Source organism: Arachis ipaensis, chromosome B3 (assembly GCF_059453495.1).
Source record: "Arachis ipaensis isolate K30076 ecotype BB chromosome B3, ASM5945349v1, whole genome shotgun sequence".
Lineage (NCBI taxonomy): Eukaryota > Viridiplantae > Streptophyta > Magnoliopsida > Fabales > Fabaceae > Arachis > Arachis ipaensis.
This window is the reverse complement of record NC_142438.1, coordinates 127,016,625-127,088,713: the sequence shown is the minus strand read 5'-3', so window position 1 is coordinate 127,088,713 and position 72,089 is coordinate 127,016,625. Positions and strand designations below refer to the sequence as shown.

Sequence of the window (72,089 nt, the reverse complement as noted above, 5' to 3'; positions counted from 1 at the left end):
AATTGTAATTGGGTTTATTGTTGGTTTGCCCTCTAGTCACTGACACCAATCCTTTTCAATTGAGTGGATTGGAACTTGTGAATAGAAACAGCATTCCAACTTGCTTGACTTTCTCTTACCTAGTAAGGGATAAGTAAACAGAACAACCCTCAATTATCAATTAATCTTGAGAGTACTCCAACAAGAATAGGGCTTCCAACTAATCTACTCTCAACCAAGGCTTTTATTTAAAATTACACAAATTCTCTAATTTAATTTCCTGTTATTCAACTTAAACCATTTTTTTGAAAACATTTGATTAATAAAATAGCACACCTTTCTGCAATTCCTTGAGAAGACAACCTGAGGTTAAATACTTCGGTTATCAATTTCAAAGGGGTTTGTTACTTGTGACAACCAAAACGTTTGTAAGAAAGGACTTTTGTTGGTTTAGAAGCTATACCTGCAACGAGAATTTATCTGCGAATTTCTAGACCACGCAAAAGTTCTCTCTTCAAAATAGCGCCGTTGCCGGGGAATTGCAAACGTGTGCCTTATTATTGGTTATTGTAAGTATTTGCTTTTTGCTTGTTTATTTGTTTTTATTTTTACTTTTTCATAAATTAAGAGGTTATTGGTTTTTATTTAATTATTAAAAATTTTTCAAAAATTTGTTCTTCGTGTTCATCTTGATCTTCAAGTTGTTCTTAGTTGTTTTCTTCATTTTGATCTAAAAATTTTAAGTTTGGTGTCATTTTATTGTTTTTCTCTTTCCTCACTAAATTCAAAAATTCAAAATTTAAAACTCAAAATTTCAAATTTCAAATTTCAATTTCCAAAATTCAAATTAAAAAAAATTAAATTCAAATTTCAATTTTCAAAATTCAAATTTTAAATTTTAAATTTCAAATTTCAAAATTTCAAAATCTGAAATTTCAAAATTCATATCTTTTTCAAAATCTTATCTTATCTTATTTCAAAAAAATCAAATTTCAAAATTTAAATAACCTTTTAATTTAAAATTTATTTTTATTTTCGTTTTTAATTACTATTATGAGTTCCCACCCCTCTCGCTTTGAGTTTGGTTCCAATGTTGTTGCAAGGAATGGAAATTATAACAGGAACATGCATCAAGGTCAAAACAATCAGAGATGGAAGGAGCCACGAGGATCTGATCAACTCTTCCGGCAACAACACCTTCCACAGTACCACAGACAAAGACCATTCCACGATGCATACCAAAACAATAGTTATGGTGGACCCTTCCGTGACAACCAACATCCACCAAATTACTATAGTCAAGAGCCATTCCAGGGGGCATACCAAGATGATAGATATGATGGACCCCCATCATATGCCTATGAACCTCCTCAACACAACTTTGAACCACCACACTCACAATAGAACCACAAATAAACAAGCAAAAAAGGAGAATCTATACTTACAACAGAATCTATACTTACGTCGGGAAGGTAATCGATCGAACCATACATAGAACCACCCCCATTCCAACAGAATTACTCTCATAAACCACCACCTCCATATACACCATGTCCATATCCATCGACCCAAGAATCACAGGAGCGTCTCAAGGAAACAGTGAATAAATTTTATGAAACCCTTCACCAATTGAATCAAGCGATCAATCGATTACCTTCCCGACGTTCAGACACTCAAGGAATCCCCATGGCTTCATGTGGAGAATCTACTGAAGAACGCAACATAAAGGAGAAGCTAGAAACTCCAATGAACAGTGAGCAGCATGACTCTGTATTAGAACAATTGGAGGAAGCCGTGATCGTCGAAGAAGAAGAATTGGTTGAAGACTTAGGAGATGCTGAACCTCTATGGGAACCTGAAGTCATAGAACCTCCCTCCAAGAAGCTTGAAATTGATGTTGAGAAGGGTGTACAACCTCCAAGGCATATCATGGTTGAAGACTTTGAAGGGGATGATCAAGAGATGGATTCAATCATTGATAAATTCTTATCTACATTTGAATCCTCTCCCATTAGACTTGACATGGAGATTAAAGAAGAAGAAGTACAACCTCCCATGCCCTTGGAAAGCAGTGAAGAGGAGATTGAATTGGAAGAAAGCTACCAAAAGGAAGAGGTTGAAATTGAAGAAGCTTACAAGGAGGTGGAAGCTGTTAGAGAAGAGCACAAGGGAGTGGAGCTTGCAAGTTCATTAGAAACACCTCTCCTAAGGCCATTACCGTCCAAGACAACATTCAAGTGGGTAAAATTCCCATCCTTGACCTTTACTTTCCCACTTGAATATGGGCTACTAGAGACGGATGGTCAGCTTAGAGCTCTTTGTGGCATTAAGAGTAAGAGGAAGATGGTCAGAGGTAAGATTTGTCCCGCGAGGTTCATTATGGTTGGAAGCTTTAAGTTTAAACGCAAAGGTTGGTGTAGAGCTCAATTGAATGGGTCTGGGAAGTTGTTTGGACGCTTCAGTGAGAATTCTAAGGCTGAACCACCCAGATGGAATCATAATCAACTTGAAGACGGGTGTAGAAACAAGATTTGGGATCCAGGAATATATGAGGATCAATTTTGGGAGCTCAAAGCTTGTGAAGAACCCCATCAAAGCTTGAGGAATTTACTTAGTATTGATAGAGCTTATTGGAAGTCCAAGCATTGGTGAAAGTTTCAGGATGAGTTCAAGCACAAGCCGCCATGACAAAGAGCTCACCAAATGTCCAACTTAAGGACTTTAACTAAAAGTGCTAGGTGGGAGACAACCCACCATGGTATGATCGTCCCTTTTTTCAGTTTTAATTCTAGTCTGTTTTGTTTGATTTTGAGTTTTATTTTATTTTATTGAACTTGGAATTATTCATAACATCTGCATCAGCATCTGCATACTGCATTCTGCATTTTGTATTAAAAAAAAAAAAGCACGCACGCGACGCGGCAGCGTCGCTGACGCGTCCACGTCACAAGTGCATTAGGAGAAAAGAAAAGTGAACAGAGAGTCACGCGAGAGCGTGGCTGGAGGCGTGCCATTGGCACAAATTGATCCACGCGACCGCGTTGCTGACGCATTCGCGTCATTTGCGAAAAATGCCTCCCACGCGTCCGCGTCACCCACGCAAACGCGTGCCCTAAAAATCGACGTAAAAAGGGTGTTTGCCAGCAAGTTAGGATGGAATGGGGCTGGAACAGTGCTAGAAGCACAAGCCCTACCACGCGAACGCGTGATCCACGCGTCCGCATCGTTTTCCAAAAATGGCCATCCACGCGATCGCGTCAACCACGCGACCGCGTCACCCAAAAATTTGGCAAAAAGAGTTTCGAACAGAGAGTTGCGTGAACGCGAGGCTGCAGTCGCGCCAATCGCACAAATCAGGCCACGCGATCGCGTGACCCACGTGTCCGCGTCGCCTGCGCCGCACAACTCATCCAAATCAACGCCAATTATCTTCTCTTTTCTTTTCTAATCCTAATTTCTTCTATCTTTTCTTCTTTCTTTCTTACTTTATTTCTTTCACTTCTCATTCCTTTTCACCTTCATTCTATTTTACTTAATTTATTTGCATATTTCATTCATTGTATTTTAATTTAGTGCATATTTTTTCTTTTCTTTTCTAAATTCATTATTTTTCCTTTGGTGTTGATTTTCTTATTTAACTGTTGCATCTTCTCTTGAATTATTTTAGGTGCTTAGTGACTTGTTTTATTCTGGTTAGATAATATTATTTATATCAATGCCAATCTTTTATACCTGTATTACTTTTACATTGACATGAATTTATATTATCCCTCCTTACCCACACTCTCTTCCCTATTTTTGCAAATTTTTGCACTCTTGATTTGCCATGTACTTCTACTGTTTTCTCATTTGCATGTTGTAGCTACCATGTAATTGAGACCCTCATTATCTGGCATTAACCCAACTATATTTTATTTTATCTTTATTTCTGAGTTACTGTTCTTCTTTTTCTCTTCTTTCAGGTTGGCCACCGAAGACGGAAAAAGGGAGAAACTTCTATAAGGGGAGACAAACAAGTCCATCTGCACAATCCTTGAAGAAAAGCATCAGTTGGAACAACCCGTCCACCTACACATCTCAGCATGCACCGAAGACGGTGCAATCTTTAAGTGTGGGGAGGTCGATACCGATCTCCATGGGTTAGTTACTCTTCTATCTCAACACCAATGGTTTATTTCCCTTGTTAGTTGTTGCATTTGCATGTTTGATTGCATGATTATTTGATTTTGTGCATATTTTACCACTTGGTTGAAGAAATATTTTATTTTTCAAAAAAAAACTTTCAGAGCATTTCACTAATTTGAATAAAATTTAATGTTACACTTATTTGAAGAAATATTATACTGGAACATGGTTTAGAGCTCGAACACACAAAACCTGTGAGATTTTTGAGCCTATTTGAATTGGTTACATTTTACCAACAAATATTTTATTTTTGGTGTGTGTTTTTCTCTCTAAAATTGTGATCTTTGTCTTGCTTAATTCTATATTTCCATAGTTTGATGTATGCATACACTTACATGATTGAGGCTTTTGTTTCACTGAGCTTACATACCCATATGGCCTTACCCTTTCATTATTCTTTGCAAACCAATGTTGAGCCTATTATACCCCTTTGTTCTTTACTTTAGCACATCATTAACTCTAAGCGGAAAAAAATAATGTCCTTAATTTGAATCCTTGGTTAGCTTAGACTAGTGAGAGTGCTTATAATTTAAGTGTGAAGAAATTCAATTTGAAAATATTTGGTTTGAGAATTGAGTATGTTAGAATTTTCTGAAAATAAAAAAAAATGTTTAGGACATGATTCATGCATCCAATAATTTAATCATATGCATTGAGAAAAATAAAAAAAATAATAAAATAAAATAATAATAATAATATATATATAAAAAAAAGAAGTGAGAAAAAGAAAAGAAAAAAGAGCAATTAAGCAAAAAGGGGACAAAATACCCCAAAATAAGTGGTGAAAGCAATGCATATGTACTTTAGAATGCATGAATATGTGGAAAACATGGTTAATGGATAGTTAGATGTGGTATTATGATTACATGGATTGTCTTAAGTTAGGTGGAAAGTTTAAGTTAATTAAGGATTCAGATTTTAGTCCACTTGGCCAAATACAATCCTACCTTGACCCTAACCCCATTACAACCCTTAAAAGACCTCTTGATATGTGTATTTGTGCATTAAATTTATGTTTATTGTTAGATGAAGAGCAAGCCTTAGAAAGCAAGGTTAGTGGAGAATTGAGAGAATCGAACTTAAAACACTTGAGTGATTAGAGTGCATACACTCCCAGTGAGGGTTCGATGCTCGATTCTTTGTTCCCGGCTTTCATGAGCTATTTTCTTCTACAAGCCTATTTGTACTTCATTTTTATGATTTGAATTAGTGAAATCCAGTTCATATTTATTCTTGGAGAATTTATTTACTTTTAAACCAAGTAGGTAGAAACATTTTTTGCATGTAGTTGCATTCACATAGATAGGTTGCATTTCATACATTCTACCATTTCTCTTCACTTTTATAGCTTCTCTTGAGCTTAGCATGAGGACATGATAATGTTTAAGTGTGGGGAGGTTGATAAACCACTATTTTATAGTTTATCTTGTGCTCAATTGAGTGGATTTTATCAACTCTTTACCCACTTATTCATACTATTTGCATGAGTTTACATTCTCCTTCCTGATTTTGTGCTATGATTGAAAACATGTTTCTTTGATCTTAATTTAGCTAATTTTAATCCTCTCTTATTACCATTAGATGCCTTGATATGTGCGTTAAGTGATTTCAGAGATTACAGGGCAGGAATGGCTTGGAGGATGGAAAGGAAGCATGCAAAAGTGGAAGGAATACAAGAAGTTGAAGGAACTGCAAAGCTGTCCAGCCTGACCTCTTCGCACTAAAACAGCCATAACTTGAGCTACAAAGGTCCAAACGACGCGATTTTAGTTGCGTTGGAAAGCTAACGTCTGAAGCTTCGATTTGATATATAATATGCCATAGTTGCCCTAACACTAGGTGACGCGGATGCGCGCTCCACGCGGACACGTCGCAGTGACGAAAATCAGCGTGGCAGATTTCTTCTCCAGCGATTTCTGGCCTGTTTTCGACCTAGTTTTCGGCCCAGAAAACACAGATTAGAGGCTATAAAGTGGAGAAATCCATTCATTCATAATAACAAGCTCACAATACACAATTTTAGGATTTAGATATAGTTTTTAGAGTGAGAGGTTCTCTCCTCTCTCTTAGGATTAGGATTTAGGATTTCTTTGCTTTCAGGATTGTTTCTTTTTATCAGGTTCAATTTTTCTTTTATTTATTTTTCCAATTTAATTTATAAATATCCATGTTAGATTTGATTTCCTTTATTAATACAATTTGAGGTATTTCAGATTTATGATTTTTACTTAGCTTTTTATATTCTTGGCTTTAATTGATGAATTGATAAATTGGAGATCCTTGAGTTAGAAGACTCCAGAGTTAATTGGTGATTGACTCTCTGGCCACTAACACTAATCCTTCCCAAGGGAGAAGATTAGGACTTGTGAATAGAAATTGGCTCCTAACTTAATTTTCCTTTATTTAGTAAAGGATAACCAAGTAGAGCACAACCAATTACCATTACACTTGGAAAATCCAACAAGGATAGAACTTCCAATTAATCATTCTACCAGTCAAAGCTTTTTATTTAGATATATATATAAATCTCTTTTAATTTTTATTACTTCAATTTATAATTATATCTGTGCCCATTGCCCAAACTCTAAATTTCTCAGAAAATCCATAACCAATAATAACACACCTCCCTACAATTCTTTGAGAAGACGACCCGATGTTAAATACTTCGGTTATCAATTTCAAAGGGGTTTGTTACTTGTGACAACCAAAACGTTTGTAAGAAAGAACTTTTGTTGGTTTAGAAGCTATACCTGCAACGAGGATTTATCTGCGAATTTCTAGACCACGCAAAAGTTCTCTCTTCATATACCCTGGATATGTGAAGTTTATTGAAGGTCAAGGCATGTCAACCCCTTAAAAACAATGGAAAAAGAGGTGACTTCCATGTCAAGTTTCTAGTTGACTTTCCCAAAGAATTGAGTGATGAACAACGGCAAGAAACTTTTAAAATCTTAGAAAATTGTTGCTAATGATGACCATAGTTGTACATTTGTATATTTTGTATGCAGATATGAATGCATTTGCTATTAAAGACACAAATTTTTTTTTAATGATAGATATATAATTCATGACTCAATGTTGGCATTGGATTATTTCTCCATAAAAAATAGCTGATAATTACATATATTTGTGTATATAGTATCTATAACCAGTTAACCACTGTTTTATGAATATCTTACTAGACTTCGCTGTAAATTTCATTTTATTCTGCATTCTTGAATAAAAATGATAATTAATTTTTATTTTATTATTTTAAAAATTTTCTTTATATTAGAGAATCTTTTTCCTCCTACTTTATAAGTTCTTTAACTTTTTTGGAGGAACAATTCCATCCGCCTATAGCTTATTAGCTTTGAGGAAGATAGAATAGACATCAAACCTTCAATATTTATGAAAGAAAAAAAAAAGCTATAAAGAATATACATATACATTATATACACATTCTTTTTCGTTAGTTTTATTTTTATTTGGACCAAAGAGAGAGAAAGTTCAGTCACCTATATGATATGCCGTACAATATTCCTATATTAAGTATTAACAAGTACTTATGATCAAAATTTAATGTTCTACCACTATCTGTCATTATCCTTATTCTCACGGTTTTCATCGTGAGGAGTTTCGACAAAAACTTGTCCTTGGTCTCTAACATCTCTGAACATTGAAAAAAACGAGTTGAGACCCTCAGATGAAGCACCTCCTAAGATCCATAATAACATAGAACTGAATGAATTCATGGAACTGGGGTTTGGACCGCCTTCTGCTTGTTGAATGTCAGCTTGCCCAGGAATCTGCACGGGGTTGGCTACTCTGTCTTGATTGTTTTCTGGTTGTCCTGGAGGCTCAGCAACTCCTGCACTGTTCTGAGGCGCCGATGGATCAAACCCCAACCTGAACCCTACCCCTGAATTTGAATATGTGTTAGTTACTCCTTGGTTTCTTGTGTATATCAGCTACTTAAAACTGATATGTAAAAATCTATCATAATTATGTTACTCTCAAATGCTTCTCAATTTGCAAACGCCATGGAAGTTCTTCTACACGCTTCTCTAGTTTGTCCTTTGCTTTCTTAAGGGCCCCTGTTTCTCTTGCAGCCTGAATGCAATTACACAAATTATTAATCTCGAGATAAGATCAAATTATATAAAATTACAAATGAGACAGAATAGTTCAAACCATTTTGAGCATTCTAAGTTCCTTCCTAGCAACCCTTCTCCTCCAACCACACTAAGTAACAATTGCAGCCTTTTGCAACTTTTTATAATATGAAAATGTAATTTGCCGGCGCAAATTAACCTAAAGATATTGACAAAAAAGATCATTACAGCAAGGCAAATAAGAAAGTAGGAATTGAATCTTTCTATTTTCTTAACTAAAAGTTTATAACCTATGAAGTATGAATATAAAAAGCAAAACCTGGATATGAATTGCAGCCTTTGTTTGCTTTCTAAATCTAAATTCATCACGAGCCTTCATAGCCCTTAAACCTATCTGTATTATTATAGCAGACGATCGTACACTTAAGAAAGATTTCCTAGCAATGTATCCTTTGAAGTTCTTTTCTATTTTCAGAGCTGCTGCTTTACGACGCAACTGCTCATAGAGCTTCCGGGCCAATATTCCTATTTATCATTGAAAAGAACCAGATGAATCTATAAATTCAACAATAAAAACTTAACATAGCCAACCCATAATGAAAAGGAAATCTACTTTCGCAAAGTTCTAATGCGTCACAAATTCTAATTATAGTATCAACTATCCAGATAGGCCAAATAGAGGTGTTAGAGATGCAAGCTAGACATATGATTGCTTTCCACCATTAAGGTTCTAATTATTAGGAAGATAATAAGCATAAAGGAGACATCCTAAAGTTTGCCAATCTAGTATCAGTACTGAAAGATAAATGAACCTTATAAGGGATGTGTCTGTATAATATCCACTAAGGAAAAAAGCTTGTACTTACAAGGGACTGATTAAGGTTATGAACTACTAAACAAGTATATTAAGAGAGAATACAGGGTACCTCTCAAATTACATTGCAAACAGACTGCAGCTTGACGCAACTCTTTAAATTCCTTGCGTGCAATATGTGTACGTATTTGCCTCTGAAGGACTCTAGCTGCATTTCCAAGAACCTCTGCTCTTCTTGCATCCAACTCAGCCATTTGACCAGCTCTTACGAAAACTTTTGTCTTGCCTATCTGGTAAACCATCAAAAAAGCTGTATGACTTTGTATTTAATAAGATCCATTCATATGGATAGATTCCCTAGATGCAATAGGTATTACTTGTGCCATAAAAATTATAGCGACTTTTCAAAAGTTTAATAGTCATTTGAAGTTTAGGAAAATATAGACAAGTAACACAACCAATACTGTCACTTAAGTGTGCAAAATAGACAAAATTGTGTCTGTGTCACTGGGTTCCTACTTCTATATATTATTATAAAAGTGATGTGCCTGGGATAGTTTACATTTAATTATTGGTCAGTATATGTACGCAGAGTACCATGTGCTTTGGGGATTTAATTCCACTAAATAAAACAAAATCAGGCTTGGCTCCCAGATCCTAGTTTCTCAAATTGACCCTCCCTGATGTACCCTCATCAGCAAATTAAGTTATAGGAAATACCGAATCACCTGATAGTCTTTCATACCCATCTAATCCAATATCATTTGGCAAGCAACTTTATCATCATAGCTGATAAGAAAAAAGGTAGACCAATACAACAAATAGTGAAAAAATGTAACAAAGCAAGAGACAGGAGTTAAAATCATAGATGACACTGTAGAGTAACTTTTCTGAAATCATAGGAATACAACACATAAAAGACATTCTTGCATTTTGATATATATATATATATATATATATATATATATATATATATATATATATATATATAGAGAGAGAGAGAGAGAGAGAGAGAGAGAGAGAGAGAGAGAGCTTTACTTTCCATCTAGAACTTCAGGGGCAAGAACACCAAATTGGTTAAGAAACTCATAAAAAGTCCCTCTTGTAGGATATCCAGCACAGCTGATTCTAATTGCCTCAAGAACACCCTGAAAGCAACAATGACAAAATCATGAAATGTAAATCAAAGCCAAATATATTTCACTTCTTTTACACAATTGTATAATGAAACTGAAGACAAATAAGACCATGTTAATACTCACACCACAGCGCAATTGTTGGATGATATTGAGATTTTCAAAAATAGCAGGCTTGAGAACATTGTTTGTCACACATCTGATATAATGAGGCTCTGTTGAATTTAAGGTCTCCATCAAAGATTGAAGTTGTAACTGCATTTTTCAAAAAGTGTCATTCAGTAATTCTAATACATGAAAACAAAACGCCTAGATATACAACAGAGGAGTTTCATAGACTACGTGAAAATGAGGTATAAAGAGCACAGAAAGAGTTGTAAAAATTATTAATACCTTGAAACGAGATCCAATTGAAGAGAACTTTGAAGATTTTGAAGATTTCGATGGGAAAGGGGAACATATATTTTCTCAAAAAATAGAAAAAATAAGAATTCAACAATTTGCCAAAATTAACAACAAGAATTCAACAATTTGTCAAATTTAACAACTAATATCAAATCACATAAATCAAATCAAATGACCCTAATTACAAAAATCACACCAATGCTATAATAATTCAAATCACGGAAATCATAGGGAGGGAATTACCGGAAGAGAGGGGCTGACAACAGTGATGAAGAATGAGGAAGATGGCAAAGAAGATGGCGAGGAAGACGGAACCAGGAGGAAGGCAACGCTCTCTGGAACCAGGAAGAAGGCGACGCTCTTTGGAACGCACAAGATGGCGATGCTCTGTGACGCGACGATGACCTCGATTGCGAGATAAGAGAGGAGAGAGGGAGAGATCTTGCGTGCGACGCACAGTGAGACAGATGAGAGAGATCGAGCAGAGAGAGACAGAGAGAGAGAGGATAGGAAGAGGAGAGAAGAAGATGAAGAATACTGAAACCTTCAGATGCGTGATTCAACGAGAGGATTTCTGAAGTCAGATGAAGAACAATTTTGATTTTTTATTTTTTTAATATATTTTTGTTTTGTTGTTTAAATTATTTGAAACTATAAATTTAGGATTAATTGAATTCTAAAATTTGATTAATTTAAAAGGATATTTTTTGTCTAATCAAATAAAGGAAGGATGTTTAAGACTTTTTATAAAATTAAATAAAAAATATATTTTTATTTTTATTTAATTAAATAGGTGTATTAATAAAAGTGGTGATATAATATATATTTAAAAAAAATTAAATGCTGATGTAGAAAATAAATTCCACATAATTTATTATTACTTATCCATATTTTAAATATATCAGTACGTATGAATTTATTATCGTATTGTAACAAACACCTTTTATGTTTATCATTCTATCAGGCTATCACTGTCAAAGCAAATAATTAAGAAACTTTATTTTTAATGACATGTCAGGTCATTGGCTTAATTAATAATTTCTATATCTTTAGGTGGGAACGCGCTCGGATTACTATATATTAATATAATCTGCAAAACCTATTTTAATAACATATATAGGCTATTTATCTATATGAAATTAAAGTAGTATATAATGGCCTAAACAAGAAAGAAGTAATATAAAATACTTACTGCGGACCAAAGAATTATGTATAGTCTCACTCAAATTAAAGCCTAAAGATATGACTTTGTTAATTATTAGTTGCTTTGAATTATAAAGGATTCTTTTCTATATATAGATGCGAGCTATTTAGAGGTAGAACACAAACACTAAAATTAAGTAACAATTTGATTAATGCAGTGTAACACACCAACAGCACGCAAGATCTGGATTATTGAAGTTTATTTGAATAATATAATCCTAATCCATCATACACCATAAGGAATTTTTTTTTTTTTTTTACTTTATAAGAGCTATTGGGTCACGTACTTTGTCTACTAATCAGAATCACGAAGAAGCGATTCAGACCTTAATAAAAATGTATAAGGATTTTAGTTTAAGATAGGATTAAGTACTGAAATCGTCCTAAGGTAAGGGACGAAAATCAAATTCGTCAACGACCTTATTTTGTTATTAAAATCATCCTCAACGTTATAAAACGTTATAAAATCGTCTTTTTACTAATTTTATTTTTTTTATTACCAAATTACCCTTTATTAAAAAATTATAAAATAAAATAAAAAAGAAAAGAAAAAAAAGGCTGAGGATGATAGAGAATCGAGAGAAGGGGAAGGGGGGTGAGAAACAGAGGGGGTGGGGGAAAAAGGAAGAGGGGAAGGGGGGAGGGGGGACGGCGCCGGCGAAGGGGGGAAAGGGGAAAGGATGCGGGGTGGGGGTGGGGGAAGAGGTGTGGGGGAGGAGGAGTGGGAAGGGGAAAGGGGGGAGGGGATCGCCGCTGTTGGAGGAGCCGCGTGCTGTCGCCGCCATCGCGCCAGTCACCGCCGCGCCTTCGTCGTCGTTCCTCGCCGCCTCCGCCTTCGCCATCTTTTCTCCTCGCCGCCGCCACCGGTCTTCATTACCGCCGCCGCTCTTCGTTGTCGCTGCCGCCGCTCTGCTCCTCGGGGAAAGGGGGAAGGGAACGCGAAGGGAGAAGAGGGGGGAGGGGGTTTCGGGAAGAAGAGGGGGATGGGGAAGACTCCTCGCCGCCGCCACCGGTCTTCACGGACGCCGCCGATCTTCGCTGCCGCTGCCACCGCTGCACCGTCGCCCTGCCGCCTGTGATCCGCCACTCTTCTTCTTCTTCTTCTTCTCCTGTAAATTGGATTTTTGTTGTAAAATTTCTGAATTTTTTGTGAATTGTTGCTGAGTTTTGATTATTGCTTATTGCTGAGTTTTACTGAGTTTTGATTATTGTTGTTGCTGAATTTGTTATTGCTGAGTTTTGTTGAGTTTTGATTACTGTTGTTGCTGAGTTTTGAGTTCTGATTTTCTGGGTTATGTTGTTGCTGTTGCTTGATGTTTTTGGTGTTGGTGTTGGTGTTAGTGTTGGTTGGTGTTGGTGTTGGTGTTTGTGGTGGTGTTTGTGGTGGTGGTGGTGGTGGTAATGGTGGTGGCAGTGGAAGTGGTGGGGTGAGAAAGGTGAAGAGAAGAATGATGATGATGAGGGTATTTTGGTCCAAGAATTTGGGGAAGGATGATTTTAAAGCGTTTTTGAACGTTGAGGATGACTTTAATAACGAAAAAAAGTTGGGGACGAATTTGATTTTCGCCCCTTACCTTAGGGACGATACGATTTCAGTACTTAACCCTTTAAGATACAAGACTAGAAGAAGAAAAATAAAGGGGGAAAAAAATAGTGTTTTAGTATATCACTTTATGTCACTTGCTAGAGCTATTTTTTATAAAATGAGTGGAGCAACTTTAATTTGCTTTTAAAATAAATAAAAAAAATTCTAGCTATATAGAGCATACCCAAAAAAACTTAATTAACTAATCTGATTATTCCTTTAAACAAATTGGGGTCCCTGAGCTTGGAAACTTTCCATTTGATGTTAATCGACTTAGTCTTAATTATTGAAGTTTCATTCTCTGTTCCTGCATGTGCTTTCTTTCTTTTTTTTTAATTTCTTCTTTCTTTTTCATCCATACATATTTTGTGAGGTTTAACACACTGTATGATAGGACCATAGATTTTTGTGAAAAAAATATATAATAGGGAGAGGCCACTTGCATATAAAAGAAAAAAATTAAAGACTAAAGTGTCATATATATGGCTCGTGTATGTGAACAATGTCTTTATTTGATAATGATATTAAAGAGTTTCTTTTAATTTCCAAGCTAGTTCGTAACCATCACTAGTCATGTGCTCAATGCTACTATATTATATCTGTCATTTTTATTCTTTATAAGCTTGACAATTAATTATTAGCCAACACGTCTCTTCTTTAGTTTGTTCTTCATCACATCAAAACAACCTCCAAAAAGGTTTTCTGAAATGAAAATCATGTGTATTAATTATTATTTGCTAATAAAGGCAGGCTAGATGTCTGTGACACGATTAAAGCTAAGAGACTGGAATCCTAAGTTTTCTTAGCTTTTATCGTTCAATTATTAAAAATGATCGATTTTACAACATCAAACTAGCTAATAATATAGACCCCCAATTAGCGAAAATCCCTAAAATCACAAAAGAAAAAAAAAAGGTTATGTTTATCTGCTTCATATAATGGATTGACATGATGAATTGATAGATGTAATTCTTGTTATATATATTTGTTGACAGAAGAAATATGTACTTCTGTAAGTACTTAATCATTCGGTGGATATTAAAAGAGGACACAAATTCAAATTTGAGAAGACATAATAGTGTTGAAAATATGTACAAATTTAATTTTGTTATATGTATATTAAAATTAGTCATTAAAATTAAATATTAATATAAAGTATATGTTAAAATTAAATATATATTAAAAATAAGTTAAATAATATATGTATTTATACATAATATATAATGACTAATTTTGATAACTAATTTTAATGTATAACTAATATTTTTAATGCAAATTATATCTATATATGAAAGTTTATGCCATTAATTTGTAGTATTCTATCACCAAACATATGCGCTACTTTTGTCCCCAGATATACCAACCATACTAAATTTAATTTATACAAAAAAAAATTAATTATTAAATTAGTTATTATTAATACAGGTTGAAATTTGATTATATATTGATTATGTTATGTGGATACTTAAATCAGTTACTAATATAAAATATATATTAGAATATAAATATATATTAAAAATAAATTAAATTATATATATATATATATATATATTTATATACAAATATATTATTAATGACTAATTTAGTAATTAAATTTAATATACAAAAAATATTTTTGATAAAAAATAATTTTGATAGTTCGACAGTAAAATAATACATCATGCAAGTCAACAAAGATACTTAAAATTAAATATTGAATAAGTAAAAAAAAAAAAGTAGAATAGTCAAATTGGCAAAAAATAGGATGCAATTAACATGTGGGAGTAATTATTTTGATCATAATAGATAAGTACTGGCCTAAATTTGGAGACTGATACTTGACTCTAAAAGTATGATAAAAACATAGGTAGTTAATCTTGGAAAGCAAGTAAAATAAAAACGTGGATATAAGATTAATAACGGTTAATTAAAAAAGTTCAGTATATAACAAAAAAAAATTTATAAATAGGAAAAATACAAAATTAAGAGGGGATTTTAATTCAACACTACAAATTTCATTAAAATTTTACAAAAAATTTTAGACACATTAACATTACAAAAGATTACAAATTATAAGTACATGTGAGTATTAGAAGTTAATTTTTTTATTTCTTTTTTTATTATTTTATTTTCAGTTTAGTCCTTTCTTGTTTTTAGCTTATCTCTTTATTCTTCTATATATTTCCAATATTCCAGCATGTTTTCATTCTTTTTTTTTAAGTTCATGTTCAAGTTTGTTTAATCCAATTTAATCTTTTAATTCACATTAAATATAGAATTTAGTTACTTCTTTATTATTTGCGAAGTTAATATTGATATTGTTAGTGTTGCAAATGTGAGGAGTGTTGAAGTTAGTCCCACATCAAAGAAAGCATGGAAGAGTGAGGAGTTTATAAGATGAGATACCCATTAATTTGACACCTTAAGGTTTTGGATCGAATTTACTTTTTTAGAGAAACTATATTTGCTTTTCGAACTAAGATCATTCATACAAAATTTAATTGACACATGTATCAAAGTCAAATAAAAAACAAACAAAATAATTACAGTATAAAATATATATTAAAATAAATTAAACTTAAATACACAGTATTTATCATTTTATCCTTACAGTATAACTTGACTATGTTTTTCACTCAGAATATAATACACGCGAACGAGATCGATACATATTAATATTATGTACGTAGTTCAGTAGTTGCTTGGTTGGTATGATTCAAGGGGGTAAAGGTATCCTCTCGCTCCATCCTTTAATTCCACGAATTGAAGAAATAGTGGTCCAATTTAAATGTGTGATTTTCTGCTTTATTTAGTTCCTTTTTTTCCCCTCCGTTCTTTGAATTAATAATTTCCTCATTGTATAAAATAAATCACTCAGTTTCGATTCATATCTGCATGGAAAGTAACTAGCCGTATATGACGTATCGCCATCTCTTTGCCTTTAATATCATATTCTACGTGCAAATAAATAATAAAGCTTCAAAATCATGTGAGAAAGACTAGAGACTAGAGAGCACCACAATTTAAAACTCGTTGCTCATTGAAAGAAGTAACAAAGAAGCCACGACCTTTTTTTATTCTCTTTTTCTTCGGAAGGGAATGAAAAATTGAAAACACACGACCGACCGTCATTGCTATTTTTATTTACCAAGTGTTTGATGTGTATTTGAAACGGACTGAAAAGTGTCTTGGCCTTGAAAAACAGAAATCGGAGGTAGTGATAAGGTATGCAAGCGCTTCATATCAACTCTAAAATGGTGGTGGAAGTATTTGTAAAAAATTCAGATACTTATGTCATTAAGAGTTTTATACATGTTTATGAAAGTTAAGATTGAAAAATATCTAAATTTGATGAAATATTTATAAAAGACTTTTAAATTTTCGCTCTTGTAATAGTAGAAGATTTTTTTTTTCAATATTTAAGAAATTATCCTGCCTAAAAGTAGTTACTAATATGTAAATAACATTAAAAGAAAGAAATAGAGTGACAAATTATTGCTTGCCGTGCAAATCGAATCGGGTATGGATCGTAATATTCGCGCTTTAAGTAAATTGGATAAGTCAATCCCTATAGCTCTTAGAATGATTTCCTTGATCTAGATAGCTTCCATTAGATCCAACTACCTTTTGGGTCATGATTTTATTTTATCCAACATTAAATAATTTTGATGAAAAAACATTTTCTGTAGTTCTTTGATTCATGCGAAACATACAATTCTGTCGGTTAGGATTCGTCATTTTACTCCCAAAAGGCATAACTCATATTATGAACCCTCGAATTCGAATTAAACATGCAATTTCACATTTCAATCAATTTTTTTTCTTTTTTTTAAAGAAAAATAGAAAAAATTTCTTTTTTACTGTACGAGAAAGGCAATTCATATGAAATTAATTTTACATAAAGATAATAAATAAAAATATAAAATAATTTAATATATTTAATTAAATTATTTTTTAATAATTTTTAATTATCATCTTGATACGAACACAACTTCATATAAATACTTAAATAGTGACTGTGACACAATTGTATTGTTACTCCAACAAACTAAACAATTATAAGTCTTAGAAAAGCTGGAACAAGGTGTACTACTTATTAGCATTCAGATTAATGTCCTAAAATTTTAGTTCCGATCCCATGTAAATAACAATATATATATACCAATTTTAGAAATACTAATTAAGTTAAAATACCTATTTTGCATTTGGTATAAGTTTAAATAAAACAATTTTTCAATCAATTAATACACCTAAAAAAAGTTGATTTTATATTATTGAAAAATAACAATTTCTTAAAATTTATAATGATACACTAAAAGATTAAAAAGAAGAAATAAATATTCTTTTAAAAAAATATTTAAAGTTAATTCTTTTAGAAAAGGCATGTGAATAAAAAACAAAGAAAGTGACATTAATATCTATTTTGATTGCAAATTAAAGACAACTCCATGGCCATCAAGTCAACAAAAGTATACGAAATTGCGTATGAAATGGATTAAAATAAAAGATCTTGTTGTTGATGAGTATCTTAAGGATTTGTTAAACGTACTAAAGAAACATAAATTTTAGATTTTTAATATACTTATGTAACATACATACACAGTGTTTGAAACCAACTGTACGTAAATATAATAATATATATAATATAATAAAAAATAGAATTTCTTGCATGCATATGAGGTAAATGAATATTTTTGTTTTCCAGCATTCATTTTATGTTATCTTAATAATGTAGGCTAATTTATTAATATTAATTTTTATTTGATTAATTTTTAAATTTACAATATTAATATATAAAAAACTAATAATCAAAATAAAAAATATCTAATTATTTTAAAATTTTAATTTTAATATATTGATAATGTAAAATATTTTATATATTTATCAAATTATATTTTTTTAAATAACTATTTATATAATAAATATAAAATATAATTATTTTTACTCACATAATATTTATGTAGGTATAAAATTGTTTAAAATTTTGATTCTAAAAAGATATATGTGCATGTTTAATTTGTTGTGTTAATGTAAAGCTAAGACAGTGTAACAGGAAACACGTAAACAAAAGTAGGGGTGGTCCCCAAACAGGTAAAGCAGCAAATGATAGTTATATAATATGATCCATAACCATATGTAGTGTCCATATATAAAAGCCTCATCAAACTCAAACTTAAGTGTAAAGAAACTCATAATAATGATGATGAAAGAAAGCAATAATAATAAGAAGGCGTACATGGCAGTGATCCTGATACAAGCCATATACGCAGTCATGTTCCTTCTCTCCAAGGCAGCATTCGACCATGGCATCAACACCTTCATCTTCGTCTTTTATAGGCAGGCCCTGGCCACTGTTTTCCTCGCTCCTTTTGCTTTCTTCTTCGAACGCAAAACTGCACCACCTCTCTCATTTCTCACCCTCTGCAACATCTTCTTCCTTTCTCTCTTCGGGTGGGTATACACTATATACTATATTATTAGAGGAATACTAGAAGCCCATCCAATTTATTATTTTTTATTATTAATTAGTTAATAATGTTTAAAAATGTGAAATAAAAGATATTATTAAATTATTAATCTAAAAAAACTAGATTGATGTCCAAAAATAATTATAAAAAATAATAAATTTTAATATTTTTAATATTGTTATATTCATGCATTGAAATTAAAGCACTTAAATAAATAGTTAAGAATAATGCATCAGGATCACGGGGAGCTTGGACGTATATGGTATTGCACTTATATACACTTCACCCACTTTGGCTTCTGCTACCACTAACTGCCTTCCAGCCATTACCTTCTTCTTGGCACTCTTACTCAGGTTTGCATTTTCATTTTCTATTCTTCGGCTTAACTTGGATTTTGTTTATCGACAGTTACATATTTACATGACACTTGCAATAATTATATAAAAAAAAATATTAAAAAACTATTAGAAATAATTTTTTTATTATTATTTAATTATTAATTTAATTTTTTAATTTAGTTCTTTTAATTTAGTAATCTACCAATATATTTATCTTATATTTTTAAATATTAATGTTACTTAATAATTAAAAGTAATAAATTTTTATGTTGGTTTAACATTTTTGGTAAAGAAAAGTATAGGTAGACAATGAAAATATTAAACAATGTGAACAATGAATATATCGGATGTTCATTTTACTAGGTGTGCGAATGGTTATTCTAATATTAAGATTTAGGTAAATAATTTAAAAGTGTAGTGTGTTTTAATTTGATTAGTGATTGTTCATGTTGTTAACAAAAATTATTGGTTACTTAATGTTACCCTTTTCGTAATAAATGAGATGGGGGGGGGCTAATAAGGTGGCACTAAAAGAAGAGAAATCAGAGTTCGATTTCGATTTTGCATTTGATTAAGGTTAGGTCTAAAAAAAAATTTTCTTAAAGCCGCCCATGTTTATTGATTGAGGATATTTCTCTTTTCGCTTTTGGAAGAAATGCGTTGTGCTTCTTCGTTTCTCAATAAAGCTAGCTAATTAAGATTTGAATTCAAGACAAAAATGGAATTAAAGGGACTAGTCTGAGCTTAATTAGGCTTTGTATGTTAAACCACAGTTGAAATCATTGTTTAGCATTGAAATTTAATAATTAAGATTTGAATTGAAGACAAAAATGGAAATAAATGTAGACTTATCTTTTAGGGCTGTGTTGATTCTGATGATGGATGGATTTCAGGATTGAAATTCTGAAAGTAAAGACAGCGGCGGGTGTGGCTAAAATGGTAGGTGTGGTGGCATGCTTGTGTGGAGCCGCAACACTTGCTTTCTACAAAGGTCCTCATTTTCAGCTTTTAGGGCACCATCAAATACAACCATCTTCTTCTTCTCCTCCTTCTTCTTCTTCTTGGGTAAAGGGTTGCTTCCTCATGCTCCTCTCTAACTTCCTTTTTGGGATTTGGCTTGTGCTACAGGTAACTAATTAATACCTACTCTTCCTTATGTACTTTTATTTCTATATATACATAGAATTAATTAATAATATGTATAAAATACATACAGGGTTTTGTGGTGAAAGGATACCCTTCAAAGCTGCGTCTTACGACTCTTCAGTGTTTGTGTAGCTCAATTCAGTCTTTCTGCATTGCATATGGCGTAGAGAGAAGCATTGAGCAATGGAAGCTGAGTTGGAATGTCTCACTCATTGCCGTACTATACTGTGTAAGTACTCATCGCAGCGCCGTATATGTATATGTATTTATTATATATGAATATTCATGCATGCATGTACGTATTATTATACAGGGAATAATGGTGACGGGTGTGACGTATTACATACAAACATGGGTGATAGAGAAGAAAGGGCCAGTGTTTCTGGCCATGTCAACGCCACTCGCTTTCATAATCACCGTCGTCTCCTCCGCAATTCTGCTGCACCAGATCGTAACTTTGGGAAGGTGATTAATTAATATACATTATCTAAAATAAAGCATCTTTTCATTTCATATATATAACTTTTTGATGTTTGATTGAGCAGCATTTTAGGTGGGTTACTATTGGTTATAGGATTGTATAGCGTTCTGTGGGGTAAGACAAGAGAGGAAATGCCCAAAGTCACAGACTTGGAGGTTGGATCGGAGCACCACCCCCCACCGCCGCAATAAGCTACAGCTACTCCGGCCCATTTCTTAATTGAGATCATCATAAATATATATAACTATATACTAGGTTTTTATTTTATTTAATTATATATATATTATTAGACTATTTGTCAATATACCGGGATCGATTGTATAGTATTTCAGGAAGGCAAAATGTAGCTTGAAATTAAAAAAAAAAAAAGTGCCAAAATTTCTGGCATAGTCAACTAGCTAGTAGCTATTAGTCTATTATACATCATCGATCATGCTGAACCATAGATGCAAATGCTGCTTATTTGGTTCAGCTTCTGCCTTTTATATATATTTTTAACTAGAGAAATTCTATAATGATTAATATATTAGTGTTTAATTTGGCTAAAAAGTATGAGTGGAAAAGGCTTAAAAATTAGGCTTTAAATCTTGCTAACTCAACTACTTTTCAATAAGGATTTTGTTAGGTAGACAATGACTTTTGTGAATAATGTATTCTAAAATTGATCCAATAAAATAAAAATACATTATACTTCTACATTATTCACCTAAATCTTAATATTAGAATAACCATCCGCACACCTAGTGAATTGAATATCCGATATATTTATTGTTCACATTATTTAGTATTTTCATTGTTTACCTGTATTTTTCCTTTCAACAAACATGTTAGTTACAATTGTTAATACCTTGTTATAATACACTAAAACGGTAACAGATACATTTAAATATTATTTAATAAATACAATTACATGGCAAATAATTCAAATCATAAAAAACGATATAACGTGAACATGAATAGGGTATTCAGCTGACACGTGGTACAATAAGGAATCTCATCTATCATTACATGTTTGTATAAAGTATTTATAAAAAGAAGAATAACCTGTATTTAATTTGCACCAATCTTTAATGTAAAAATCAATTTGCTTACACTGTTTGCATATTAGTATTTAAATTTGCAGATAGTTTTGCATTGACATGAATAATGGACTTCCCGGTTACAATTTACATTGTGATTTTTGTTTGATCTGACACGGTCAGTCCACAAATATAAATCAACAACGCAGAGTACACAACACACTTAATTAAAAAAATAATAATAATAATTGAAACATACGTGATGACTTACTGTTCTAATGAATGTGAGTGGTAGCAACATCTGTTGCGTGATGATGATGATAATCTGTTACGGTCGCATCAATCTCAATTACCTTCTCTTCAGCCACAGCAACACCAACTTCTTCTTCAAATTGTTCTTCTCCTACTTTCACTGCTTCACTGCTTTCATTACTTTCTTCTGTTTTCTTTAAAGGTATCGCATCTTCTTTTGCTGTCTCCTCTTCATTGATTTTCGCTGCTTCTTTGGTTTCTTCTTTCGCTGTCTCCTCCACTGCATGTTTCTCATTTTCTGTGGAAACCTTTGCATCTTCATTCTAACACGGCACCCACCAAGAAACAATAATTCAAGGTTGCATAAATAAAACACATCCATACAAAATGAAATAAAACTTTGGTATTTTTTCAACATGTTCAACTCTTGAATAGTGGATGGACATCAATCATCAATTCATCGTGTTACAAGAATTCTCCATTGTTTTCTTGATTTTTGTGATTTTTTTCCCTTCCTGTATTGGGTAACTACGTTTTTTATTTCTTAATCAAGATGGGCCGTAAAAGAGAATCACTGGCCCAGCCCATTTACAGAAAGTTGCTGGGAAAGAGCTTCAATTAAAAACATCTCTCCCACTCTCACACTCACTAATTTGTACCTACACTCTTAACATAATTCAGTGACATTTGTCAACCAAAAAACAATAATAATAAGAGTAATTATTCAAATCAGTCTCCAAAGATTTTAAAAATGGATATTTTAGTCCCAAAAAAATTAATACACAAATCAATTTTCAACATTTTTCTCCATCAGATATAACAGTCCCCCATTCATTTTTTGGCGTGACTCACTAATGGAAAATGCTGAGTTAGCACGTACACTAAAAAAAATGCTAAATACTGTCGAAATTACTACCTGATTTAGTGTGAGACGTTAGCAGCGGATTTACCGGCGGATTTGATAATAAATTCGTCGGATAAAAAAATTACTATCAGATTTAATTTTCTGACGCTAAATTCATCGATAATAATTGGAGGAAAAAAAAGAAAAAATGGCGTGATCATTACGTCATATATACCGGTGGATCGGTAATCCGAAAAGGGTATAACATTGCGTTTTGGTCGTCGCAAAGCATTATCATCGGATTTACTTACTGTCTTAGCTTGCTCTAAATTCAAACTGCGAACTCTTTCCCCCTCATTTTCGATCTACTATCTCTAACCTTCTCCCATCTCTCTCTCTCTCTCTCTCTCTCTCTCTCTCTCTCTCTCTCTCTCTCTCTCTCTCTCTCTCTCTCTCTCTCTCTCTCTCTCTCTCTCCTACAAACCACCTCCGGCAGCCCCTCCACCAACAACGTTCAAAGACTGCATGGACTCTTTGCGTCACGTTGGTTGCTCTATCGCCGCCGTTTTTGTCACTCCCACCACTGTTACCATTTTTGCCGCCACCACTGCTGCACCGCTGCTCCTTGTGTGGCTGGAGCTGCCTCCTTTCAGGTATGTTGTCCTCCTCCTTCTTCTTATTTTTTAATTTATTTAAAAAAAATTCTAATAATGCAACCTTGCCGGTTAGTCATTGCTGCCACCACTTCGCTGTTTGTACTGTCGCCACTTTGTCGGAATTACCTCCTTCCTCCCTCTAGGTATGTTGTTCTCCTCCTTCTTCCTATTATTTTTCTTAAGATTTAGTTTATGTATTAGTTTAGATTTAGGATTTTTTTAATTTTGTTTTGATTTAGAAATTTTTTAATTCTGTTTTGATTATTCTTTGTTTGAAATTTTGTTTATAATTCTGATTTTCAATTTTGTTTTGATGATTTTGTGTTTATTTTTCTAATATCGTGAAAAATGAAAGTGATTGTTTTTGTATTGTTAAGGGTTTATCACTTGAATTTTGCATTAAAAATGTTGCTGATATATTGAATTTTTGAACTTTAGGTATAAATAAAACTAATATGCTATGGAAATTGGGGGTGGCAATTGTAAAGAAAATATGTCCTGATTCACCAGAATTTTTATCTTTGGTTATTGTTCCTTAAATATAATTTTGACATTCATTATTTATATTTTCTGTTTTTTATTGTGTTGTAGTTGCTGTACATTAGAATCTGGCTTAGAGATTGTGTAGGTTGGGTTAGAATGATGAAGCAAGTCGTAAAAATGGTGGTTTCTAATAAGATACAGAAGTCAGTGGCGGTAGCAGTGGATAGGCTATTCCACTATAAAGTGTACAACCGTTACATCAAACAAACTTCGAAATTTATGGCACACGACGAGCACAATCAATGTAACATTGGTGATCGAGTTAGTAACAATTTTTAACTTACCCATCTAATATGGATTTCTTGTTTATTTCTTAAAATATTGAACTTAGTTATTAGTATTGTCTTGAGATTTTAGTATTTTAATTTTAGACATAGTTTATATATCCTATAGATTTTTCAAGATGGTTAAATGTTAATATACCCTATAGATTTCTCAAGAAAACTTAGTAAGCGATATCTTTTACTGCTGTTCTTTCAAATTTGATTGGATCCTTCTAGGCCTTTGAGCAAGCGTAAACATTGGATTGTTGCTGAAATTCTCAAGAAAGCACGCATATATACTCCTTCCATTTAGGGCTGCACATGGATCGGATAATATCCGCATATTCGCGGTAATTATCCGCATCCGATCCGAATTTTATGGATCGGATATTATCCGATCCGCAGAGCCATCGGATCGGATCGGATCCGATTTGCACTATGGTAGGATCGGATCGCGGATTTGGCAGTGATATCCACAGATCCAATCCGCATATCCGCACATCTCATATAAATAGTATAATTAAGAAAGTAAACCCTAATGTGATATGAATTTTAGTGTGTTATTTTATGAATTTTATGATATCTTGTTTTTAATTTTTTATATTGTACTTTAATTTAAAATAATTAAACTTAGATCTTGTGTTATTATTTTTCTTTTGTTATTTAAGAGAACTTTTATTGACAATATTTTATGTGTAAATAGACTTAAACAGATGAAAAAATAAATTTTTTAGAGCCAAAAAGGGCCTTAGACACAAATTTTTTGAATTATACGGATATACCCGATATCCGATCCAATCCGATCCGCATACTTGCGGATCGGATCAGATCCAACTTGAAAAAATGCGGATATCATATCCGATCTGATCTGTGTGCAGCCCTACTTCCATTACACTAATATCCGAGAATGTGCCGTCCTGTACTGAAGCACCTACTCCTTAAATTGGAGTAAGGTATTGAAAGAATCTTAGTTGTTAAATCTATAACAATTTTGCTGTTGACATAAATGGAACTGAAAATAAAGTACAGTAGAGTCATTTAGTTGTTTGATACCTTATTCAAGTATAGTAGAAATGGTTTATATGCATATTTTTTGCAGCTTGAATTTGATTATGTTGTTTTGTTACTGTTAGTAAGAAAGATTGAAATGTAGCTTCTGGTTTTGTCATCGTCTTAGAAGATATCCAGAACCTCCTTTATTTTTCATTTTGAGATTCTGATATCATCTCTAAATTTGTTATGGTAGGATAAATTTATTGTGTTGCATTCTAAGGTTGATTAGCTTGTAATTTGATGGTTTGAAAACCAATCTTCTCCAATCTCATTTTCATATAAGTATTACTAGAGTTTACGTTGCCAAGTTAGCGTCAATGTTTGATCTTGATTACCCTAAAGTTTCTATGTCAGCTGTTTAATATGCATGAATTACGCTTTTTTTTATAATTATTTTCTGAGTTAATTAGTTTATTGTTATTAATTATCTGATTCATTATTTAGGCCATTAAACATTTTATTGACTTATTGTTTATTGTTGTCAATTTTTTAAGTTTATTATTATTTGAGTTAATTATTTTCTGAGTTAATTAGTGTTGTATTTTCTGTCAAAAACCGGCATTGTATTGAGTTTTCCTAATGGAGGTCTCGTTATTCCTCTTCGAAGCTCTTCGTGAAACCCTCGTTCTTCATTTGCAGAAATCGAAACATCCAAATTCAGTTCCAATATCCCCCTCCTCAAAAACGACATTGTTTTTAGAAACGCTGAGATTCTCCACCAAGCCAACACAATCCAAGATCTCCAAGCTGAGAATTAGAGGTTGGCCAAGGACCTCCATGAACTCAGGCTCCAAAGTGAGGAAGAAAAGAGAGAGTGAGTGTAAAACTAAAGCATTGGAAGATGAGATAGGAAACCACGGCCACGACCTCTATTCTTCTCAGAGGTTCCATAAAATTTTGAACAAGACTCTGGAAAAAAATGGCGTTGTTAGATCAAAGAAGTGGGAACTAAAAGCAGCTTCTAGAATGTGGTAGTGTTGCTGCAGTTTTTGAGAATTTCAAACCACAAGGAAATGGGCGATCGATAGGAAAAGAGCACGTGTCGAAGATAGGAAATGGCTTATGAAATTACTAGTCGATAGTCATGCTTTATGCATGGAAGATGGAACACACTAAATAAATATTTACATTATTTTTTATTCTAATTAAAATTCCATCACTTTCACTGTCTACCTCCATTTCCTCTGGTAATTTTTATTCGTTTTTAATCTAAATATGAAAAATTATTCAAACAGTAAAACCTTAGTATTAGTACTTCTAGCCACAAGAGCTATAAGACCACCATAATGTGTACTAGAAGGCATGAAAGCAATGTCTTGACATGTTGTTTGCCATAATTGTGGATGTTACTAATCCAACGTACATACTAATTAATAATTATTATAATGAAAGCAAGAGAATTATGATCCATGATATATAGCTGTAAAGGAATTGAAATCAATAGGTCCAAAGCCTTCAAAATCAAAGGGTGGCACGTTTAATTGGTTGGGAATTTTTTTGAAGGATAGTATTAAATAAAAAGTGAAGATTTTTATTTAATTATAAAAAATGTGTATTATGCATAATAATTTTTTTGGGGACTTTTTTTAATTCTTTCACTCTTTCCTAAATTTCGCTCTTCAACCGTATCCTAATTTGTTTGTCACGTCTTTAGTGTCCAATGCAACGAATGCGACAGACAAAGACAAGCTTCCCAAAGGCCAAAACTATTGAACATATGTAGCACATTATGCCTCGGTGGCATCTAAAAGAAAAAAAAAGGGTCCACACACACAAAAATTCCGTTTTTAATATCTGAGCTAAACTTTGGATGCCGACAGTAGCCAATAATATTATGGAAGTATTTAGATAAAAATGTTTTAAATGTTTTTTTAAAAGATATTTTTTAATAATTAAAATTTAATATATATAATTAATTAAATTATATTATTTTTATTAAAATTATATTAGAAAAATTAATTTAATTAAAAAAATTATGAGTCAGATTTTGAACTGATATAAATTAATATTATTTTTTATAAAAATTAACTACAATATTTTTATTATAAAAAATAACTAAAATATTTTTATTATATATATTAATTTTGAGAATTTTAAATTCTAACTCTTTATTTTTCTGTGTCATAAGATTAAGATTTAGAATTTTTAAATTATATATATAATAAGAATATTTTAGTCATTTTTTATAATAAAGGTATTGTAATTATTTCTATAAAAAATAATATTAATTTAGATAAATTTAAAATTTAATTTACTATTTTTTGATTAAATTAATTTGTCTGACTTAATTTTGATAAAAAATAACACGGTTTAATTAATTATATGTGTTAAATTTTAATTACTAAAAAATATCTTAAAAAAAGACATTTTAAACGTCTTTAACTGATATTTGGAGTCAGATTTGTAGAACAAAATGCAAAGTCTGAAAAGTAATATTACCATCAAATTAAATTTTTATTGTTATACATATAATTTTCAAAAATATTACATACGGACTAAGAATTATATATTACATTAGTTATTTTATATTTATATATAAATATATATTATTTAATTTATTTTTAATATATTTTTTATATTTTAATATATATTTTATATTGATGATTAATTAAATAGTTAATTTTTTTATGTATATTCAATATAGTTGATTTTCAAAAATGCTACGTGGAAAATAGAAAAAAATAATGATTGATTGTTTGTATGTAATAAACTAGCTAAGGGTCAACATTTTCCATAGCATATGAATTTGGACAAAAATTTCCAATTTTGGAACACATGTATGTGTTGTTTAACGAAGCATGATAATGGGATACGATATACGACAAACAAATGAAGAGTACATAGAGGGTTTGGTTGGGCAAAGCTGACAGAAAATCAGTGTACGATAAAGTAGAGAGAATCTAAAGATGCTAGAATCTCTGGAGAATGCCAATTAGGAATAAGAAGGATTAATCAAATCCAGTAATTAATTGTAACAAAAACTGAATGGATCTGATAGAATAAATAAAGTAGTGGTACTAGAGATATAAGAATGAGAAGATGGATAAAAAATGGTTGATTAAGCAGGTACCTGCTTGAACAACAAGCTGAGAGAACGTCGCTTGTTGGATTGGTCATCATGATCATCATAGTCATCATCAACTACCATCACAATCTTCTTCTCCATGGCCTCTGGTTGAGATTCAGGTTCAGGTTCAGGTTCAGGCTCAGGTGCTTTCTTTGCCTTTGCCTCTGCTTCTTCCTTTGATACTTTGGGCTTAGTGGCACAACCTCCCATTCTATCTCCTTTTTATTTATGTTTTTGTGTCGTCACACAAGAACAACGTAAGAGTAGAGGCAACCAATTAATTTAGAGAGGTACCAATGAATGTGATGGAACAACAATGGTGCTCAAAAATTAGGGAAAGTGTAGGCATTTCATCCTCTGTGCTCTCTCTTGGGCTGCTTATGTTTTTTGTAGGGCATGCATGTATAACCCCCTTTAATTTGACCCAGTCAAATCAAACTCCCCCTTTCGTTAACTATATATACTTATAAATGTTATTTGTATACTAAATTCTGCGACCGTTATATTTATGTATAAATATATATATGATTTAATTTATTTTTAATATTTATTTATATTTTAATATATATTTTATAATAACAACTAAAATTGGTGTATACCTAACATGTTATTTATTCATTACACTATTATTAGTTGAGCTTAAGAGATTTTTTTTTCTCACAGTATATATCAAACATTAATTTATCACGAATTTTATAACATTATTCAATTAAATTTATGTATTTAAATAACTTTTAAGTATTGAATTTAAAATAATTAATTTTACTACGTTAACACCCATGAATATTCTCAATAGTAGTGGACCCTTGGAGGAGTAGATATTAGGTATTTTCATTACAAAAATATAACATGGTGGTTGCTAGTTGGTGTCATGTACATTATGATACAGTTGCATCAACTAACATCCATAAAAAATTAAACCCACTAAACTATAATCCTTCATCTATCTGTATGTACTATTTGTTTATATACTAATCGTGCTCATGTTACTGTAATTATTTGGGTCACAGCATCTTCAACCGCCTTCATTTGAAGCAATAAATAAATAAATATAACGTGGTAAGGGACGAAAATGATTGAACACAAAGTATGGGGGACCGGCCCATGGGAACGTTGTTGACAATTTAATGGCAACCTTGGCCACATATGAATACTGTTGTTGTTCTGTTGCAATGAAAAGAAACAGATATACGATCGATGCGTCAAGGCACAGCACACGAAATTGTTGTACACTATAGACTTGTGGCTTTATTAACCTTCTACAGCAGCTTCAACCTTTCATCGTTGAGTTAATTAAGGAACCAACGCAATCACTTTAAGTTAAAAGGCATCCATATAGGTTTAAACTATATGTAACTATGCCAATTGTACACTAAATCAATTATCTGTAAAATATAAGATACATACTGAAAGTAAGTTAAACAACATATATATTTTATATATAAATACATAATGATCTTTTGTGTGTATATAGTATTGATGTTGTTTGACAAAATATTTTCGCCTAAAGTCAAAATAGGAGTACAAGATTAATACTGCTAAAATACTGAGAAGTAAAGATAAAAAGTGAAGTCTTAGAATAAAAACTAAGAGGTCGAAGAAGATCTCTTAAGAGGAGTCGGAAAATGAAGTAAAGTCTCATGATTCCCTCATATAAGTTGAAGGAAGCATCTCCTTATAGAGGCAAAGAGCATGTCTAAACTCGGGTAAATGAATGTAAGTCAAAAAAGAAAAAAGTCGAAAAACGTAAAACTGATATTTTTAAGAGAGGAAAATGAAGAAAGAAAATTTAGCCAAATTTCACAAAGATTATAATCTAAAAACAAGGAGATTGAACCTAGAAAAGGGACAATAGTCATAACTAAAACGTGTTTAGCTCCTAAACTTTAACTCAAAGCAATATCAAATAAGTGGGGAATTAAAAACTATCAAGATGTGGGTTGCAGAGTTTGGCATCTAAGAAAATAGCTGCTTCTCAGAATATGGATTGAAGAGTTAAGTATCCAAGGAAATAACTGCTTCTCAAGATGTGGGTAAACTAGGAAATGGATTCTTTAAATTGTTAAAAAAAAATTGAGAGTGTAAAGTGTGATCTTTAACTCTTTATTATTTTTTCTCATATTTATTTTTGGTCCTACTTATAAAATTAATGGTTAAAGATCACACTTTACTCCCTCAATTGTTTAAAAAAATTGAGAGGATCTATTTCCGGGAAACTGTATGATCTCCAAACAATACTAATATGAGTAAAGAAACTGATTTATAAATAGAGGTTATGAAGATTAATCGGGAGGACTTCCATTCTAAAACTCATTACTAATACACTAAAATTCCGAAGAATTTTTAAGTCACGCTGATAAGGTGAAAGAGATAGAGTACAAGTGTATGTTCTTATTGTCTTTTCCAATTTTACTACTTTATTCGTTTTCCATTTTTCTAGCACTGTAATATTCAATTTTTGTTTCAAATTATTGTTAGATTTTATTTCTTGGCAACATCTTTGAAAATTATTAATAATAGTTATATAAATAGTGATAGATCCAAAAAATTTTAACAGTGGGGACAAAATATATATAACATAATAATAATTTGGGTGTAACTAATATATATCCTAAAGACACATGACAAGCTTAGAATTAGTAGAAGGTTTTAAATTTTTTCATTTAAAAACTACAAAATAAATACATTAAAAACGTAAGTTTATTGTATTTTTAACAAAAATAATGTTTTCAATTTGTAATCTTAACATGTATTTTTAGGACACAAGATAAATAAATTTTAATAATTTTTATAATAAAAATATTATTGTTCATACCCTGTCCCAACGATAAGACCCAGGTACAAATAAAAGGCCCAATCCGAAGGGTTGAGCCTCACCTAGCATCGACCTTCCTCCTGCAAAGTCGGTTCTTACCACGACTTACCCTAAAGAAGTCGGGGACGAGAATTAGCTGGCAAATAAATATTCGTTCGAATGAGTAACTGCCCCTAGAATCTCTCTAACCACTTCCAAGAGCCATATCTTAACCTCCCTGAGATAAAGGGACGGTTAACACCCTAAAAAAGTGGCACTACTTCAACGGTGGTTATTGGTTCACCACTATAAATACACTGACACCTCTCAGGTATCTCTAAGTCCCAATACTCTCTAGACCTGCTCACACCCTTGCTGACTTAGGCATCGGAGTGTCTTTGCAGGTACCACCCCCATTCGTTCATACTCACAAGTCGGACGGAGGCCCCCAAGGCGCAGGCCCGCTCGAAGGCTTCCTTCCTCAGACGATTGGGCCAACCCAGCGAGTCCAACCCAACAATCTCCGATTACCCATCATAACATTGGCGCCGTTGCCGGGGACCCGAGAGATCAACCAGTGATGGCGGACAGATCCCCTGAAGATGGTCATGTGGAGTCGGATTCCGAACAAGAGAATCTGGACACCGGAAATAATGACGTGGACCAAACCCTCCACCAGAGAATCAACGATCAGCACAGAGAGGGTACCTCTGGAGTCAAAAATCCGAAGGTGAATTCCTCAGAAGGGCGCGAATCGGAGAAGGACGGACAGTCCCACGCAACTGAACTTATGGGATTAGTCCATGTCCACCAAAGCCGCCTGGAACAATTGGAACAAGAACGGGAGCGACAAAGGGAGACCGAAAAGAACCTAAAAGAGGAGATGGAACGGCGAAAAGAGTTAGAAAGAAAACTCTTGAAGTTAGAATCCTCCCTCAAAGGTCGGAACCCCCGTGATGATCGAGAGGAGTCGCCCCTAGGAGGGGAGGACCCCTTCAGCGAGGACATAATGAGGGCAAAAGTTCCGAGGAACTTCAAAAGCCCCGATATGGACCTCTATGACAGAACCACAGATCCGAAGCATCACCTAAGCAATTTCAAAAGTCGGATGTATCTGGCTGATGCCTCCGACGCTACGCGATGCAAAGCTTTCCCGACTACCCTGTCGAAAGCAGCGATGAAGTGGTTTGACAGCCTCCCCCCGAGGTCAGTCACCAGTTTTGAAGACCTCTCAAGGAAGTTCTTGATGAGGTTCTCTATCCAGAAGGACAAAGTAAAACATGCGCCAAGCCTCCTGGGGATAAAGCAAGAGGTCGGAGAATCCTTACGAGCCTATATGGAAAAGTTCAACAAAGCATGTTTAGAAATCCAAGACCTGCCCACCGAGGCAGTCGTTATGGGGTTGGTCAATGGGCTTAGAGAAGGTCCCTTCTCACAGTCCATATCAAAAAGGCACCCCACCTTCTTAAGTGATGTACAGGAAAGAGCTGAAAAGTACATCAACATGGAGGAGAATGCTAGGCTGAGAGATTCGAGTTGGCGACCTGGGCATCTGCCCTCAACAAAAGAGAGGGAGAGGGAGTCCAAGAAGAAGGAAGAACTCGGTCTCGATAGACCAAGGAAATATCACTGTTATACTCCTCTAAAGGTTTCCATAGCGGATGTATACAGAGAGATTTGCAATACTGAAAGGCTGCCACCTCCCAGGCCCATTAAAAATAAAAAAAGGGGGAGTCGCGGCGACTACTATGAGTACCATAAAATATATGGTCACTCGACAAATGACTGTTACGACCTTAAAAATGTGATAGAAAAGCTGGCTAGAGAAGGCCGGCTCGACAGATATCTCATAGAAAGGTCAGACGGTCATGGGAAGAGAAAACGAGACGATATGGATAGAAGAGACCCACCACCGCAGACTCCAGAGAGACATATCCATATGATCTCAGGAGGATTCGGGGAGGGGGACTCACCAAGTCCTCCCGCAAAAGACATCTCAAGCGAGTCTACCAGGTCGGAGAAGAGTCATCCGACCTCCCCACCATTTCATTCACAAGAGAAGATGGGCAAGGAATAATCCCCGGGCATGATGACCCAGTGGTAATTACTATGATCCTAGCCAATGCCCATCTCCACAGAACCCTAGTAGATCAAGGGAGCTCAGCGGACATCCTTTTCAAGCCCGCTTTTGACAAACTAGGGTTGGATGAGAAAGAATTAAGAGCCTACCCCGACACCTTGTACATACTAGGCGACACACCAATAAGACCACTAGGATTTCTACCCCTACACACTACCTTTGGAAAAGGGGAAAAATCTAAAACTCTGAGTATAGACTTCATAGTCATCGACGTAGGGTCAGCATATAATGCTTTGATCGACAGAGCTACCCTTAATCGACTCAGAGCGGTGGTGTCAACTCCGCACCTTTGCATGAAATTCCCGACCCCAGCAGGAATAGCAACGGTGAGGGGAGATCAGAAGTTGGCAAGAAAGTGCTACAATGAAAGCCTGAACCTGAGGGGAAAAGGCAAAGAAGTCCACACCATAGAGCTCGGCGGTGCAAGGGCCCGAGAAGAGCTGCGACCACAGCCGGAAGGAAAAACTGAGGAAATACAGGTCGGCAAAGAGGAAGGAAAAAACACCAACATAGGAGCCAACCTAGGGGAAACCCTAAAGCAAGGGTTGATTAAGCTCCTAAGAGACAATTCCGACCTCTTTACCTGGAAAGCCTCCGACATGCCCGGGATAGACCCCGAGCTCATGTCCCACAAGCTCTCGGTATACCCAGGGTCCCGACCTATACAACAAAGAAGACGCAAGCTCGACCCGGAACGAGCCCTAGTAGTAGAAGAACAAGTACAGGCACTCTTAGAAGCTGGCTTCATCAGAGAAGTTAAATATCCAACATGGCTAGCCAATGTAGTGCTAGTCAAAAAGCAAAATGGCAAATGGAAAATGTGTGTCGACTACACCGACTTAAATAAGGCATGTCCCAAGGACCCTTATCCACTACCAAGTATTGATACCCTAGTAGACTCTAGCTCGGGATATCAATACTTATCGTTCATGGATGCCTACTCGGGGTATAACCAAATCCCGATGTATGAGCCCGACCAGGAGAAAACATCATTCATCACGCCCAGAGCTAATTTCTGTTACGTGGTCATGCCATTTGGATTGAAAAATGCAGGGACCACATATCAGAGGCTGATGAATAAGGTGTTCGCTTCTCACCTTGGAAAGCTTAATGGAAGTCTATGTAGACGACATGCTGGTGAAAACCAAGAAAGAGGCCGACCTCTTAACAGACCCCTCGCAAGTATTTGACACCATAAGGTCACACGGGATAAGGCTAAATCCCGCAAAGTGTACCTTCGCAGTGGAAGCTGGAAAATTTCTAGGGTTTATGCTGACACAAAGGGGGATCGAAGCAAACCCCGATAAGTGTAGAGCTATCCTGGAAATGAAAAGCCCGACTTGCTTAAGAGAGGTCCAGCAGCTAAACGGCCGACTTGCAGCCCTCTCCAGATTCTTGGCAGGATCAGCACTAAAATCTCTTCCACTGTTCTCCTTATTGAGAAAGGGATGTCAGTTCGAGTGGACACCTGAATGCGAAGAGGCGTTCCAAGAATTCAAAAGATTCTTGAGTCAACCTCCGATTCTGACCCGACCCGTAGTTGGAGAAGACCTCGTCCTATACTTATCTGTAGCAGACAAGGCTGTCGCGTCAGCCCTGATAAGAGAAGACGAGGTCGGTCAGCATTCAGTGTATTTCATCAGCAAAGTTCTACAAGGCCCCGAGCTAAGGTACCACAAGCTAGAGAAGTTTGCCTACTCCTTAGTGGTAGCCTCACGAAGGCTACAGCCTTACTTTCAAGCTCATACAATAAGAGTCCGCACGAACCAACCCATGAAGCAAATCCTCCAAAAGACGGATGTTGCATGGAGAATGGTTCAATGGGCAATAGAGCTCTCCGAGTTCGACTTGAGGTATGAAACTCGGACGGCAATTAAAGCCCAATGCCTTACCGACTTCGTAGCAGAATACGCAGGAGATCAAGAGGAAAAGCCAATTACATGGGAACTCTATGTAGATGGATCCTCAAATAAGACAGGGAGCGGTGCAGGCATAATATTAGTGGACGAAAGGGGAACCCAAATAGAGGTTTCCCTCAAATTTGAATTCCCAACCTCAAATAATCAGGCAGAGTATGAAACCCTGATTGCCGGGTTGAAGCTGGCAGAAGAAGTCGGTGCTACAAAAGTGATGGTATATAGCGACTCCCAAGTGGTGACCTCCCAGATAAGTGGAGAGTATCAGGCAAAAGACCCAAATATGAAGAGGTACTTGGAAAAAAACTTTGGAGCATCTTGGGCGCTTTGCAGAAACCGAGATCAAACATATAACTCAGAATCTAAATAGCAGAGCAGACGCCCTATCCAAGTTAGCAAGTACCAAGCCAGGAGGGAACAACAGAAGCCTGATCCAGGAAACTCTCTAGGAACCCTCTGTGGTAAAAACGGAGGAAAAGCAAGTGGTCCTTGAGGTAACCGGACTAAACCTCGGATGGATGAACCCCTTGGTCGAATACATGAAATTCGACATCCTCCCCAAGGAGGAAAAAGAGACTAAGAAAATCCGGAGGGAAGCACAACACTACACTCTGGTGAAAAATATTCTCTATAGAAGAGGGATATCAACACCATTGTTAAAATGCGTACCGACCTCGAGAACCACTGAGGTATTAGAGGAGGTCCACAGTGGGATCTGCGGAAATCATCTCGGAGCCAGGTCACTCGCTAGGAAAGTAATCCGAGCTGGATTCTATTGGCTGACCTTGCAGAGAGATGCCAGGGAATTTGTGAAAAAATGTCAATCATGCCAAATGCATGCAAATTTCCACGTGGCTCCCCCTGAAGAACTAATCAGTATAACTTCCCCATGGCCCTTTGCAAAATGGGAGATGGACCTGTTAGGCCCTTTCCCCCAGGTCCCGGGACAAGTCAAATACTTGATTGTGGAAATAGACTACTTCACAAAATGGATAGAAGCAGAACCACTAGCATCCATCACAGCCCAGAGAAGTCGAAGGTTCCTTTACAGAAATATTATCACAAGGTATGGGATACCATGTTCCATCACTACAGATAATGGAACCCAGTTCACCGACTCTACCTTCAGAAGCCTGGTGGCCAGTATGAAGATTAAACACCAGTTCACCTCGGTGGAGCATCCGCAAGCAAATGGACAAGCCGAGGCAGCCAACAAAGTCATACTGGTAGGGCTAAAGAAAAGGCTACAAGATGCAAAAGGAGCCTGGGCTGAGGAGCTCCCACAAGTGTTATGGGCTTACAGGACAACGCCCCAATCCACCACTGGAGAAACGCCCTTCCGATTAGTCTATGGCGTAGAAGCCATGATACCAATAGAAATCAGCGAACAAAGTCCAAGGGTGATTCTCCATGATGAGATCGGAAACATACAAGGGCACAAAGAGGAGCTCGATTTGCTCCCCGAAGTCCGAGAAGAAGCCCAGATAAGAGAAGCAGCGCTGAAGCAAAGGATGACTACAAGATACAACAAAAAAGTCATTCGAAGAACCTTCACCCCAAATGACTTGGTCTTGATCAGAAACGACATTGGAGTCAACAAATCAGGGGAAGGAAAACTCGCTGCTAATTGGAAGGGACCATACAAAGTCAATGAGGTCTTAGGAAAAGGTTATTATAAAGTGACCGACCTGAATGGCACCGAGTTACCAAGGTCGTGGCATGCTTGTAATATGAAAAGGTACTACAGTTAAAAGCGAACTCTACTCCCTGATGTACTCTTTTCCCAACTTCACGATTTTTTCCCAAACATTAGAGGGTTTTTTCTGAAGAAGGGTTTTTAATGAGGCATCATAGTAGAGGCTAAGGGGGGAAAATTATTAAAAACCCTTAGTAGCAGTAAAGTACCTTCCCCAAATTAATAAAGATCTTTTTACAATATCTCTTATAAATTCCTTCTCGTTTATTTTTTCTTCTACGAAACGCGCCGACTTAAGCTCGACAAAACGTGAAAATACCATGAACCGACCTAGATGGTCGTCAGGATAAAACGACGAGGTACAAGTCGGTGTAAAGAGGTTATAAAAGTTGATCGTGAGAAACTCGGAGACATTCCGACTTATAAGTCGAAATGAAAAACCGAGTAGAAAAGAAAATGCATCGCAAAAATAATCTAAGTCATAGGAACTCAATAAATCACAAAGTTGAGTATAAGGAATAGAAAAAGAGATCGAAAAACCTATTAAACCGTAAGTATTGTCCTGAAGTCCTTAGAGAAAAGGAACCCAAAAGGACAGACAGCTAGGAAAAAGGTTTTCAAAACTGAAAAGATCAAAAAGGGTTTTTTCAAAAACTGAAGTCAGAAAAGCATACACGCAAAAGGTAACTAAGACCCTTATCCAAAAAAGGGTATTTTTCGAAACTCAAAACCCTTATCCAAAAAAGGGTACTTATAAATATTTTGTTTACGGCCTTAAAAGGCCAGAAGAAATTATTCAATCACCACCAACACAAACAAAGAAAGAGTTTAAAAAAGGGGGACCCACAGGCCGGGCCCCATATAGCCAATAAAGTTATTTTTTTCGGAAGAAGAGTAGACGGATCACCACCAGAGCCAGGAAGAGTAGCCGGAGCAGCGTCAGGACCAGGGAGAGAGGCATCCATAGGAGATGGAGAGGAAGTCGGAGGAACCTTTGAAGAGCTCGGAGCATCCTTTGAGCGAGGAGGGGACTCAATAATCCTCTGCCCCCGAGTCTTCAAGTCTGACTCAGAAACAACTTGGGGGGCAGGAGGAGACACTATGGCACCATCAATGACGACCTTGTCAGGATCTAAAGGAGAGAGATCCAAGCCAGGAGCAATGACTCCGACTTGCTCCTTAAAAATCCTCCAGGCCTCTTCAGATCCCTCGGCAATAGAGTCCTCCAACTCGGCATAGGCAATCCGAGCATTTAGCAGATCTTTTTTCACAACCACAAGGTCCTCAAAAAGGCTTGAATAGCTCTCCTGCGCCTTCAGCCTTAAACCGACCTCCATGTTGCACTGGGCCTGCAACTTGCTCTCCTTCTCCTGGAGACCCTTCCTCTCCTCCTCTAGTTTGGCGACCTCCTCCTTCAACTTCTTCTCATGTTCTTGATATAAAAGAAGTCTCTCCTCCAACTCTTTAGCCCTCGAGGACGAACCAAGAGAGCTAAGAGGAGTCTTCTCGAAAATATCAAGAAATTTGGTGCACACCGCCGCCGCCCTGATACTCTCCTGAGCCAGAATAGTGAGGTGGTTCCGGATAGAAACATCATCCAAGCCTATACGGACATGAGGATAGATGTACTTCCGGATAAATTCAGGGGCATCCACCTTGGCTTCACCCTCGAAAGAAGAACTAGGCTCTAAAGCCTTGCGCTTCTTCCTTTCAGGCTCAGGGGAGGATCGGGGGGGAGGGGACGGCTGAGAAGGAGCAGAAGAGGAGATAACAATAGGTTCAGAAGGGGTCCCCAAACTACGGGAAGAAGAGGAAGGAGGAGGAAGAGAGGAGCTAGTTACCCTGGCGCCACCGGTCCTGGCGCGAGACCTTGCCTTGGCCTCCTGAACCCTTTGGTAAGACTCATTTGAATTCTTCCTCGCCATCTCTGCAAAAGAGAAACAATTAGTAAAACAAGTCGGTAACTACAAGTCGGTAACCACAAGTCGGAAACAAAGTGGATAAGTAAAAGCTACCTAATTGCGACTGGACGAAGGATGGCGCCCCCTGGAGAAATTTTTTAGTGTCCAAATATGGGGCCCTCCCCCACACTTCTCGGAGGAACCCCACAATGGCTGCCTCCACTTCGTCCAGGTCATCCAGACCATATTTCTCACAGGGGGAGGCCTCCAGCCAGTATAGAGGAAAGCGAGGAGAAGAATTCTCATCCAAGAAAAAGAGGTGGTGACCCTCTACAGCTTGCACTTTGAAAAAATAATTTTTGAAGTCATGGAAAGATTCATCAAAAAGGGTGAAGACCCTCCGACCTTGTATAGCCCGGAAGGACACCCATTGTTGTTTATTATTTTGCCCACTGAAGGGCTTAGTTATATGGAAGAGAAAAAATAAAATCCTCAAGGAAGTCGGAAAGTCTAAAGCATGGCTGACAAATTGATAAATTTTCAGAAAACCCCAAGAATTGGGATGAAGCTGGGTAGGTGCAACACGGCAGTGGCGTAAAACATCAATCTCAAAGTCAGAAAAGGGAAGGAAAACGCCCAGGCGGGTAAGCATGCTCTCATACATGAAAAAGAAATGAGGGGCTGCCTCCGAAGCCCTCCCAAAACAGACCCGGTCTTCTGGACCCGAGGCAAGTAGTTCATACTTCGGCTCATCCTCATCAGAGGTGCAGAGCCGGTGGTGAGTGCGAAGATCAGTAAGAAAATCAGTGTCGACCCAAGGTTCCTCTCCCAGGACTGTGACATCAACCCACTGAGCAAGACTTTCAACAGAAGACATTTTCTTTCTTTGAAAAAAGGGTTGGTAAAACCTACAAAAGGAAAAAAGAAAAGAAAATCAAAAACACGGTCTCTAAGGGGGAAGTACGGAATCAAACAGAGGTCTATGGATCAACCTACCCATCTAAAAAATAAAAGCATAAAGCATGTCGTTAAAGGAAAAGAAGAAAAATCTAACCTTTATCCAAAAAAGGTTGGAGGAAATGAAAGCCTTCAAACGCACGAATGCTTCACGAACAGGTGGAGAGGAAATTTGAAAAATCGCAGAAACGAAACAATGAAAGAGAGGGAAAGTATTTATAAACACGTTAGGGGCATAATGGTAAAAATGGGGCAGTCATTAATGGGTGCACCGTTACCAAGGTAATCAATACCAGTCACGAAAGTCACGTCGGTTCCAAACAAACACGTCGGTTCCCTCCCAAGTCGGCTGCGTTCCCAAGTAGAATACTCGAACCCAAAATCTTAAAAGAAATTGGGCTCGAGTAGGGGCACTGTTCATACCCTGGCCCAACGATAAGGCCCAGGTACAAATAAAAGGCCCAATCCGAAGGGTTGAGCCTCACCTAGCACCAACCTTCCTCCTGCAAAGTCGGTTCTTACCACGACTTACCCTAAAGAAGTCGGGGACGAGAATTAGCTGGCAGATAAACATTCGTTTGAATGAGTAACTGCCCCTAGAATCTCTCTAACCACTTCCAAGAGCCATATCTTAACCTCCCTGAGATAAAGGGACGGTTAACACCCTAAAAAAGTGGCACTACTTCAACGGTGGTTATTGGTTCACCACTATAAATACACTGACACCTCTCAGGTATCTCTAAGTCCCAATACTCTCTAGACCTGCTCACACCCTTGCTGACTTAGGCATCTGAGTGTCTTTGCAGGTACCACCCCCATTCGTTCATACTCACAAGTCGGACGGAGGCCCCCAAGGCGAGGCCCGCTCGAAGGCTTCCTTCCTCAGACGATTGGGCCAACCCAGCGAGTCCAGCCCAACAATCTCCGGTTACCCATCGTAACAATTATATTGCATAAAAATCAGCTATAAAATTGTTTATTAACTATTATGTATTTGTGTATAAATATATTTATTGTTTAATTCATTTTCAATATGTATTTTGTATTTCAATATGTATTCTATACGGGTAGTTACTTTTTATATACATATAGTATAATTATTGTTATAATTATATTTTATTATTGTAAAATATGATTAGTCTTCAAAATATATAATTTACACATTAAAACACTAAAATAATAATTTAAATAATAATATATAATATATAATTCTATTTTTTAGGTTTCATATTTTTTAAAAAATTGAGTAATTTTTTTTAACAATACAACCGAAATATCTGTTATATATATATATATATATATATATATATATATATATATATATATCACTAAATAATTATTTATAAATTCACTCTTCATACAATCAAAAGTAACTCTCATGATATTTATAGTTGAAAAAAGATAAATAATATCTTTTGAGTTTATTTTTAAAAAAGAACACTAATCTTATTTAAATTGAAAATTGATAATTCTAATAAGCATCCATATGAAATTCTTAAACGATTATTAAGTATTAAAAGTTGAATAAAAAAATATTGTGGGATCAAATTCAATAATCTAATGGAAGCAAATAAATATTATTATCATATACTACTCGACAAAATTTCAAATTGTAGTGAGAGCAAGTGGCCCATTACAATATATATAGGTCGGTCCCTAGTTGTATACTTTCTTATTGTCAATAAAAGTTAATTATTTTTGCATTAAACATCGTGCATCTTACAAAGTTGCTAAGTCAACTTACGTAAAAGAGGAAAAGAGGAGTCATATTTGCTTCTCGGACATAAGTAATATAAACTTGGTCGATATTTTGTGTCATAGTCCAAAAACCAAAATCCAAACAAAATATATATAAATTTAAAACAGTTAATTGTATTTCAACTTCCGTCCAAGACATGTATTGCACTATGATTGAAGTGCTGTGTGGTGGTTTTTCTTTGCGCCAAAAATATATAGAGGCAGAGAAAAAGAATATGAGAAAACTACTGAATAAAATGGTAGTTGTGGTGTGCTTATTGTTACAACTTACAAGTTAGAACGTGGTGCCCATCATTCCTTGTCATATAATAAGCATGCATGCTTCTTAATCCTTCTTATAAAACTATTAAATAAGTGGTAACATAGCAACCCCTTTAGTGAATTGTGAGTATGGTGGGCGCATGTGGCGGATATCAGCATATCCACATTCCATAATCCATCGTGTTTTGGCCTGATAGCTAGGTGAAACTTTCTTTCAAGTGACAAATATAAAATCTGAATCGAATATTGTGTTTTTCTTTTTTTTATTTTTGATTGTTCAATACCTAGACTACTAGCAATGGAATGAATGTGAGAATTTGAATTCAGGGAACAAATAAATAAATCGTTTTTGCTTCGGTGTGTATTCCCATCCACCATTGACATGTGTTAGATGTTGATCAATAATTGGATTAGCCTTGAACCATCTACTGCATTTATGGTCTAAGATAGTACACATTACACAACCAAATAAGGCAAGATACACTGTTCAATCAATTTCCCTTTTATCACATAATCACGCAACAAATATATTAACCTAACATTTCAGTCATACATGTTACTGGTACTACTCCATTCAAATGTGCATGACAAAGTTCACTGACCATCATTATTAGTACTTACAATGTTTTGGCAAGAAAATAGGCACAAATAATAGAGTGTGTTGTCTAATGATGAGTCAAAAACTGATGATTGATGATGTAGCCAATAATGCTGTGGGTTCCAATTTCCAAATGAATTCATACATCCAGCTGTAACTTGATTCAAATAAAAAAAGTTGCTTTTTGTGTACATTTACATAGCTTTATGTATTTAGGCCCCTGTTTGGTAAATGTGTCACTCTCGTGACAGTTATAAAGTAATAAAAATTAAAAAGACACAAATTTATTAAGAAAAGATAAGAGATACATAAACAAGAAAATTTGACTGAGTAAATGTGAACTAGAAGCAAAGAAGAACGACAGAGGCAGAGACCATGAAGCCATAGATGAAGATCAAGAAGGCAAAATGAAGAGCCCAATTCCTCTTGAACTTACCAAAGTAGGAGTCAGGTGGTTCCTGGTAGTGAATTTCAAAGTCATCCTCAGCAACAAAGTCAGTGTTGGCAAGTCTTAGCTTCATGTCCCTGAGCTTCTCGGTGGCCAAGCCAAGTGTGAGCTTGTGGCACCTCCTCTGGTACTTGAATCCATTGATGCACCTCAGGGTCTGTGCCACGGAGACGTAGAACATGAGGTGTGCGATGGAGAGGAGAGTGATGGGGATCCAGCAGTGGCGGCATTGGAGGCGCTGCGGTGACTGAGAGAGTGCCAAGAAGACGAGTGAGAGGAAAATGAAGAGCAGCTGGAAGAGCTTCTGGAGCTCTTTCTTTTGGAGGTCAATGGCGCGCTTCTTCTCCAGCGTCTTCTCGAAGTGAAGCTGGATTATGGTGTTCAATGCTTGCAGTGCTGTTTCCTTCGGTACACCTTCACCTTCGTACTCTGCCATTGATGCTCCTCACTTCAATACAGATAACAAAAATGAACGTTGCCCTTTGCTCCCTCTCCTTTATTGGGACAACAAACAATTATTTGGATTTAACTAAGTTCTGCCAAGGACATATTTTAAAAATATAATAATCATTTTTATAAAATATTTATTTTTATAATATACTTAACCTATCTACTCAAACTTATTTGCACTTATTGGAGAGAGTAAAAGCAAAATGTTGGGAGTAAATGGAGAGAACTCGAATGTCGAATCTCCAAGTTGGATGTATATGCAACGGTTAAAAATATAATAATGGGCCGGACACAAATATTGAGGTTGGAACTTGAAAATTGAAATCTCTCTGCCATTTACCACTTGCCATTCATTCATACTATCCAAATGGTCCACTGTCCAAGCTTTTCCGTTCAAAAATTAAGTTTTTTATATTTCATATACTGTATTTGCATTAAAAACATAAGAAAAATAAATTCTTTTTTAGTATTTTTAACAAGTATATTTAATTAATTATTGAAAAATTAAATATAAAATACGATGTATATTTTTGCTTCTTATTCATCATAAGTACTATATCCACCATGCATTTGTTTTGGTTTGCATAAACGAAACGATAGTTTTGGTTTGCATAAACGGCAAACGATAGTGTTAATAACTTAAATGCCACATTAGTATGGAAGTAGCGTATTTCTTTTTCATAAACCAACTTCTTCATGGATATTGTATTGCACTCTGGCTAATAACACTATTTAAATAAAAATTAATTTTGATGTACTATAAGTGTAAAATAATTTTACATATACATTTAATTACGTAATGTCATATCAGTAAAAATAACTATCTTTTACATTGACCTTATGAATGGTCATCCAAAAGAACGAATGTGATTATACGACTGTATAAAACACTTTACTCTGTCAGTGCATCAAAATTAAACTCTTTAAATAAATTGAATATTCCAAAGTATACCATCGGATATTTGTAAATCAGGTTAGCCCTTTACAGTTGGAAAAAGAAAGTATAAAGGGATTTGATTGATACAAGGTAAGGGTAAAATGGCAATTAGTGAGTACTAATACTCACAATGCAACAGTAATTATAATCAACATAACACAACTTTTCAGCCCTAGTTTCTATCAAGAAAAAAAAAGGGGGCAAAATACTTAAAAATGGATTAATAAAAATATACATGTCTAACTCAAACCTATCGAGTTATGTTAAGACGACCTAACCTTTTTAAACTCATCTTTAACTCCTTATTCCTTCACTAAAGGATGGATGAAGAGTGAACTCACCATCAAAGCAAGTTCCACACTCTATCTTATGATGATGTAGTGATGAGTCAAAGTATGAGTTTTTAAAAATTGTCACCCCAACATTTATCCTAAATAAAATACTACTTAACCTTGAGGATTACGACTTCTATCTTCAATTTTTTCCAGCACAAAGATATTACCCTTGTTGTCCCTTCCAATCCTCATGGTGTCATCAACATATCTATGAGAAAGATCGAAATAAGAAACAACAAGAATTTTCATCAATGATAGAATAAAAGACAGAAAAACAGCAAGTTTCACAGCCCTTTAGTTTGTCCATGATATGATCTTAGGATACGTGATTTCCAACCATCCCTCTGGATTGAAGATGCCCAACAGAAGATTATAGTTTTTCCGGAATACATGCATCAACTGTGAATGCAAGGAAGAAAGTAATTTGAACTTGGAAAAATCAGACAAATATTCAAATCCGATTAATTAGGCTAGAGAAAAAATGCAGTATCTAATAGCATTACCTGATCAGGAGTAATGGTGGAGCTTGCAAAGTTGATGTCAACCCTCTGTGAATTTCAAGTATTATCCAATTAGGTAGTTACTCAGCAGCAATAGTTATAGATTACAGAGAAATAAATTAAGATTGGTCAAACAAGAAGGTAGAGCTTTAACTGTTGCTGAAGCAATCTTGAAAGAAGCCTCAATACTAAGCTGTCCTGACAACAAACTCAACCCCTTTGCACTGAACTCGACCACGTTAACTGCTTTGCTCTCCATTTTAGAATCAAATGACCAATGCTCAAACTCAGTAGATAAAAGTTACAAAGATGAAATACTGGAAACACAGTTTGCATCTTCTAATGTCAAAGTTATATACAATCTCTCTACTCAAAATTTTGTAGTTTGTACCTTGGCTATGTCAATGGTTTGAAAAAACTCATCCAATGAGATAAAGTCTCTGAGGCCTAACTTGGTTCTCTTTGATCCCAGAATTGTGATTGTGCTATAAACAAGCCTCCAGCACCCAGCCACCTTCCATGTAATAGAAATTATTGATAGGGATAGCTCATAAATTGCAATCACAATCAGATATCAGATAATATAGGCAGAGTTGAAGTTACCTTGTCTAGTTCTAGAGTTGGCTCTGGAGTTGGATTCTGAGATTCTAGCTGCTGCACCAAACTCTCAATTTCAAATTTCTTGGCAGATGGGAGTCCAAAAATTCCCCTGTTGATTCCTTGAAACATATTTTTTATTGCAATTGATTTCAAACATATCACATACCCTTTCTGCATTGTTAAACAATGCTAAAAGCTTATAATGAAAAAGAAAAAGAAAAAGTAGATTCAATATTGTTGAAATGGGATACCTTCCACTGCCTGGTAAAGCTCCCTTTTCTTCTCAGCAAGTGTGTCATCCTTAACCAAGCCTGAGCCAAAGTTTTGTTCCCCAACTTTAACTATGGTGAAGGGTCTAAACCAGAGTGGTCTGTCACCAATTCTCAAGTTGTTCATCCTTGAAAGATTCTCAGGCGGAGCCAATCTTTGAAGATTCATTATATCCAAGGTTCTAAAAATCACAGGACTCACATGATAACCGGCCATTGAAGATTTAACTATAAGAGGCAGAAAATGAAGCACAGGATAAGATCATGGCCTGACCCTGCACGCGCCTCTATCTTGTTTTTGTTGATAAAGACTGTGGTTCCTATTATTAGTGCCATCATTTTTGCTCTATCGAAACAGTGAACATGCATTTAGAGCAAGGTTGCGGTTTGTGGATAGGGCTCTTGAGACATGTGGTTCAGAAATCAGAATCATGGCCACATAATGTGGTCCACGAGATACCTTATGCTTTGGTCTCTCACTTGCCGAACTCATTAAACTCCTTATCCTAACAGTGACGGCATGTTGGGACACATTTCTCTCTCTCAAAATCAAAGTGCAAGTGTTGCAAAAATAACAAAACTCAAACCAGGTAAAACTTTCGAGTTAAAAATGTAAAATTGTAAAATCTAGCTATCTAAGTTAATAAGTTCTTAGGTAGATTAAGTTCAATGGAAGAAGACTGCATCAGTATTCCTAGATTAGTTTTAAGATTGCTTCCACCTTTTAACAATTTTCATCATCTAAACCAAGCATCCTCAAGTCAAAAAAGAAATTAAAAACATGAATCATTTATAAGTTCATACATACTAATAATGTAAACTTGGGTTTAGTGAAGATACATACAACTAGAATCCATGGATTCTTATTTATACCCTATTATTGTAACTGAAAAGACATGATCCTAGGCAGCAGGATTTGCTTGGTTGGAGTCTTGCTGCAGCTGTTTCCACTGCTCTGGGGTGACAGCTTTCTTGACAGAGAGAGCATGAATCTCTTTCATTTCCTCCTCCAACGCAGCATTCACCATTCGATGCCTCTCCAGTAGCCTCTTGCCTTCGAATTCTTCTGATACAATCTCAACTACGAAACTTGCACCGCATCTAATACCGACATGAATTTTATTAGCTTTTCATCAACAAAACGGTTTAATAGCAAAAAATTCAAAGTAAAGTGAGGTTTTTTTACCCTCCAGATGTATCAACTACTTCCTGAAACAGAAATACAAAAAGTGTAAGAAAATAAAAGAATACCAAAATTAATAGTTTCCCAGGAAACATATCCAGTATAGATAAACAGAATCAAAGAGTGGTTGTTAGTGGTTGAAAAAAAGCAAATGAAAGAACCAGAATTCTACTTAGAAAAAATGCAGCGTGGAATGAATGATGCAAGAAAGAAACCCTTGGGAGAAGAAATTGAACGAAAACAAGTAGTGACATACCAGGTGAGTAGGGTTGAGTTTGGATTTCAAACAAGATTCAACTTGTTCCTTCGTCACACCCATCTCAGACGCTTATCACTTTCTGTTCCCCGTTTTCGGTTTTTTATATACGGAGTATGCGGCAAATTTACGCATTTTCTTAATTTCATTTTGCGTTATTCACAAGCAGATGTCATATCGGTGAACCGGCTGACCAGTACCGGTTCTTCAGGGTGGGCCGGTCTAATTTCAGAATGACAAACGAGAGAAACCCAAAGCCACAACCCACCCACACTGCCACACACACCATTTCCTTGTGTTGTGCTTGCTTATGAGTTATGACTTACAAAGAAAAGAAAAGGAAACGTAAGCTCATGTTATTTTCTTTCCTTTTTTTTTTTTTTGGGTCATTGATGCAGATCTTTGCGATTGAGGAAGTACGTGAGGGTACAATATTAAGCAGTTAAATTAGTAATTAGTGAGTTGTAGTTTAGGTCACATTATTAAATAATAATTCTGCATTTTCCCTAGGTTCACGAATTTGTGTATATGTATATGATTCAATCAACATAATGTCTCTTCCTTTTTTTGTTGGGACTTTCATTGAGGCATTGGACATGAAAAAAAGTTGTGTGTTTATGTGCGCTTGTGAAACTTCCAAGAAACACCTTCACATAAAAACCCAACCTCCCTTATGTAATCACTTACAATAAATGAAAAACCACTAAAACTAGTTAGTTAATTTAGTAATTTAGAGCATTAGTTTTTTATTTTTATTATTAATATGTATAAAATTTAAAATGATTGAATTTTATATTTACTTTGAAAAAATTTGATATTTCTGTGAATAGAGTAGGATAGGGTAGAGTTTAGAATTTTAGGGTGAGGGTAGGGTTAGGGTTGAGAGATTTTCAACTCGCGGGTAGGGTTAGGGTAGAGTCCAAACCTTATCCTACCCTACCCATTGCCAGTCCTAATATCAATTTTGTGTTGTTTTACTTAAATCACAGATTATTAATTGAGATCCTTAATTACTTCTTTTTCTTTGAATGATGGCCGATTTTTAAGAATGAAATCACTTAATTTTTTTGTCAAATTTTTCTTACAATATCATCAATTTTAATTATACATGAAATGCAAGATATATATAAACTTTTCTTTATAAAAATGACCAATATCCGACTACAAGTGAAATTTTTTATTTTAATGTAAGTATAAAATTTTTTAAGATTAAAAAATTATTAATTAATACAATAATAAAGAATTAAAAATAATATCATATCTAATACATTAGGAAACAAAATATCAATATAACTATGTAAATTACATTAATCACGAGATTTTGATGCATAAATAAAATTTAAAATATTATTCTATTCTCAAAATTCAATCTAAAAATTATGTTTAATAACTTAATTCACTTAATTAGAGTATATTTATTAGAATTATTTTTGTAACAACAACTAATGAAAATAAAATTTATTCAGGAGCAAATTTAAAATAAAATACTAGCAATTAAAGTGAATTTAATCAAGTATTAAAATAAAATAATGGTAAACAAGCCGTTGTATTAATATAGTAACATTATGAATTTGATTTGTTTATAGATTTATAATTGAGTCAAGGAAGAACGATAGCCAACTCGAACTTATTTCGTTAACAGTTTGCTAAGTTAAAGTGATGATGCTAATGGCAGATTTTGAATTTTAATTTGAACTTATATATTAATGTGAATTTAGTATGGTACCGAAAGAAAATTAAGATCTTTTTTATGACATAAAAGATAGCCAAAGTAAGAAAAGGAGAAAACAAAAATTTCAGTATCTAGGACGGAGACTGAGAGATTGACACTCAATATCATGTTTGTTGGTTCAAAGACTAGTACTAAAATTTTAGAATCTGTTCCCAAAATTTCAGAAAGTACCTCCAACAAGTGGGGACAAGGGACTAAAATTTGGTGGGATGAATACTGAAACTTTAATAACATTTTACACCTAAAATATTGTCATTTCAATTAATCAATTCCAAATTTACTTTGTGTACAAATTAAATTAGAGCTTCATTCTTATTTTAGTATCTGTCTTCCACTTTACACCAAATACAATACTGAGACTTATTTCAGTCTCAGTCTCTTAGTTTCTGTCTTTCAAGTTCAGTCTCTTAGTCTCTGTCTCTCAATCTCAGTCTCTGTCGCTCTTCCAAACGCTACCTAACATAATCGCTGACGAAAACAACGGCGAATATTATCTTATCCGCACGGTCACCGCATCGGATAAGATATCCACACTCTAAAAGGGTCGGTGTGGTTGTAGGATGCGACAAATTTTTTGTTGGTTTAAGATGGATACCAATCTAGAGAAACCATTTTATCAATACTCTAAAAATATATTTGTCTCTTGAATATGATAGAAAAATAGAGAAAAAATAGGTTTAAAAGAAATAAATAAATAAAAAAAACCTAAAAACATATTTTTTTTACAAAAAAGATTAATATATATAAAAAAATAAAAATAAAAAATATGAGATTTTATTAATAGTTGTAATATTATATTCTTTTAAAAAAAGGTAATAGGTTTGTTTTTAGTTTCTATAATTATGATTTTTACTTGTTAGCATCCTCTACATTATACCTTAATGACATCAATACATGTTCAAAGTATAACTATTTAAGATTTTTATTTGTCTATTGTATGATTGAAGTTAGAGTTTTTGTCCATTTCTATCACTGGATTCAAAAATTTTATAAGATTTAATTTTAAAAAATACTATAAAAGACTATCAGAGATATTTAATTATTAAAAAAGACCTTTAATATAAAAGTTATTAAGTAAGATTAATTTTTATAATATTTATAAAAATTAATTTTTTAAAATTTCGAATATATATGTAAACTATAGCCCACTTTATTTTTTTTATTTTTTTTTTATTATTATTATTATTATTATTATTATTTCGTTATTATAATTATTTATACATATTTTAAGTTAATATTGCCAATTTTTTTGTAAGGATTTATACCTATTTTTAAGTTGATTTGATTATGGGATTTTACAATATCACACAGAATTAGTATGTTATAATTGAATTGAGTTCTTTTCATAATTTCTTAAAGATAATAAATAAAAATATATAGATGTAAATTTTGAATAAAAAATACTTTATTCATTAGTATTTATTCGTTATATTTATTCATTAGTATTTAACTCTAAATTATAATTAAGAAAATATTAATTGCTAGGTTTGATTATCTAAACCGATCAATCGCGAATATGTATCCGCAGATCTGATCTGCATGTCCACATATTCGCACACCTATAAATGAAGAGTAAATTATTTGTACAATTATAGTATAATTAGTATAATTAGTATAATTAGTAATAAATTATATTATCTTTCTTCGAATAATATCATCTTTCTTCGAATAAATTAGTATATTATCTTTCTTCGAATAATATAATTAGTATAATTAGTAATAAATTAGAATATTATCTTTCTTCGAATAATATAAGGGTTTATCTATCTTGTACCCATATTAAAGTTATAAAATTAGAAAGAAAATCAAAAGAAGGGCAATTTACAGAAATAAAATGATTGAAGGAAACCTTTCCGCAAATATAATATTGGCAAACTCCAGACGCCAATGCAACAAACGCATTGTATGTAATCCGCTACACCCTATAGCGGAACCCAATTGCACGTAATCCGCTACAGGCTGTCACAAACTACGTTGAGGACTTCAATACTCATAAACCGCTACACCCTATAGCGGTTTATGACCAAATTGTGTTTGTGCATAATCCGCTACACTCTGTAGCGGATTATGAGTAGAGTGGGTGATTATATATACCGCGTGAGGCTGTAGCAGAAATCATTTGAAGTAATTTGGAAAGAAAGTTAGAGAGAGAAAGTAGAGAAAAGGGAGAGAAAATTCTTGAGCATTGGAAGAATGGAAGATGAACGGCGGTTGTACTGGCTCGACGGCGTTGCTCACGTAGCCGGAACCATCGATGAAGAGGTAAGTGTCTCTGTTTTCTTTTAATATTTTAATAACTGTATATTTTATTCAATATTAAGGAAGTAATTTATTAATTAGAAAGATAAAGACTTAGTTTAGCTTTTGGTTTGAACATGAAAATTTAAAATTTAAACTTTGACATTTAACATTTAATAGTAAAGGTAGAGAAGTAGGATTTTAAGTTGTGGATGATAAATTAGTAATTTTAAAACCCAAGTAGCTTAAGAATAGAAACATAAGCTATAATTTGGTGATGTCATTGTTAGAAATTAAGCCGGTGTTCTTTATTTCTGAAAATGCAGCCAACCCGATGTGTGTATAGCGTCCGTAGGCAACAGAATATGCCGTTACATGATAGGATCATATCTTACTTGGAGAGGGCTGGGTTGTATCACCTGGCTAGGCTGAATGCACATTGGTTCTAGTTAGATGAGCCTCTGGTCAGCGCATTTATCGAGAGGTGACGGCTTGAGACCCACACTTTCCATATGCCATTCAGAGAGTGTACTATCATGCTCCAGGATGTGGCATACCAGCTCGGGCTGCCCGTGGATGGCCAGGCTATTTCCGGGTGCATGACAGGCTTCCACCTGCACATCGAGGGGGCCAGACCGGCATAGGAGTGGTTTGAGGACTTATTTGGTGAGCTTCTGCCACTGGATAAGAGAAAGTTATACACAGTCCACTTCACATGGTTCCATGAGCGGTTCATGCCAACCCAGGTTCCGGACAATGCTATACTCAGAGGGTCGTTGCAGGCGCCGACTAGAGTTCCAGCGTCGGATATGCCGGATAACAGACGTGTGGAGCGGAGACGATGCATTGGGACACGTGCCACTGATCGCGAGTGGCGCTGGCTCGACGACATGATGCAGGAAGAGCAGGTTGGTGGTGATGACAGAGGCCAGGCAGATCATCGCCTTCGTCGATCTAGTGCTAGACGACGGGCTGCTCGTGCAGGACGAGCACCTCCCGTCCACCATGATGATGAGGCTGGATCGTCCCGTGGGCACCCTACTGACACTCAGGTTGGTGGCACTGCAGAGGCTAGTATGGGTGGTACACCTTTTACTCACGTATCTAGCTCTCAGGTACTGCATGAGTGTAGCACGCAGATGTTAGCTGATCTTGCTACCACTACTTTCACCATGGATTTGGACGATCAGCTGGCTGGACCCCAATTCTATGCAGATTTTGCTGAGATCATATGGGGTGACGACGTTCGTCAGTACCAGAGTCCGATTCCAGGTGGCCCGTCCAACCCTCCGGAGTATAGGCCACAGCTAGCGGATGTGCCGTCCTAGGTTCTTGAGACCCATGAATGAGCCCGCAGGTAGCCCGTACAACACTTGGTTCGGCATGGGGGGGGGGGGGACGCCACCATCTGCATTTGGAGTAGGGCTACATGAGGCTCCACCCGGAGATCGGCGAGCGGCCAGGGTTAGGCGTCCGACTTGATGTGGCATAGGTTCGCACCTACTTGGTCCATTCGGGGGTGACCATGATGTTGATGGTGTCCAACAGTAGCCCCCATTGTCTTATTTCCAACCGTTATCCTTATATGAATTATGACTTATTTATTTTCTGTTGGGGTTAACGACTTGTGACAGTTATATTTGTATGACTTATGTAGTTAACTTATTTTATGTTATTGTTAATGCCTGGTGGCTATTATTTTCGTACGACTTATTGCAAATGACGATTACATTCGTGCATTTTGCATCATCGGTTGTTACTATTACACAGGTATATATAATCACCCACTCTATTCATAATCCGCTACAGGGTGTAGCGGTTTATGAGTATTGAAGTCCTCAACGTAATCCGTGACAGCCTGTAGTGGATTACGTGCAATTGGGTTCTGCTACAGGGTGTAGCGGATTACATACAATTGTGTTTATTGCATTTGCGTCTGAAATTTGCCAATGTTGTATTTACGTAAAGGTTTTCTTCAATCATTTTATTTCTATAAATTGTCCTCAAAAGAATATCATATCCAATAATTAATTTGTTTAGATATCCAAATATCAAATAATTTAATATAATATTAATATATTAATTGGTAGTATAGTTGATAAATAGGACAAGACTATTTAATTTAATTTATTTGATATTAACTATATAATTTGATTTATTTAAAATTATAAGTCTTAAATGTTATATTATTTTCATTCTATTAGTGGATAATAATAATAATAATAATAATAATAATAATAATAATAATAATAATAATAATAATAATAATGTATGGACATAAGATTAGTTAACGAATTAAATTTTAATTATTATGTTTTATTTTTAACTCATATTTTTATTCATTAGTTATTTTATTTTTTATATTTACAGTAAATATTGAATATAAAAAAATATTGATTGTTATCTATTTTATTTATTTAGATTCATAATTAAATTTGATATAATTGTAGCAAGTATCTATAATTAATAATAACATGATACTATAACTTTAAGTTGTATAATATAATAAAAAAGAACGTAGCAATTTACATCTGCTTCCTATAGAGCAACAATATTATATATATTTATATATTTCTTCTTTTAGTTCTTTCCTAAAAATATTGGCACATAATTAATATAGATAACACATATACTAAGCAAGTATCTTCATTAAATTAATCATAAAGGTTAACAAAAGATAATGACATAATTTTTATCTAATTGTAGCAAGTATCTCCATTTAAAATATTGGCTAATTATTACCATGTACAGTGTGTGTGTGTGCGTGCGTATGTAATAGTGAATTGTAACAATTATTTATCATCTAGAAAATTCGTACCTCATACATAGTTCTTTTTCTGTTTATTATTTTTCATACCTAATGGCCTACGATTCTATCAATAGTATATTACCTATAGTAGATTATGTAATGAAAAAGTTTGGAAAATAAAGGCAAGAGTAACGAGTAAAGATGATCTGCGAGTGCTGTTGCAAGATTACAGATGCTTGGAAGATAACTGTACGAAGAATGTGGTATATAGAGAAGTTTTTAAGAGCTTATAATGAAAAGGTAATAACGAAATCTCTTAATTAAATTTATTAATTTATTAAAATTTATTACTATCAATTTAAAAAATTGACAAATTCTAGGTACTAATGGGTAATGCATTCTTATTGTACATTTATAGCTTGAGAATATTAGAATTATCATAAAAATTCGTATTATTTTATTCTCCTGATAAATAATTTCATAATTACGTTACTCATATAATTTTGTATAACATTAATATAGTATTGTTTCAGGTATATATATTTTGCAGGCATCAAAGAATAGTGTTGAGTTGTTATATAGTGGGTTTAAATTATTTATTATTTATTGGAGAACTTTCTACATTAGAATTCTCTAATAATTTGTTGTTCATTTTCAGCTGATTTTGATATATTTTTACACATATAACAATTGTTGGTGAATTTAGGTATTACTATATTATTTATGGTCACATTTAGTATATATGTCTGATTTATTGAAAAAAGTAGATTACTAAAATCGGTTAATAACTATTTTAGAGTTAATACAATTAACACTAAATTAAGAGAAAACAAACAATGCATAACTTATTACTTTTTTATTAGTTAAATTATTATAATTCAAATTAATTTTAACAAAACAACTTAAAATTATAATTTCAATTTTATCACGTGTATAGTACGAGTAATTACACTTGTATTAAATTATAATTGAATTATCTTAATTTAATTTTAAAATAAATGTATAAATAAAAAATGCATTAGTTACTTTGAGAAATTATGAAACCCTACTATGCTCTTTCATTTCTTCATTTCTGCTTTCACATTTTTCTCTTTTCCTTCCCCTTCCATCCACTACTCAAATCTCTCAATTCCCAATCTACTTGACCATCACCGCTGTCATTTCCTCTTCTCCAGGTCTCACATCGCGACAGTCTTCTATTCTCTTCCTAATGGCGTTAACGTGTAGAAAACCGTGCTTAGAAAGTATCTAAGAGACATGGATAGCCACGTAAACGATGTTGACAACTTCATCCTCAAGGTGATTTTCTGTAGAAGAATTCCAACAGCCCCACAAGTGTGAACATGTCCACAACACCAAATATAGCATACTGGAACGAAAGCCAGAATAGACTTAATGGGGTTAGAATGGTCTTTTCTCCTTTTGTCCCTTCTTTTCACCTCAACAATTGCAGCCACTGCCGTTGAGATTACAGAGACAACAAGGCCTTCGCTAAGTCTATGTAATTGTGTGATTCCTGAGTAGTGGTTTGTGATTCCTCGTAGCATCGGTGGAGATTCGTGGAAGCAGGCCACTCTCATAACAAATGAGTAAATTAGAATTTCAATATAAGATCTTTAATTAGAATATGAGATCGTAAATTGGATTAACTTTATTATTTTGTAGGACATTTTTATAAAAAATTACTAGATTGAATTTGATTTTGAATATCAAATTTGAAATTAGAATATTGTTATTATTTATCAGGATATCTTTATAATAAAATTATATTTCTGCACCATTTTTGTAAGTTATCGCTATAAATAACAGTGTTTTACGTGATGTTTTAAACTTAAGCACTCTTTTTTTCCAGGCATCATAAACTGGAGGAGCAAAGAGGATGAGTAACGTAATCATACTTGTTTTTGTTAAATAAAAAATATGATTATCAATCTTTTGTAATCTATTTTTATTTTTTATTTTTCTTTTAGTCTAATATCAATACTGAAATTTATTTGGTTTGACTAGCAAACACTGGCAGCCTTTGTAACTTCTAAGGGAGAATTGAACATGCACTTTTTTGCTTTGGACGAGAAGGTAACATATTTTTTGGCTGTCATAGCCGAAGATGCCTTGCTTTCTTAGAAAGTTTTTAAAAACGTGTGTAGTTATCTTTTGTGATGTCGAGATTTGCTATGTTGTTACCTTATTATTTAGTAATGCGTGTCTTATTTTATGGCATCTTGAAGTTTGGAAAGGGTGTTGCCGAGGCACTGTCAACGATGATACGCGAAGCTGTTGTGGATGGGATAACAATAGTTCTGCCAAAGTTTGTGGAAACGGTTGGTTTCTCATCAAAAATTGAAAGTCACGGTGTCAAGCTTTCGAATACTGCTCCAACTGTTACACTACCGTCAGATAGTTTGAAATGCTTCCTTGACGCCAACCCCGCAATGTATTTGGGTGACGAACCAATAACGAAAAAAGGACATTGAGGTGCAAAGAAAAAAAACGTGGATTACCGGTCTCCGTCCGAAGTTAAAGTTTTATGTTTTTTTAACAAATGTCACAATTTATTTTTTATTTTTATTATTGTTATTAATTTTTATAATTATATTTTTTTATCATTATCTTTTTGTCTTAAATTTTTTAAATAAAAGAATAAAAATAAACCAAACTGTTATAATTTGTTCTTATCTAGTCCTCTGTGTTATTTGTAAGATAAGAGTACAATCGTGAATTATGATATGTGTAGAGTTGCTACTTCCCATCAACCTGCCTTGAATTAGTGCTTGTTCCAGACGATCATTGTATGGGCACACGTGAGACTCTTCTAACTATTATACCCGGCAAGCCAATAATTGGTGATGTAAGATCTATTTCAGCAGTATTTCTTTGTTATGCTTGGCAAATTATAAAATTTGGATTAGTGCAACATAACCGTGATTGTCTTTAATCCATAGGTCCTTACCTTAGTTTGTTCGATGATAACCAAAGGGCCATTTGGGTCAAGTAAAATCAAATTAGGCAACCAATAATTTTTGCCACCGACATTCTCTATAAGTTTATTAGCAATTCAAAATTTACTCTTCAATATAAATATACCTTTCTAGTTATACTATAAATATAATAAGATTCCTCACTTAGTTTAATATTCAATGTAGCAAATTGTTTTAAGTCTGAAATAGAAATGTTCAAGCACAATGAAATACATCAAGGATAACTTTATGGGAGACCTTGGCAGTTTACACGAGGTTCGTTAATTTCGGTCAACATTCAATTAATTGGAATATTAATATTTCAGGGCTATTTTTATTAAAAATTATTTTCTGAATGTTGTAGATTTTGTGCCAATTTACCTTAAAGGTCATTGGTTTCTCATAGTGGTAATTCACTTTATGAGACCGTGAGATGTATGGACTCGTTCAAGCGTTGTGCATCAATGACAGAGCGTAAGAGTGTCATTGACGATATGTTAACTTATCTTGAGAAGTTTGTATCCAACAAAAACTTCCAAAAAAACACCTTCACATAAAAACCTTCTATTTTCTAAGTATAAATTCTCTGAGCCAGTTGTCCCGCAACAACATGCCAAATCGTAAGTTTACAAAATATGAATTTTCAGAGTACAAATTAATTTTTCTGGAAGGAACCAAAATGGAAGATAAGTTAATAAAATAGTTCAATAAATTAAATACTTTGCTTTTATCTAGTAACTAAGTGGAGTCAGAGAACTTTAACCACCGGAATCACTCCACACGAAAACAAATGAAAACTGAATAAGAAAAGAAAAGAAAACAGAACTATCTATGCAATTCGACAAGTTACTGATAAATTAATAAAACTGTATACTATATGAAGGCCTAAGGTGAAAAAATTTTAGTTTCTAAGGACAGCCAACCAACAAATTCTCTTCAGCTAAATACACGTGATATATATGTGAAACAATTTAAGTATGTACGAAGACTAATCCTTCTCACATGTTTATCAAAATTTTTTTCTTCAAACATGTTTGACTAAGATTCCATGAAGCAAAAATCTTGAAGATGAAACAGAACAAAAGAAAATATAAATAATGCAGTTGTCCTTCTCAGATGTGAATAATATTCATATCAATCAAATTTTTCTATGAACAAAAGAAAATATAAATAATGCAGTTGTCCTTCTCAAATGTGAATAATGTTCATATCAATCAAATTTTTCTATGAACACTAAAAGAAGAAAATTAAAATGGATATTGAAAAAGAATACTTGAAGTTGAAGAAGGTGTTTGGTGAGTGTTAGCAATGAGGAAACGGTGGCGGTCAAAGAGCTGAAAATAGCCAGTGATGCAACCAATCTCAGCATGCATTTCATCTTTTTGAATTAAATTCAAAGAAACTGGAGCAGGCAAAGATTATTGGGATTACTCTTATTCCCACTGATGTACTGGAGTTTGTTGGGCTTCCTCTTATTCCCTCTCCTTTGAAGCTCGTTATCTTCCTCTAGATTCATGATATTATTTTCAGCTACATTCTAAGTATCTAACATTCTAGTTCCCAAACTCAATGATCCCAATACGAAATTAAAACTGATACACAATACATACATTATATGACATACAAAAGAAGGCATAAAGAGGTAGTGGCACTTTTCTCTTTTCTCAGATCATCACAAGAGACCCTTTTGAATCTTAGCATGAATAAGAATCAACAATAATCTGATATGGATTATTATGTTTTCCTTTTGCAATTAAAAGTTTTTACACAAAAACCAAAAGAGCTGAGTATATGAGCAACCAAAAATAGAGCATATTCTAACTTAGTCAGGTTAACTATTTAAATTTACTGTGAAGTATCAATCTGAAAATATCTAAAAATTTAATTATAAAAATTTTATATCAACCTCAATGCACTACTATTTGAAATCCAAAAATTTAAATAACAACTTAAACTATACTCTCATTACACTATACAAGTCCATGCGACTACATTCCATTGAACTTCGGATATTGTCCTTGTTGTACAACCTGTTCTCCACAGCACAAACAAATTTCAAAGAAAAAGAAAGGAATTCAACGACTCATAATGTGATATCAAATAGTATAAAATTTACTAATCACTAAGTTATAACAATGCAATAATTCATTTCTTATTATTTATACCTGTAATAGCCACTGATTACTTCCATATGGTGGGATGGGAACCCTATGGCTATTAATCAATTCTGAGTCACCTAGCCCAAACCCTAGTTGCACAGATGCATTTACTTCTGTATTTGGCACTGCTGATGTCACTTGAGAAGCCATAGGGTCTTTAAGAAGCTCCAATGAAGAAATGATACATGCAGTAAAAAATACTATCAAGTATAACTACAACATAGAATTTACCAGTTTATTTTAATTCATGTAACCACTAATGCAATATTGTATCTTACTGACCTTTTCTGTACCAAAGCTAGCTTGCGTCCCTTGAGAAGCCATAGGGTCTTTGGGAAGCTCTTACGACAAAAGAAGGCATAAAGTCAAACTTGATATTAAGTATAACTACAACATGGAATTTACCAGTTTATTTTAATTCAAGTAAAGCATAATGCAATTTTGAATTTGACTGACCTCTTTTGCACCAAAGCTAGCCTGCGTGCCACTACCAGTCTTATCACCCAAATTGTCATCCTCATTCCTCACAAGACAATTCTTCTTTACATGACCGGCATTGTTGCATTTAGTGCACCTCCATTTTTCTCTCTCTTTTTTTCCTTTGGTGCACCTTTTGTCTTGACAACTGAAGGGTCACCAACAAAGTTCGGCATGGGAGAATCTCTTGTTCCTCTTTTCAAGCACGACTTTTGCTCTAGTGTTTTGGTCAAACGAGAGACTTCATTCATAGTGTCATGGAAATAAGGACCATCTTGAGCTCCTAAGAATACCATCTATGTAGCTGCCACTAACAATGCGCCATAGCGCATTAAAAATTCTCTTTCTCTATCTTGCACAGTGCTTCCAACTGAACTTTCATCTAGATACTTTTTGGCATCCTTGGACCATCTTCTCAAAAGAAGACTTTCTGAAAACTTCTGTAAACCTACCCTTTTCATGGCACAAAACATGTGGCTACAAGGAATGCCTTCACTACTCCACCTACTACATTCACACTCCATATTCTCGGTGTTGCGCTCATAAAGTACGGTGTATATATGTTGCCCTCTGTCACACTTTTAACACAACAGTAGTTGATATGTTTTCCTCATTTATAACATCTAATGCAACCACTCCTTCAATCTCTATTTTTACTTTGCCAAACATCTCCCGTGTGTAAAAATTTGCAACACAAAGCTCCAATGCAGCTAAGCGAGTTGTTAACACAGCCGTACACCGTCTTAAATTGAGAAACTAGTTTGTTGTGTCTATAATCCCTAAGAGCATATTCAAGATTCTGGACCAGCTCTAAAAGACTTTGGCGAATGCTAATAAACCTTTTGATGAAGTTGTTTATCCCTTCACACCTTGATGTTGTTCTAAATCCAGCACAGAATTTATCTCGCAAGTAGGCACTTGCCCATCTTTTCCTCTTTTGATATTCATTTAGTACCCATTCATTTTCCTCCAACCCATATTTTTTTTATCATATTCTCCCAATATTCTTCAAATTCATCCGGATGCCATGGAGCATACAAACATCTTCTGAAGTCGTCGGAAAAACCTTTGCTTTTTATGTTTGCCGTTACATTTTTCTGAATGTGCCAACCACATAATCGGTGAGTTGCATTTGGGAAAATTTCTTGAATTACTGCCTTCATTGCCTCATCACCGTCTGTGACCACAACACTAGGAGACTTGTTCAGCATGACATCTAGAAAGTTTTGCAACAACCACATATATGTTTTCGTTTGTTCGTTCTCTATCAAGGCAAAGCCAAATATGCATGTTTGACGGTGATGGTTACAACCCGAGAAGATTACCAATGGTCTTCTGTACTTATTCTTCTGATAGGTTGTATCAAATGCAAGCACATCTCCAAAGCACTGATAATCCACCCTACAAATGTCATCTACCCAAAATAGATTCGCCAGCCGACTTTCATCAGTAGCACTGTACCTTACCATGGCCATGGGGTCAACATCAGCTTTCCAAGTAGATAGCTAATTGTTGCATTAGGATCCCCACCAATGAGCTTTGCACGATGAGTTCTTTCAATGTGGTTATCCAGATCCTTCTTTGTGAACCCAACATTAGCATAACCCCCGACTTGGCCTACCATTAGTCCCATTATTTTAGAGGTTGGTGGACCATTATCGTGCATGATGTTCACCTGAGCTTTTTGAGCCTCAGTCATCCCGCGGTGGTTTGGAATTAGGTGTACCAAACATTGGGGGACAAGATCGTGGTTGTGCTTCTCAACTAATTTTTTAACTCTCCAAGCTAAAGTTTTGGTGTCAAAGTACACCGCAAGCATGGCTTCATAACCCGTACGAGTCAGCGCTTTATGCTCCCTTTTCCTTTTCGAATTACAGATGTATTTCTCAGCTCTCTTTCCTTCCTTGTTGCAAAAAAATGGCCTTCTGTGTTGTGTTCCATCTTTTCCACGCGCTGTATCACCCTTACGAACTCCGAACCCAACACACCTTGCATAACGCACATACAAGTTATAAGCCGCATCCGATGTTTCAAATGTCTGGTTTATAATATTATCGGCCGTCACAACAACACACTTGCTACTGCTGCCACCACAATCACAAGTGCAGTTTACATTCTCTTCCATACCAGTCATCAAGCAATCTTCAACATTGTCTTGTGAATTGAGTGGTTTCGAATCAACATCCATTGCACCCAAACTCGTTTTCTTTCTAATTCTATATATGTAAAAAAGTGGAAATTTTACCCCCTAAACAAGAACAGGTAGAAGTAGTAGATAGCTTCATAAGACATCTTAACCTAAATTAAAAAAATGGACTAAAATGGAAGTTAACAAGAGCTCTGTATGCAACTCAAACTTTAAATCAAAAATTGATAAATTAAAACCAAGTTATGAAGAGAAAACGCAACATACAAAGAGGAATTATAACCCAAGGGGCCTAGAAGTAATAAATTCAAGGTTCAATCACTAACAAATTCAATTCAGTAATGATTTTCAGCAACAAAAATATTTAACTATCAAGATTATTTGAGTAGAATAGCAACAAACTCAAATTTCAGTGAATGTTATCAATACCAAATTCATCTCAATGATTTTTCAGCAATAGATCAAGCTATCAAGATTCAAGAGTAGGCATTAGAATGATAACATTTTAGCAAGCATTAACTTGTGGCTCAATATATAGAGTGTATTGCTGTTTCCCTTTCATCAGTAGAATTATACAAAGCGTAAAGGGAAGAAATGTTTATGTGTATATTTTTTCTCTTGCTTCCGAGCATTCTCAAATAACAAAGCAGCATAGTAATAGTAGTGTGTATTTACAACAATTACATTTGCAATTAGACATGACATAGAAAGAAATAGAACCACAAATTCTTTATATCTTTGATTTCTTATTGGTTACCTAACCCTATATGAATATGATGAACCAACCAGGTAAAATTTATTGAATATCTATGAGTGATGCTTCTCCAATCAGAACTTTTTTTCCACTTAATGTACTTAATTTTTTAGTTCTTATACATACAGTTATGTAACTACGAAGCTGAGGATGAACATCTTTATAGTCTACTTTTTTAGGATAAAGAATGATCTAATTCTTTGATAGAGCCCCACAAGTTAGGAATAAAGAGCAACACAAACTAGGGTGGTTAGAAATTGAATCATTCTTTAATTTTTAGGTGTGCAAATATGTGCCTATTAGATGGAGACTTGGTGCTAGTCTCTCTCTCTCTCTCTCGTTCTTTCTTACTTTAGTTAGAGGGGGAGATTGGAAACTACCTTACACCTCCACATTAATCATATTTTTTACTGTATTCAACATGATACTCTCTCTCATTTTGTTAATATATAGTGTTATATGATGATATTTGTTGCAGAGAAACATTTTTATATAGATAAAATGGCAAAAGAAAGGGACAACACTTGAATAAAAAAAATTAATTGGCTAAATCACATAAAATCACTTCTAAAAGATCATCTATCAAGTACAACGAGATCCACAATTCCAATTTAACATTGATTGATCCCTTCTTGAATTCTAATAATCAACTCACTATCCACATAACATTCGGAATGATCATGTTTGAATAAACTGTATAAACTTCCATATTATTTACTTCATAAATTACTTTCTTAAGAAGAAAAATAGTATAATTATTAATAAAATAGTAAAAACCCCAATTTTGGATTCAATCATTCATACAGTTCATCTTTTTATGAATACCCATGTGCCTATATTGGTGATCTTCGCTCAATGTGATTATTTTTGGCAAAAAAATCAAACACAGCAACCAAACACAAAAGAGACAAACAGGAAAATTTGTTGGAACTCACCAAATTGGGACTAGGTTGTGCAAAGGAAGCCGAGGAATCGCTGAAGGCAAGGAGGAAGTCGGGGACCTGCTGCTTCTGTCTCCAGCATTGACGGGCGCAACTACAGCGCGAGACTGATTGCGAGGCGGTGACAACACACGAAGCAGCGACGACGTCCAGTTTCGGGAGCTACTGCTACTGCCGCCAATGACGACGAAGGCAGGGAAGACACGCAAGATCAGAGACCGCAGGAGACCGATGACGAGCTTGTCGGAGACAGTGAGGGAGACCGATGCCGATAAAGGGAGAAAACTTGGGTTCGCGTCAATGAAGCATGAGAGATGAGAGAGCTTCTGTGGAAGTGATGTTAAGAAAGGAGAAGGGACTGTGAAATGACGTAGTGTTGTAGATTTAGGAAAAAAAGATCCAGACCGGATTATTTAAACCAGCCGGGTCAAACCGAATTTAAAGCATTTAGTTTAGAAACTGATTTTATAACCGGTTTTTAATAAACAACGAATCATAAAGTGACACGTCAGTAACTTTAAAAAAAGTTGTTTTGGCCATCTTTATGTAAGTCTCCCCCTTCATTTATACCGTCATATTTTTTGGCCTTCTTTTTTTTGTCAGCAAATCAAGACATTCAATAACACTGAATTTATTCAAACATTATAAATATAGGCTTGTCTCTTGTCTCCAAAATCCTCCCATTGAAAGCTTTAGAAATATTATTCAACATATCGTTCTTAGTAAGGAAAGTGAAGTGGCTCTAGTACCCGAACTTTGGATCTAGCCAACTTTTCATAGTATTGTTGGTTGATGTGCATCAGCTGAGTCATCCTCCTCTTTCATTCTTCTATAAATATTACTTTAGCTATTGATAAATGCCTCAAGCATAGTTTATGCTCAAGCACCATAGTTTATGCTCAAGCACCATTGTTGGATCTCACCACCATATGCTTTCTTGTAATTGATATACAAATGCCTCAAGCATAGTTTATGCTCTAAAGCTGACATTATCTTTTGAAAAACTTACATCAAACCCTATAATAAATAATATAAACCAAAAACATAAAAAAAACATAAATATAATGAAATACTAAAAATTAAATAAATTATATTAATAAATTTATTATGAAGTCTTAACTTAATTAATACCCAAGTATTTTGCCAAGTCTTGGCATAAATACATAATGATAACTTAATTAAAAATAAATAATACCTTAATATGTTTAATATAAATACATAGCAAGTTAATAAATAATTAAATATCAAGTGCTAATTTTTTGTTGGTCGAACATGAATACCCACTTTCTTCTATTGACATGTCCAATATCATCCAATAGCAGGTTAATAAACCAACCTCAACTGTCTCTTGTCTCAACCTCTACAGCAGCAACAACAATTAAAAAATAATTATCGTCCGGATATCTTCCAACAGCCACCAAAAGTTGTTGACCATGATCACCCTTCAAGTGGCAGCCATCTACCCCTATGATAGGCCTGCAACCAGTCAAGAATCCTTGCTTAACAAAATTGAGACATGTGTACATCTTTATAAACCTTGATTGGTGTGTAATTGAAGGTCTGTCAACCAAAATCTGAGTAGTTGACTTTGGATTCGTCCTCATAATCTCTGCACAGTAATCTCTCAGCTTGCCATATTACAGAATAGTCCTGCCATGTATTTCTTCCCTCGCTTTTCTCCTTGCCCAATAAGCCTTTGTGACTGAAATATTAGCCATGTATTTGTCCTAAATGGTTTGAATTACTATTGCAATCTTCATCTCCTCCCCCTACTAATATTGGTAACAATCTTCTGAGACACCCAACTACTTGATGCAAGCATATCACTGTAATTTCGTCCACAAGTGTGCTTTCCATTAAGGGTCTTCAGCCGAAAGCAATTGGAACTACCAACTTTGGATGCAAATGCCATCCACCTACACTTCCCTTTCTTCCCTCTGCAACTCACTCTACATCTAACCTTATCATTCTTGATATACCTAATATCCCTTCCATTCAACAAAGCATGCTTTCTAATAGCATCCTTAAACTGACCGAGTGACTTGAACTCAATCCCACCTTAAACTCATAGTCCTGCTCATCTCAATCTCATTATATTTAGGGTATCTTCTCTTCTTAATCATATCATCCGAATCTCCCTCATATCTATCAATATTTTCAGTTTCATAACCTTCAGAAATTTCTCCAACTTCAACATCCTTACTAATAGCGGCATCATGAACAGCAACATCAATACTAGCAGCTTGAGCATTGTCATGTTTATTTAGCGGGCCATCGAACCCCCCAAAAGCATTTGAAGCTCCACCATCATTTCCATCTTCAACATCAAAACCAAAATGATCATCGTGATCTCCATCATTAGCACTATCATCAAATCTATCCTCCTCACTAGATGACTCTGATTCACTTTCAATTTCTACTTCTATTAAATCACTGCCACTATACTTAGCTTCAGTTGACACATAATCCTTATCATTCAAACATATCTCAATACCATTACCTTCCCTGCAACCATCAACAACATGCACCGAGCAATACTTAACAGTTTGTGACACTAATAACTAGTGACGGATCTAAAAAATTTTGTCAGTGGGGGCAATGCATATATAATATGATAATAATTTTTATAATTATATTTTGTTATAGTAAAATATAATTAGTTTTCAAATTGTCTAACAAATAAATTTAAACACTAAAATAATAAGTTAAATAGGTTTTATATTTTTTCAATTGTCAATCCAATCAAATATTTTTCTTTTTATATATGTTATTGAACAATTATTTAAACATTCATCTCCCATATGATTACGAAATCGACTTTTTATAATATTTATAGTCGAAGAGGTTTCTTCAACTAATGTTATTGTTACTGGCAAACCTAAAACTAATTTAAAAAAAATACCAATAAAAAATAATATTTTTTCGGGTCTATGTAATTTTTTTATTTTAGAAACTAAGCCATTTAATTTCAGACAACATTTTTTTTTGTTTTATTTTCAATTTTTTTTAGTCTTTCATTGATTAGATTTTAAAATTCAGCTACAAATTTTGATATAGGCAATTTATAAAAAAATTTCTTTGATAATATTTATTTACATAAACATACCAAAAATTTAAAATTATTTTTAAATATTCAAATAATTTAGATATTAATTTTTTATTAATGTTAAGCGAACTAAGTATATTTTTCATGGATAAATTTTTAATCTTTTATAATAAAAAAATGTTTAATGGAGTCAAATTTTGGCTCTTCATTATATTTATTTAATTTTTTTAATTTGTTAAGCACTAAATTAACAAATAAAAAATCATTTTATTTTAACATTGTTGTAGTGTATCAACTTTTAATGATAATAAATTTATTTATTAAAATTGAATTGATGTGTTTTATATTGGTGTTTTTATATATTTATTATTGATTAATGTTTATATTTCGTGTCTTTTTTTTTTCCATTTTTATACATTGAGAAGTGTGTGAACCAACAAAAAAAATTTAATGGGGTCAAATTTATTTCTTGAGTGGGGGCAAATATATTTTTTTATGTATTCTACATAAAGTTTTATAAAAATTCAATGGGGGCACTTGCCCCCACATGGTTGAAGGTAGATTCGTCCCTGCTAATAACCTACCAATTCTCATGGCATCTTCATTACTCATTAACTCTCTAAGACCCAGGTTCAATTGACACCTTGGTTCATAGTACCATATCTTAGCATACCCTTTGTACCCTAACTTCTTTAGCTCACTAACTATTTCTTGCAAACTCCATTTATCGAGCTCAAAATGCAGGTCTTCCAACACCGTTCCCCCTAAATATTCTAGTCCATGCCCTATATCATGAAACTTGCCACCATGATATATGTTTATGGTAAAATCTGAATCCCCATCACTACATTAAAAAAAAAAGAGAAACAGAATCCTAATAAAGCAACATCATCACAACAACAACAATAAACAATAAACAAAATTCATAATAATCAAAACTAATTCATATGTCAATTCACCAATTAACAAAACCGATGTACGTATATATTCATATTGTAAACCTTAAACTATTCTATCACAAAAATTCAGAAATCAATTCAAGAAATAGGTATTCAACCAATGCTATATTTGAAAAAAATTTAAAATGTCACCTGTTTTGACAGATCGAGTACAGGCAGATCGAGGAGAGGCGCAACGCGGCGAGGCGAGGTGAGGCGCGGCGAAGCATGGCGAGGGGCGGCGAGGGCTTCGACGAGTGAACGGCGCAGAAGACTGTAGAACAGAACAACGCAAAACAGACCAGTACAGACAGAAGGAGGCGACAGATGGACGATCACCAAGCGTTCGTCACGGACGACGATGGAGATAGATGAAGACGACAGACCGATGGAGGAGAAATGCAATAGACACGATCTCCAGAGAGCAAGAGAGCAAGTTAGGGCTGGCTAGCGTTTTTTTCTTTAGGACAAAATGCCAAGGATTCTTTTGGTATTTCGAAAAAATAATGTATGTTTAACTAGCTATTCTAACCCAATCATAAGAATATTCAATTTTTAAACAGAATATTCTATTATCTTAAACGTTATTCTCACGGCAGGGACTTAATTGAAAAAAAAATTAACATATAGGGACCCAATTAAAAAAAAATATAGGGGCCTAATTAAAAATTCGGTAAAATTATAGAGACCTGCAGAATAATTAAACCTTAATTTATTCAAATAAAACAACATCGTTTTAACGTTAAATAATTTGTCAAGGCCTATTTGTCTAAAAAAAAAAATCTAATTATCTTCCTAACTTGACACTTGTCAAACTTTTTTATATCTCATGAATAAATATTTTTTCTCTTAATTATTAATTTTTTATTCCTATTTTTATTCATTTATTTAGTTTTATATCTTTTTTATTTCCTCAAATTTTCTCTATATATTTTCAAAACTTACAAGTATAAAATAGCGAATTATTATCTTCTAAGCCCAAAAAATTGAAAATTTTTTCACGTGCCATAATCATCCTAAATGAACCACAATTATTTGACACATAATATATTGATGTTATTAAAACATTAAAATAGAAATAAATTTTTTTATTTTTACATAATTTTACTTCTAGGTTAATCACTTAGTTGGTGCACTAGATTTATGATTTTACCTTATTATTCAATTTTCGTTTATTTGATTTTGTTGATTATATATATATATATATATATATATATATATATATATATATATATATATTATTTTATTTGATCACCAAAACAGATACATTATTCAGGAAAATTTTGATGAATTGACAGTGTAAAATTTTTTACACAATCATATAATTATATTTGTTCTTTTGGATGATTATTTACGCGATCAATATAAAAAGTAATTATTTTTACTAATATGATATTATGTAATTGTATACTTGTATAAAACTATTTACACTAGCATTACATCAAAATTAAATTCTTATTATTATATATGACACATATGTTAAATAACTTGTTTATTAGTTTCTACTCTGTTAGTTAAATTATTTAGATCATAAAACTAATAATACATCACAGGATTATCATTACTAATTTATTAACTGTATTTCAACTTTACTATTTATATATTTAAAAATTTTATTGAAAATTATTTATTTAATTTTATAATAAATAATATTTTTAAATTTGAATAATTTATTAATTTATTTATACTTATTATACCATAAATATTAATATAATAAAAAATAATTTGAAAAATATTATATCAAAATTTGTAAGACAAATAGGTCTCTGACAAAGAGGCTTCTGACCAATTTGGCGATAAAACGACTTCGTTTTGTCTGAATGAATAGGAATAAATAAATTCTTAGCTGATTTGGATTTTAGGATAAACTGGTCTCTGTTATTTTTTAGCCATCCACGTTGGCACTTAATGCCCATCTCACCAGCTTAACGTGTCAAATCAGCAATTTCCGTTAGGATTTAACGGCAAAACTCACAGAAGGGTTGTGTTGTTTCACGGAAATGAGAGATAAGGGTCGAAGTGACTCTTTTTTTTTTTTGTCAAAGATTGCATTGTCTTACGTAAAAAATAAAAAGGACCAAATTGAAAATTTGCTCAATTTTTTTTGTCATGTAGTTCACTCAATGCTAAAGTCAATTAACTATAGATAATTGGGCCAATTTAGTTGGAGCCCAGTTAGATAGGCCATAACCACATGAAAGCATAGTGAAACCCAACCCATAATAGCATAATAACGTTATAACTAACTCGTACTCCTACTACAGTCCACAATGCCACTTGTTTGGGCATTTTTATGAGTAAGATCCCGCAACTATTGACTGCGTCCCTACTTTATTTTTTTGGGACTGGACCATTATTTATCCTTGTTATTATCATAAAAAATATAGAGGTTTCTCTTTTTCTACTTAAAAAGTTTTCGGTTTGAATTCCTCTTATTATAATCGATGAAAAAAATATTTTAGCCGTTGCTATAATGTGTAATAAATGTATAAGGAGTGTGTGGATGTATTGTATGATAACTAAAATTAAGAATTGTCAAATTTATAGGACAAAAAAAAACCACTCTAAAAAAAAGACAAACAAAAAAAATTTACATATTCATAAATTTAATTTAGGTTCAAAAAGATTTAGTCTCTATAAACTATTTTTTTTTAGTTTAAGAAAATTCAAGAATTGTTTCCATTTAGGTTTTGCATTTAGTTTGTTCTATTAAGTAAAAATATGATTGGTTGAATGTCTTGTTATATTAATACTTAATGCAACAAACTAATATTGAAACTCAAAATAGAATTTTTTTTTAAATTTCAATGAATTAAAAATAAAAAATCATAAAAACCAAAAATAAAAAAAAATTGAATATTTTATAAAAATTCAAAACATATTTAAGCTTAAATTAAAAATAAATAAAGTTCTTCAGTTTTATTTGAAACAAGCTCATTTACTTATAGAATATTATAGATAAACATGTCTAATAAAGGATTAAAAAAATGCCTATTTTATTTTTTGGTCATAAATATCAAAGATCCTAACTTGAAGTAAATCATTAGCCCAATCGCCCTTATCCAGTCTCCGGACATCCACTAGTGCAAAATTTTTCTTTTTTATACGGAAAAGCAAAAAAGGAGGCACTCGCAACAAACAAAAACAAAATAAAAAGGTGAAAATAATCGGAAATTATTTTATATATAAAAAAATGATATTCTTTTTTAAATATTGGTGTTTGGAGTGTTTTATAGAATTATGGAACCGTCAGAAACGTTGGCCAATACGTAGGTTCCGTGTTGCTCAACACGCAGCTTCCGTGCTGACGTGTCGACCATGCAAGAGACAAGAGGTAAGAGGCAATCATACATACAAGAGGCAACCATATATACTCATCTCAACCTTGCTCCATGCAAGAGGCAACCATACATACTTAGCTCAGCAAGTGAAGGTGTCTTCATTCAAGCAGCATGCAGGCCACGTGTCTCCATCCAAGCAGCACGCAGGCTGCGAGTTAACCACGCTACACCACGTGTCGGCCATCCAGGCAGCACACAAGTTGCGTGTTAGTGTTGCTTCGCCATTTGTCAAGCATGCAGTAACACGCAGGCTGCGTGTTGCCCCGTGTCTGCATGCAAGAGACAGGCCCCTTCGGAAACAAGCGTCATTTATAGTGGGAGGTTGGGGGTTGGTAGCGCCCGTGTATAAGAGTGATGGGGTTGGGGTTGATTGCTCATTATATTGTTGAGAGGTGGTGAGGTTGGAGGTTCGTTGCCTTTTATTGTTGAGGCTGGGATTTTTTTAGGGTTTTGAATTAGTTTTAAGGTTGAGAGTGAGATTAAAATAATTAAAATGGTACGTAATTATACGTCTCTTAAAAATCATGTAGTCAATTATTTGGAACATCTTAATTATGTAAGTTTGTTATTTTTGTTTAATTTATTAGTATTTACTTAGTTAACATTAATTTAGTAGTTTGTTATTATTTATTTGGATATTATTATTCTAAATGTAATGTTAAATATTAATATAAATTGTAACTAATGTTAATTTTTTTAAATTAATATATATTTTTATTATTTATTAGAATATGGTATTTTATATTTTTAATAATTATTAAAATTAATGAAGATTATTCTTTTTATTCTTTATTAGAATATGATATTTTTGTTAATTTTTAAATTGATAAATAAGACATATATTTTTTAAAATTTTCTGGTATAATATTGTGGTTATTGTTATATTATAAAAATTTTGATGATTAAATTAAAAAATAATAAAAATATTTATACATAAAAATTTGAATTTTTTGTGATTTTTTTGGTTTCAAAATCAGTATTAGAATTATAAACATATATTTTGCTAGCCAATAATATATAATTATATGTTATAGTGAAACTAACAAAGAATATAGATGTGAATAATAAGAAATTCGAATTTGTGTAATTGTTATTTATTTTA

At 34.0% G+C, this 72,089-nt stretch overlaps 5 protein-coding genes and 1 pseudogene across 6 annotated transcripts; 1 reads left to right on the top strand and 5 right to left on the bottom strand.

The window, feature by feature from the left end:
* The first annotated feature begins 18,547 nt into the window (after nucleotides 1-18,547).
* LOC107630965 (WAT1-related protein At5g64700) lies at nucleotides 18,548-21,155 on the top strand. The gene is made up of 6 exons (XM_016334260.3): nucleotides 18,548-18,831; nucleotides 19,085-19,201; nucleotides 20,080-20,314; nucleotides 20,403-20,561; nucleotides 20,646-20,797; nucleotides 20,878-21,155. Exons 1-6 carry the CDS (start codon nucleotides 18,578-18,580, stop codon nucleotides 21,002-21,004), a joined length of 1,044 nt encoding a protein of 347 aa, XP_016189746.1. The 5' UTR covers nucleotides 18,548-18,577; the 3' UTR covers nucleotides 21,005-21,155.
* A 707-nt stretch (nucleotides 21,156-21,862) lies between these two features.
* On the bottom strand, nucleotides 21,863-28,939 carry LOC107634627 (uncharacterized). The gene is made up of 2 exons (XM_016338049.3): nucleotides 28,514-28,939; nucleotides 21,863-22,407 (listed from the first exon to the last, which is right to left on the bottom strand). The coding sequence occupies exons 1-2, from the start codon at nucleotides 28,718-28,720 to the stop codon at nucleotides 22,108-22,110; spliced, it is 507 nt and encodes a 168-aa protein (XP_016193535.1). The 5' UTR covers nucleotides 28,721-28,939; the 3' UTR covers nucleotides 21,863-22,107.
* A 13,856-nt stretch (nucleotides 28,940-42,795) lies between these two features.
* Nucleotides 42,796-43,555, bottom strand: LOC107634628 (uncharacterized). The gene has a single exon (XM_016338050.3). It carries the CDS (start codon nucleotides 43,413-43,415, stop codon nucleotides 42,873-42,875), a length of 543 nt encoding a protein of 180 aa, XP_016193536.1. The 5' UTR covers nucleotides 43,416-43,555; the 3' UTR covers nucleotides 42,796-42,872.
* Nucleotides 43,556-44,333: 778 nt separating this feature from the next.
* LOC107630966 (fibrillin protein 5 homolog) lies at nucleotides 44,334-46,694 on the bottom strand. 2 transcript variants are annotated; one of them, XM_016334261.3, is made up of 7 exons: nucleotides 46,053-46,694; nucleotides 45,805-45,920; nucleotides 45,593-45,715; nucleotides 45,356-45,454; nucleotides 45,205-45,249; nucleotides 45,027-45,100; nucleotides 44,334-44,909 (listed from the first exon to the last, which is right to left on the bottom strand). In XM_016334261.3, the coding sequence occupies exons 1-7, from the start codon at nucleotides 46,285-46,287 to the stop codon at nucleotides 44,813-44,815; spliced, it is 789 nt and encodes a 262-aa protein (XP_016189747.1). In that variant the 5' UTR covers nucleotides 46,288-46,694; the 3' UTR covers nucleotides 44,334-44,812. The 2 variants fall into 2 exon arrangements, with proteins under 2 accessions (XP_016189747.1, XP_016189749.1); XM_016334263.3 differs by having other exon boundaries at nucleotides 45,805-45,972; nucleotides 46,053-46,363.
* A 149-nt stretch (nucleotides 46,695-46,843) lies between these two features.
* LOC107630967 (protein BOLA2) lies at nucleotides 46,844-48,031 on the bottom strand. The gene is made up of 3 exons (XM_016334264.3): nucleotides 47,510-48,031; nucleotides 47,257-47,279; nucleotides 46,844-47,171 (listed from the first exon to the last, which is right to left on the bottom strand). Exons 1-3 carry the CDS (start codon nucleotides 47,570-47,572, stop codon nucleotides 46,973-46,975), a joined length of 285 nt encoding a protein of 94 aa, XP_016189750.1. The 5' UTR covers nucleotides 47,573-48,031; the 3' UTR covers nucleotides 46,844-46,972.
* Nucleotides 48,032-59,886: 11,855 nt separating this feature from the next.
* On the bottom strand, nucleotides 59,887-62,009 carry LOC107633598 (protein FAR1-RELATED SEQUENCE 5-like; annotated as a pseudogene).
* Nucleotides 62,010-72,089: the final 10,080 nt, after the last annotated feature.

What these genes read in the sequence shown, in the direction of transcription:
- LOC107630966 (XM_016334261.3), bottom strand. Translation starts at nt 46,287, where the DNA reads ATGGCCGGTTATCATGTGAGTCCTGTGATTTTTAGAACCTTGGATATA. An exon ending in CAACTCTAGAACTAGACAAG is followed by an intron (nt 45,716 to 45,804) that starts GTAACTTCAACT and finishes ATTACATGGAAG; the next exon opens with GTGGCTGGGTGCTGGAGGCT. An exon ending in AAACCATTGACATAGCCAAG is followed by an intron (nt 45,455 to 45,592) that starts GTACAAACTACA and finishes TCTAAAATGGAG; the next exon opens with AGCAAAGCAGTTAACGTGGT.
- LOC107634627 (XM_016338049.3), bottom strand. Translation starts at nt 28,720, where the DNA reads ATGGGAGGTTGTGCCACTAAGCCCAAAGTATCAAAGGAAGAAGCAGAG. An exon ending in TCAGCTTGTTGTTCAAGCAG is followed by an intron (nt 22,408 to 28,513) that starts GTACCTGCTTAA and finishes GTGCCGTGTTAG; the next exon opens with AATGAAGATGCAAAGGTTTC.
- LOC107630965 (XM_016334260.3), top strand. Translation starts at nt 18,578, where the DNA reads ATGATGATGAAAGAAAGCAATAATAATAAGAAGGCGTACATGGCAGTG. An exon ending in TCATTGCCGTACTATACTGT is followed by an intron (nt 20,562 to 20,645) that starts GTAAGTACTCAT and finishes ATTATTATACAG; the next exon opens with GGAATAATGGTGACGGGTGT. An exon ending in CAGATCGTAACTTTGGGAAG is followed by an intron (nt 20,798 to 20,877) that starts GTGATTAATTAA and finishes TTGATTGAGCAG; the next exon opens with CATTTTAGGTGGGTTACTAT.
- LOC107630967 (XM_016334264.3), bottom strand. Translation starts at nt 47,572, where the DNA reads ATGGGTGTGACGAAGGAACAAGTTGAATCTTGTTTGAAATCCAAACTC. An exon ending in AACTCAACCCTACTCACCTG is followed by an intron (nt 47,280 to 47,509) that starts GTATGTCACTAC and finishes TTTCTGTTTCAG; the next exon opens with GAAGTAGTTGATACATCTGG. An exon ending in GTAGTTGATACATCTGGAGG is followed by an intron (nt 47,172 to 47,256) that starts GTAAAAAAACCT and finishes TGTCGGTATTAG; the next exon opens with ATGCGGTGCAAGTTTCGTAG.
- LOC107634628 (XM_016338050.3), bottom strand. Translation starts at nt 43,415, where the DNA reads ATGGCAGAGTACGAAGGTGAAGGTGTACCGAAGGAAACAGCACTGCAA.